We start from the raw sequence: 72089 nt of genomic DNA, 5'->3' as shown, positions 1-72089 counted from the left end.
TCCATAAAACACCAACACACCAACTTTTTTTTTTTCTTTCCCCCACCAAAATCCACAAAATACTTCCTCGATCAACCACTGATCTTCCATTTATTTGAGAAATAGTAAACCTCTACAAGACCTCCCCAGATGAATGAGTTTCTGGATCAACAGGAAAATATCTACTGTAATGTTTTTAGTGCCATGTGGCCATATTCACAAGTGGCCCTTACAGATTTCAAAGTCTTGTGTCTTCTCATAGTGTTGCTTTCACTATTACTTCTGGAAAAAGAAAGAAAGCTAATGTCCTTTGATCTGTCATGGTAAGCCGTATCAGTTTTTCCATTGAAGGCATCAAAACAAGGACTGTGTCCGTTTCTAGGTAATTTATGTTTCTGATCTTGTATCTGATGTACCTGATGTATCTGCTGAATTTCAAAAGCACAGCAATTTTTTTTCTGTTGTCTGTAAATCTGTTACTCTATTTCTAACTTTTTTTTTTTTTTTTTTCATATTAGTACTTATTTGGCACTTGATTAACAATTTAATATTTACAACAAGATGTCTCTTCCCCTGCTACTCACCACTTTTCCTAATCTATTTCAGATATAGTGCATTTTAATATCCTGGAAAATATAAACCTGTCTCTCTCAGTGATCTACCTTTTCCAGAACTCTTCTGTTCAGGCCTGCTATATTGATATTGCCAACTTCATTTTCCCTCTAATGTTTCCACATTTCAAGCTGTGCTTTCTCTTCTCTCACACCACACATAGCACAACCTTGAGTCCCTATTTGATTTCATTCTACAATATAGTCTTTCCACTCCATGATCAGGAAATGTACATTTAGTTTTTCCCTTTTCTTTGTTCCTACAGAAAAAAAAAAAAAAAAAAAAAAAAAAAAAAGGCTAAGACACATTCTTTGTTCTGGCAGGTATGGCTTAGGCTTATGTCCTTACAACCAAATTCTTTTAACGAAAATGTCTTTTTCTAAAGATGGGGTGGTTGTTTCATCCATACCTTAAAGGATAACAGCTGGCCTATGGTATCCCAACATTGTGCCCTGTCATTGGCTGGGAAACTGCTAGTTGTACAGTCCACATATAGACCAGGGATATTGCCCTGGCCTTATTTAGTTTACACAGAAAGTCAAATCCTGAGTTATTTGCCCTTGTTACAAGATGCAAAACACAACTTCATCTCTGGCCTTTCCTCTGCTGCCTTACCAGATGATACCTGATATGACTTGCACATGGTCTCTATTGCAGGTCATATCAGACTTATGGCTAAATCCTCTTCACTGTTAATACATTAAAATGAAATAGAAAGAAGTTGCATGGACACACCAAAAGCACTATATAAATCTCTCAAATACTTAAACCATATCCCATTCCTGCAATATGGCTATGGTCTATCATGTGATTCTGGCTTTGGCTTACAAAACAAATCACATGCCTGGAAGGGGTTGATGAGATCTTAACCCCCCTAAGTAAGAAAACAACCTACTTATGAGTCTGGGACTCATGAGGTGGCATCTTTTCTTCCCAGCTTTGGTTCAGAGAACTTTTTTTCTGGATTTATGATTCAGCTGCAAAGATAATGGCACAGAACAGGAAAGAGGTCACAGTGCCACACTCTATTAATGTATGAGCTACAGGCAGAGCAACAAGGGATCGTGACAAGGAAGTCAATTATATGAACTTTGTGCTCAGTGCATGAGATTTGACAGGTCTGAGTTATGGGATTTGACATCAAGAACTTTGTGTATCCTTCTGAAAGCTTTGGTGCAACTTGGGAGGAGGAAGGTTTTTGGTGCCAACAGAATCAGCTTCTTTCTGAATGATGGAGAAAAGTATAATGTTACTCAGAACAAGCAACAAAGGTTTATTATGACACTTGACCACTCCTCAGAGGTCCACTGTCTAGGGAGTGACCTCCGATCAAGTCTCAAGTCTCACAAGTCAAGCAGGCAGAATATTAAGTGCCACAGAAAATCAGAAGGCTATAGGCCAGGCAGAGTGTGAAAGACTCTTGCAGAGTTATACAATTGGACAATATTTAGCTTGATAGTTGAATGTTGGCACACTTTGGATAGTTAAAACCTGGCACAGAATTGCAACAAATCAGATGTTGAGGAAGGTAGTACCTTGGGAAAAAAAAAAAAAAAAAAAAAAAAAAAAAAAAAAAGTAATAGTAATGTAATGCAATAGTTTTCCATGTTTGCTCTTCAAATGCTTTCTTTTGCATTAAAGAAAGAGAGGCTTTAGGAAGTAAAATAGATTAGCACAGAATATGCACAGGGAATCAAAATGTAACATGATCACTGTGCAAACTTCTCCAAAGTGTAGAGAACTGGGGTGATGAAACATTACATGCATTTAATAATGATTTGGTTGCAGTGACTAAATCCATCAAAATCTACTTTATTTTCTTTCCAATAATATGCAAGATGATCTAAATTTCCTAGAGCCAGGATGTGTCACTTCTCTGTATTTAAGCCTTTAGATGATTTTCTCTCTGGATATATTCCATTTAGCAATTAATGATCCTTCTCTCCCCCCCCCCCCCCCCGCCTTCTCTCTCTCTCCCTCTTCCCCACCCCCACCCCCCACCCAAGATGCTCTTTCAACTGTTTCAACTCTTTCTTTAAATGCACTGGCAATATGACCATGGTCTGATCACTGCAAATGCTGCTTCTTAGACTACCAATTAAATTACAACATTGTGCTACTTCCACCCATAACATAAAATAAGATGTCATGAGTGTGGCCACACTACTCACTGCAAGACAACTGAAAGAAAATAAGATGTTTTTGTTTCAGAAATATCAGTGGAAGATTACCATTTAGTAACAGTTGCATGAAGACCTCCACGCCAACTGAGCAGTTTTGAGTATATGCACATGAGAATGTAGCATTCTGCTGTCTGTGTTGTGAACTGTTTTAAACTAAAAATGTGGTCAGTTGCATCTTGTTGGCTGCATTAGTCTTTTCCCTCTCCTTGTGGATCATGGTCCTGGCTCATCATCCCACTCACTTCCCTCTCATGTTTCTTGCCTTTGTTGAACCCTTTTCTGAGCAATGTCAGCACATTAAACTTACAGGAACATATTAGTTTTATTTATTTTCCATGCTGGATCATACCATAAGACCTTTACAGAAAGTCTTTTGAGGTAGATGATGGAAATGTGAAGCCAGCAGGGGGACACAGTGACCAGCAGTGAGGCTGTCATAAAAACAGCCTTAGGCTAACAAGAGACAATTGCACCAATAGATATTTCATGAGATTGTGGTAAGAATCAAGCAAATCTGATACTATAAACATGATTTATGCTGATCAACATTACAGTGAAGACCCTGCTACTTATTTCTTTAAGTGGTGGCCACTCTGATAGTGCAAGTGTTGGTATATGAGGCTTTTTAAAGTGGTAAGCAAATACAACTGATCTACACTTAGTCCAAGTGAAAATGTCTAATATAGAAGACTGGTTAAAGAATGAAATTGGGGAAACAATTTGGAGACATATCTAAATAATTTAGGCACCTACATTTACACAGTGACTCTAATTTTCAGTGTTACAATTTAGAATAAAAATATAACAAACACAATTCTGCTTGGTTAACAACAGATACCCACTTATGTAAGAAGAGAAGAGAAGAGAAGAGAAGAGAAGAGAAGAGAAGAGAAGAGAAGAGAAGAGAAGAGAAGAGAAGAGAAGAGAAGAGAAGAGAAGAGAAGAGAAGAGAAGAGAAGAGAAGAGAAGAGAAGAGAAGAGAAGAGAAGAGAAGAGAAGAGAAGAGAAGAGAAGAGAAGATAGAAAACCCATAAAATTTTATCTGTTTTTTTTTTTTTTTTTTTTTTTTTTATAGTCAGAAAATAGTGTTTCTTTTGAGAGTGAAACATGTAACATATGCAGATATCCTGAAAATTCATAACTGATTCTTCAACATCATATCTTTGATTCAAGACTTTATTAGCATTTTATTATTATTTTTAACATGAATGTGTATTTTGTAAATATTAATTTTTATAAAGAATTCCATTCATGTCATTTAGAAATCACATCATGTTGATATATTAAATTCTTGTATCAAATTGAAAACTCAGGAAATGTCAAACTTTTATCTAAAAAGGAAATGACACTAAAATATTTGGAACATGTTGCTTTTAGTCATTCATTCGATAACACATGTTGAAACTAGCTACCTAATTCTGGGAATAGATTTGATCAAATGATCTAAAGACCTTTAGATATACATGTAATCATATTCACCCGGTCATTTGCCCAAAAGAAGCTGAATACCAATTTCCTTGGTATGTACACTGTTCTTCATCCTCACAAGTGACCCTGAGATCAAGAAATGTTATGTTGATTCTGAGAGAAGATGAAAATTGAGTTTCCATGCTACTGCAGAAAAAGCTTCATTCTTTCAGAAATGTGAAATTCAGAACAACCATCTTCAAGAAGAAACACAAAGTCATGGTTTACAACTTTTACTAAGGATTTCAGAAAGACCTATTTTCTTCCAAAACTTGACAACCCAAGATCCTGAATCTGAGACAATACCAGGAGGTAACTCGGGCTTGATGTGATATTGGAGTTATCAAAAACATGAACATGAATAATTCTGTGGAAATAGTGCTGCATGAACAGAATTACTGCTGGATGCTAGGTAAAAAAGCTGTGAGATTGTCTGGTTCCCTCACCAAAGGTCAAGAGTCATGCAGCAGCATAGAATGTGAAGGTGCACATGTGGTGTCACTAGGTAGAGACTAGTGTCTCTCTGCATGGACACTTTCCATGATCTCTGTGGTTAGAACACTGTTTACCTCATAAAAAATGAGGATAGACTTATTTATATGAGTAATATAGTGGCAGGGACAAGAAGAAAATCATTGTTGTACTGAACATCTCAGATATTTGTATACTGACATGAAAAGTATAACAATAAACAGATTTGAAAGCGTTACTTCAGGGATACAATTTAATTGTTACAGCAGAGCTTTGAGCTGCACTATTAACAGAAAATTAGTGGGGTTCATTCAGAAAGGAAAAAAAAAAAAAAAAAAAGAAAAAAAAGGAAGAAAGAAAAAAAAAGGAAAAGGAAAAGGGCAGAGACTCCTCATTGTGCACCAAGGTTGTCTACAATTAATAATGTCAGTTAGTTTCTAGATAATATTCCAGAAAAAGCAAACTGAAGGAAGAAGGACTGAAGGAGACTTGACAGTTTCTAAAGAAAAGATAAAACAGGCACATAAAAAAAGAATTCCAATATACACAAAAGACAGTGTTTTAATTAACAATGGGGTAGTTAAAATTTGAACTCAGATACAAAAAGAAACAAGAGATAGAAACTGAAATTAATAAGGATGAACATCAATATAAAATAAAATAACATGAAAATGGAGACCAAAAAACATTAGAAAGATCAAAGATCAATTTGAGGTTTAATGTGTAAAAGACATCAAGGAGAAAAAGAACTCATTCTTTGAGTAATAAGAGAAGTGTCGTGGAATAAACTTGATGTGATACTCAAGTTAATGTTGCTCTTAAGTTTCTCTGTAAAAGGTCAATGACTAGCAGATGTCTGGAAATATTAATATGGGTGACAAAAGGATAAGATTTCTGAGATTTCTGCTTTGAAATGGAAGTAGAAATTAAGAAGTAATTACAAAGACCTGATGCATTTCCAGGTAAAATAATCTCATATTTTTAGTAATTATATCTACTTTGAGAACTGTAGAAGTAAACCAGTAGCAATCAACAAGAACAAATTACATCACTATATCAGACCACAGCAATTTTCTTGTAAAACAGATTAACAAACTTTCTGGCTAAGAAGATAAAAGTAAGAAGTACAAAAAAAAAGGAAAACTTAATTTTAGACAGGTTTTGATGCATGTTTGCAGCATAATCTAATGAACAGGGAATGAAATTATGAACAACTTGGAATCTCCATTGCTTAAATTCAATAGTCATTCCCATAAAATAGCTGTTGATTTCAAGAAAGTAAAATATATTTTTGGAGCTTTGACAAAATCTAGTTTGTATCTTATCTGATCAATACATTCATTAGCTATGCAGATGATTAATTAAGGGGTACATTTATTCATTCTGCAGATCACATGAACCTGAGGGAGACAAAAGGTATGCTAGATGACGTGATTAGAACTAAAAATAATCTTGAAATGTTGTAAAACTCTTGAAAAAAAATTATATATATAAAAATGCATTAAATTCAGTGAGTAGGGACAGATGCAAGGTGTTAACTTTAGGAAGGAATAATCAATTACACAACTATGATGTCATATCTTCTATGACTACAGCAGATGTGTAGAAAGGAGATCTGGAAGATAGAGAACAATGTAGGTCAAATATAAGTCAAAAAGGTTGTAGGGTGAAAATAGCAAAGTTATTTTTGGGAAGCAGAAGTTCAAAATATCTATAGAAGCTGTTAATTAATTCTAACTTCTTTCAGGTCTAGTAATATGTAAGGAATAATGGAACACCATGGTTTGGACCTACTAATGTGCAGTAATTAAAGATAAATCTATATCTGTATATTTATCTATCTATCTATAGATATGTGGGAAGAATAAACAGGATCCTAGAAAGCAAAGCAGCTATGGAAAGACTAAACAGTTTCTTCAGTTAATGAAAAGAAAATTGACTGCTTCCACACTGATTGCAGTGGTAACTTAGACACCTTGTTCATAACTGGGCATGTCTGCACAATGGACACCCAATTGTAGTCATCTGAAGTTCTAAGCTGAATCACACTACAACAAAATCTTCCCAATACAGCACTGGGATTGATTTCCTGGAAGGTGGGAGGTCTCCATCACTGGAGGTCCTTAAACAGGATTGGAAAAGCCTTTGTCAGAAATAAAATAGTTGTATAAGTAATCATGCCTCAGGGTGAGGAGGTGAACTAAATAGTCTCATAAATCCCTCTGGGAAACAGGGGCTCAGAGCCTGAAGCTATTCAGGCACTTAGATACCTAGATCAAATGTTCCTGTATTTCACCACAGACAGACATTGAATTAAAACCAGACAAACCTGGGATCTCTGAATGACTCCCTCTTGGGACCTTCCCTCTTCCATTGGCAATAGAGAGAGCACTAGGAAATTAGGCAGTCAGCAGACTAAAGCTGATTCTTACATTAGCTGGATTGAATGGCACCTAACCTCTTTTTATTTTTTTTTCCCCAGAATTATTAACACCTCCATGGGGGTGTATATGGAGGAGGGTGACTGCTTCCTCCCTGATACAGTGCTCTGTATAACTTGGCTGCTGGTGTCTGATTCTCAAGTACAATGACCTCGTCTGGCTCTTGATAGCTATGGAAATGTTCTTTTATTTCCAGGCAAAAGTTAACAGTCTGCTAAAAGAGAGCTCTTGAAGTCAGGACTCCCAGCCGACTTCTCTTTCCACAGTATTAATTGTAAAATACATTTAAAACCACACTGAATCCAAGTTTTTCACCCTGCAGAATGGACTTACTATGCCACTAATTTCATGGGTGTTGCAAAGCTGAGAAGTGTGAAGTATTATTCCTGGAAGGAACGGACCCATAAAAATCAATTTAACGAGTGCTCTCTCTTTAACAGTACCACTGACATCAACTTCTTTTTTTCATTATAAGAAGAGATAGTCCTATCACTTGAGCCAAATGGGTTTCCATGTAACACGGTTATGTCATGAAATAAAGCCAGTTAAGTAGTCCTATCAGTAGCCCAAGGAACTAAGAAGCAACAGGCACTGAAATATTATTTATATCAATTACTATCTAGTGTATATTCCCTTTATTATTCCAAGATGAAGGAAAAGATCATTTAACTGAATGAGGTTGGATAGAACTCACCAGTAGATTTATTTACTACCAGAATGAGGAAATACAAAGACACTAATGCATGGAGACATTGCATTTAGTGCATTGGCATGATCAAAAGTGCATGTGTGCAGCAAGAGTACAGAGTTCAAAGGCTCATCTCTCGTAAATGTACTTTCTTTCCACACTATTGGTGTTTTACGTTACCCCTCTTAAACATTTGGAATAATAGGCAGCCTAGATGCAGTCATGGTGGGACTATAAAATTTGATTTTCTCAGTATAGGATTGACAATTTGCTTTAACCTTCATTATCTTAACTGTATTTTGTTGTACATTAATCTTTAAAGCAGCATCAAACTTTCTATCTCTCTTGTTCCACACGTAAGTCTGGGTTTACTTGTTGGTGAGTTCTAGCAAATATGAGTTATGGACCAAGTTCTCTGCACTAAGTCTGTACCTTGCATTAATTTTATTTGCAAGTTAAAGGGTCTGAAAGATCTGGTAAGAGAGGCTGGGCTTGCACGAAGGTGTATAGGAGATATCATTCTGTTGAAAGGAATGCAGTTAACTTGGCTTTGGGAGACACAAAATCTTCCCCAAAGTCGAATTTCCTATGTTTAGTTTTGCTAATGTTCCTGAATAGGATGTGATGGACTTTCTTGAAAAAAAAAAATATAATAATAATAATAAAATAAAATAAATCACTGTAGACTTTGAGAGAACTTGCTTAGATATGATTTCACAAATATGTCCTCAAAATCATTCTTTCTCTTTCCTTTTCTCTCTCATTTTGATAACGACTATGGACGATCATGGTCAAGGTCCATCTTATTTTTATCAACTTTAACTGTTTATGATATCAGGAAGATAGATAAAAACCAATGAAATACAAAAGGATGAAAAGACCTTAGTTCTCCTGTACTGCCACAAAGTGTCACCCTTTTCCCATACATTGCCAACCTTGATTGTTTTCTGTAGCTCAGAAAAATAAAAATAAAAAAAAGTCTATTTTAAAGGAGACAGCCCCACAATGCAGGGGTGGAATCAGAGGCTCAAGTTGTGTAAGGTGATATATGTGTCCTTGCAAATCTCTGATGACTGAAATAAAGATATAAAAATAAAATAGTTTGGTAGACAGCACTTGGTGTTTTGATTCATAGGTTGTGCCTTTGAAGATCACAACATGGTTAAAACCTGTGATTAGTTTGTTTACAGGGAAGCTTCTTTGTCCATATATAATCAATCATCTTGTTTGCATACATAAAAAAGTGCTGTCATTGCACTGTGATTGCACGTACTTTGTAGATCTTCATTTCCAGCTGTTCACAGTCAGTCAGAGAAATGAACATACTGATTTGTGGGTTCTTTGAAACCACTGTGTTTGTAATTTGCTGTAATTTCCCAAGACAGATTAAAATCAGGTGGAACTAGGTTTTTGCCAAGCATGGAACTGTTGACAGGAGACTTTCTTAAACAGATATTTAAGGACCAAGCAGAATTCCCATACTTCCAAGAATATATGAAAAACTCACTGTTGCTGGTTCCACCTCTGCCCAAGCAGTTTGATACCTCCAAGATGATAAAGAAAGAAAGAGAAAAAAAAAATGGGCATTCATTAGGTGGTGGAGTTATAAACCAGTTTTAGCTGTTGACTCAGCTGTTGCTACTTGACTAGCCATTACAAATTGCTGTGGTGTATGATGAGTAAGGTGGATTCTGGGAGGAGTATGGCAAAATGTTTGTGGTTTCTGACAACTGGCTGTTTTATGAGAAGTAAAAAAAAAAATAATAATAAAAACATGCAAGGAACTGATATATGAAACAGTTGAAGCTACCATAGTTGGCACACAGAAGGAAGGGATTGAATTGGTAAAATTTAAAGGAATTAAAATAGAACAAATCATCAATTTTTGTGCTGTTAGAAAAAAGTTGATGCTATGATGTTCTCATTTAAAATTTGTGAAGGAAATAGAAGCAACACCTAAGACCTCTTGAGGAAATAGATGGGGTTCAATGCCTCATAGATTTTAATTGCTACAAATACCATGATAATACCCTGTATGTACAGTGAAACATTGCCACTTTTTTTTTTTTTTTTCTAAGAAAGATGCAAATGTGAAAATCTGTACTTGTAAAAATGGCCAAAGAGACACTAAACATGAACAAAAAGAGTCCTGAGTTTTTGTCCTGATCCATTTGCACTTACGCAGAATTACATATAGAAAATGGTTAACATGTATTGTCCACAGTGAATGTCAGTGAAGTATGACTAGGAATACCATGAAGGGAATTATTGGACTCCTGGCATGTTGTCAGAGATGATCTTCAGACAGATAGTCAACATCTGTGCAAATGTAAACCAGCACAGAAAACTCAAATTATAATGAAGTACTGCTGAACCTGTGATGGCTGAACTTGTAGATCATGGCCATGAATGATATTTAACTCTGAGCAGACAAAGTTGCTTTCTTGCTTTCAGTGACTTCCAATATATTGCAATTCCATTTAGCAATATTTTAATCAATGTACTCATTGATTGTACAGGGTTTCATCAGCCACAATGATGGGACGGGTGACCACTTCTTATAGATCTCTATCTTTTGATCTATTGATACTATTATCTAAGGAGATAAGAGTTCTTACTGTTGTATTTATTTATAAAAAACAAACAAACTGTAGAAACCTGTAGAAACCTAATTTGTATTTGAGATGTCTAACCCTGTGTCAAATTGGGTTGAAAGTAACTAGCATTTTGTGAATTAGTATTTGTTAATAAAGAGAAACACAATGAGACGGTGTGATCCAGAAACCTGATTTCTGTGGGAAATGTCACATGATTTAAATAAATAAATAAATAAATAAATAAAAAAGACAACCAGTTTTGCTGTTTTTTGCAAAAATTCACCCTTAAGTTTTTTGAAACATGAACCAATGTTTGATGACTTGATGGAAATTACAAAAAAAGATCAATGTTTATAATCCGTTTAGGAATGACTAAATAGAGGATGTAGAAGAATGTAGCAATATCAAAAATGAGATTATCTCACTCTCAAGTCTGAAACAAATTATAATGAATATGTATAGAGCAATATTCTAGAAGATGATGTTAAAGACAGGGTAGTAGCTACCTGAAGACAACCAGATCAGAGAACTTACTTTAGACTTACTTAGACTAAGTATAATGTAAAAAGAGGTAATGTCTTCACACTGTTTGAAATTATCTTTGCTGAAAGTTTCACAGTAAAGATTACTGAAAAGTTTACCAGATTTCATTCTTAAATATAGAAATGTCTTTTTCAGTTACATATTGAACCAAGTACTAGGGAATTTGACACTCATCTGAGAATCATAGAATCATTAAGGTTGGAAAAAAACTCCAAGATCACCTGGTCCAATCATTCCCCTACTATCAATGTCATCCAGTAAACTATATCCCTAAGCACCATATCCAAACTTTCCTTAAACATCCCCAGGAACAATGACACCACCACCTCCCTAGGCAACCCGTTCCAAATGCTGGAACTTTGTTCCATCTTGAATGACTGAGAACAAGCAAAAAGATGTTAGTAGAAATTAGAGGTTGCTGAATTGTGAGTCAATATGATTTGTTTGCAACTGCTGTATGAACGATAATGATGCCTGAAAAACACTGCAGAAGAATGTAATTCCATTTCACAAAAGTTTTCACAATTCAGCTTCAATCAGAGGCGAAGAAAAATATTTTTCAAACCTAAAAATTTTCCAGGAAATGAAATAATAAAAAGAAAATATGGTGATGGAGAGAAATAGCTAGAGCTTATCATATATTATTTGTTTTTGTCTTTGTTTCTAATAGTTGTTGCATAATACAGCAATAAATAATAAAAAAATAAAAATGTAGATAATGTCATTCTAAAAATGTTAGAATAATACAACATTTTCAAAATCATTTCCAATGAGGGAGAGCTGCAGGAAAATCTGTATTCCATATCATCTCAAAAAGATAGATGATAGGTGGTTGATACCCATGCCTGCCACTGTTCAAGAGGCATTTGGATAATGCCCTTAATATGTTTTAAATTCTGGTTAGTGCTGAAGTTGTTAGGCAGGTGGACTTGATGATCGTTTCATGTCCCTTCCAACTGAACTATTCTATTCTATTCTATTCTATTCTATTCTATTCTATTCTATTCTATTCTATTCTATTCTATTCTATTCTATTCTATTCCATTCCATTCCATTCCATTCCATTCCATTCCATTCTATTCCATTCTATTCCATTAAATTTTGCTTCTTTCCTTCTAACCAGAGGATGCGATTGTCTAAGAGGAGATTGTGTTGACAGGTAGTACATGTTGAGTTTTGAAATGGAGCTGTCTGAAAACCTGAATGTGTAGCCATGAGGAACTGCACTGAATCAAACTGCACTGAACAAAGCTGAATCAGATACAGATGATGCTTGCATGTGTCACAGGCCAGTGTGAGAATGGTGTGCCTGCAATCAGACTGAATTTGAAAAAGGAGAAAGATTGATTCTGAGTTAAATTATTGCTTTTTCAGTGTTAAATGACATTTCTATAAGCTGCAAAGGGATATATACATGTATGTATATTAAAATTAAAAAATAATGAGAGAAAAACAGTATCACAACTACCCTTTGAAGTATTCAGAATGCTTATTCTGTTATTAAACAGAAAGATGGGGTCACATCCTATAGTTAAATCATTTATCGTGAATGAAGTCAATCTATTTATTTATTTATTTATTTATTTATTTTTCAGTATAAATTACTTCTACAGAGACAAGCAGTTTCTTGGAGTTTCAATGCCTAGGCTGAGTTTTGTTAGCATGTAAATGTATTCATTATCAGGCTAGGTATAGAAAAAGCATTCCCTGAGAGCTGGCTGGCACAATAGCATCTAATGGCTCTCAGAAACCTTGTTGTGGTTTATCACGTCAGAAATCTGCTTAGATTTTTGTTGTTGTTTCTTCAGGGTATGCAACATGAAGGATCACTTTCAAAAATGCAGTGATTGATAGTCAGGAATAAAGACCCTGGAAACAAAGTAGTTCTTACCTTAAAAGTAGTTCTTACCTTATACCAGCTCTGCAGAGCAGTTAAATTTCATATTAAAAAGTGTTTCAGAGGTAGTGTTCCAGCTTTACCAGTTTAGAATACAGATTCTTCCGATTATTTTTTGGTTTCAAAGTATTACACTGGGAATACAGATTGCTAGTGGTGTCCATATAATGCCCTAACCATTAGATATAATGGTTATTCATATAATGCCCTAACCAAAAGGAGCCTTGAGCTCCTTTTTGCTTATTGCCTCTGTTGCTCTGGAAGCTTTGCCTTCAGTTATGGATTCTAACATGACTTCAGTAGGAAGAATTCAGCAAAGCCATACCTCAGCTTTGAAGAATGGTGCTCTTCTGGAATGTGGGTTTGGCTCCCTTGGGTTTACAAGAGTATATAACTTTATAACTTAATATAAGAGTATATAACTTTAATTTTCATAGTAAACAATATCATCTAGTGGCTGTATTTTTAAATTAGGAAGCCCTTCTCTTTGCCAAAAGTAGAGGTCATTCATGTGCTAATACCTTAATTAAAGGTTGTTTAATTTAAATGTCATGAACAATGAGCAGAAGTATTTATGCCAAGCAAAAAAAAACAAACCAACAGCAAACCAAACAACACCCCCCAAAAAAAAAAACCAAACAAATCAAACAAACAAAACAAACCAAAACAAACAAACAAACAAAAAAAAAACGACCAAGTACTAGAGAGTATAATCTTTCTATATCCTAACCTAAAATTCCCAAATTAGATTCCTCATAGGAACAATTTGCTGAAAGTCATTGGGCAAAGTCCTGGGATATATTTGTTTTCAATTGTTCACTTTAGAAACTCTCCTTGCCTTGCGCTGAGCAAGCTTGTCCTTGTCATTTCAGCTCATGTTCTGTCATTTGGCTTAATGTCTTTGGAAGGAGTACAATGCTTTGATTGAAAAAGTCATTTTTACAGTGGGGATGAGCTAAATGAACATGGGGGAGGATCCATTATGCTGAGAAGAGTAGGCAGAAGACCTTGACTGTATTTCTTCCTCCCTTCCCAATTTAGGGAGGTTAAAAGATAGGGGACTACTTCAGTGTACAGAACTGGAGTTAACCTGTGTAACTATTTCTTTGCCTACACTCAGCTTTAGAATTGGTTATGAACTCTAAAAAAAAAAGGCAAATGACCCAGGGCTGATGGGGTCAGATTTTGATTTGAATCTGTACTGAACAAATTGAATGTTTTGTCTGGAATCCAGATAAGTGCAGATGTGGGAGAATTTCATTAGTATTATTTTTTAAATGTCAGCTCAATTCTGAAGGACAGAATTATCATTTCAGTGCATTATATTATAAATACCCATGACTCATATGCAAAAATACAACAACCAACCTTGCTTTCACTTCTGTCAAGCCATCACAATTCTGAACTTAGCTAAATTCAGACTAATTTAGACCTATAGCAGAATAAGTTTGAAATGGGTCAGAATGGGTGAGATTGAGCTTACCATGTAACTGCCCTATATGGATAGTAATTTTATAAATGGCTAAGCAGAAGGCCAGCTTTCCATGCAGGCTCAAAATGGGGCAAAAACTCAGAGCTCTGAATTCACAGCAAGAGGCCTTCATCTTACAGCCACTTTGTCCCAGAATCTTTTATGTGTAAACAGCAGCAAGTGAAAATTCTTAACTAAAACAAAACGCTACACTGCATGCATAATTCCTCCCTTGGGGAGTGGGAAAGGGAAGACAAATTACATGTGACAGATGTTAGCTACATCACTTAACACACTTCTGAAAGGCATTCAGGATATATCAGAAAGGTATAGTGCAATGTTGAGAAGTACCTGAACAAGCTCTGAATGAGAAACTTGACATATAAACCATGGAAGAGCACAATACTACTATAGTGATCCTGCCACTGCTCCCCAGAGGAGTTGCTTTAGAGCTGACATATGCTTTCATTCAGGTCACTGCACTGTGTCATGCAGATAAGTTTTTGGATAGTATGAATGTAGTCTGTGTTTTGTCTACAAAACCCTCATGCTCCTAGGCCCTATTTGGTATAAAAAGTGAGACTCAGTGAGAGATTAAGACATTTAAAGTGAAGTGTCCACATCTGTTCTACACATTTGTGCTATACTCAGAGGAAGTCTAATCAGTCACTTGAGTCTGGATAATGATTCACTGAGCGTAGGTGTTTATTTTGGAGGATGGTAGGGGGTGTGATTTGTGCTCCAGGCTCCACTAACTAGGTGTGCTATTCAGTTGTCTAATAACAGTCATATGGCGCCTTTTGAGATACTCTGATACCTGGGCTGCAGGTGCTGCTTCAGAATCGTTTGGGTCTCCTGCAGATTCTTTGTCAAACCTACCGGGTAGATATTTAGGCAACTAAGACAAATCGTGGTTGCCCAGAGGCTATAAGGGATGATTAATATTCCTTCCTCACGTCAGCACCCCCGCACAGAATGGACCTACATGTAAAGACCTTGAGGTAGAAATGAATCTTATTTCTTCTGTCTCTACTGAGCCAAGACACAGACATACCTTTGTGCCATGTTTTCCTTATAACTCCAATTTCCACCAATAAAAAATATGGGCCCATGGAAAGACAAAGGAATTCTGGTGAAGGTCAATAAGTTTCTGATTTGCCTGGTGAGTAGGTGCCATAGCACTTGCAGATCACTGTACATATAGCCTAGAAAACTGTATGAGAGCTCTTATGAATGACCAAATGAATATGATAAGGAAAGAAACAGAGAGTGCTGACACAAAGGTGCCATCATCAAATGGAAAAAAGAAGGAGGTAGACTATAAACTGATCATGGGATATTCTTTTGTGTCTACATGGATATTTCTTCATAAACATATTATCAATTTTTATGTATATTTTATACACAGTGATAGTATGTGTCTGCTTCTTTTTACCTAAATCACCCAATATGTACTTATATTACCTAACATCTGTTTCAGTTGTGAATGCACTGTAAAGTATTAATTTTCTGTAGTTAATATATACTTTCTGTATTTAATATATACCTCATTTAATGAGTTAAATTTGGTAATACATACCTCATGCACTTTTCTTAAAGTAAGTAGGAAACATATGGATAAAATTTTTCATTTGTCATTGTGATTGGTACGAGAAGTAACATTGAATTTCTTCACTACATTTTTTTTTTTTTAAATGGGGTCCTCAGATCCTCAGCTTAATGCCTATTTACTGCATAAAACACAGCAGGACAATTCAGATGTGTTGTGTCCATCCTGCTCAGTTGTAGACGGCCAGATGACTGATGTGGATTGGAGTGAGTTTCATTAATCTTTCTGTTTGTGTCAATTTGAGTGTATTCTTCCTTCAACTCCTCAGCTCATATGTAACAAGGCAAATTCTTCCCCAGATTGTTCAACCTGCATTTTATGAACAATACTGCTTATCTGATTAAATTTTGTGCAGTATGATGGCATTAGATGAGCATTCCTACTGTACACATGGAAGTGTAAGTGTAAGATCACAGAATCACAGAATCATCTAGGTTGGAAGAGACCTCCAAGATCACATAGTCCAGCCTCTGGCCTAACACTAACAAGTCCTTCACTAAACCATATCACTAAGTTCTACATCTAAATGTCTTTTAAAGACTTCCAGGGATGGTGACTCAGCCACCTCCCTGGGCAGCCTATTCCAATGTCTAACAACCCTTTCAGTAAAGAAGTTCCTCCTAACATCCAACCTAAACTTCCCCTGGTACAACTTTAGCCCATTCCCCCTCATCCTATCACCAGGCACATGGGAGAACAGACCAACCCCCACCTCGCTACAGCCTCCTTTAAGGTACATGTACCTGTAGAGTGCGATAAGGTTGCCACTGAGCCTCCTTTTCTCCAGGCTGAACAACCCCAGCTCCTTCAGCCACTCCTTGTAAGACTTGTTCTCCAGACCTCTCACCAGCTTCATTGTCCTTCTCTGGACTCGCCCAAGCACCTCGATGTCCTTCTTGTAGTGAGGGGCCCAAAACTGAACACAGTTCTCGAGGTGCAGCCTCACCAGAACCAAGTACAGGGGAACAATCACTTCCCTAGCCCTGCTGGTCACACTGTTCCTGATACAAGCCAGGATGCTGTTGGCCTTCTTGGCCACCTGAGCAAGCTGCTGGATCATATTCAGCCGACTATCATCCAATACTCCCAGGTCCTTCTCTGCCTGGCAGCTTTCCAACCACTCATCTCCCAGCCTGTAGCGCTGCTTGGGGTTATTGCGCCCCAGGTGCAGGACCCGGCACTTGGCCTTGTTGAACTTCATGCAGTTGACCTCAGCCCATCGGTGCAGCCTATCCAGATCCTCCTGCAGAGCATTCCTACCCTCGAGCAGATCAACACACGCACCTAACTTGGTGTCATCTGCAAACTTACTGAGAATGCACTCAATGCCCTCGTCCAGATCATCGATGAAGATATTAAAGAGGACTGGCCCCAGTACTGAGCCCTGGGGGACGCCACTAGTGACCGGCCTCCAGCTGGATTTGACTCCATTCACCACAACTCTTTGGGCCCGGCTACCCAGCCAATTTTTAACCCAACGAAGAGTATGCCAGTCCAAGCCAAGAGCAGTCAGTTTCTTGAGGAGAATATTGTGGAGAAAGGTGTCAAAAGCCTTACTGAAGATCATGAGGTAGAGGAATTACTGATATTATGCTTCTCTCCCTTGTACTGGAGAAAGGTATTTGGTGGCTTGCCCAGAAAAGTTGAATACATTTCCCTGGTGATTAGAGAACAGTAGTCATTTCTGTCTACAGATTTCTCAAATAGTAACTGACCTTTGCTTGACTTTATGTCTCTGTGCTCTGATGTTCTTCTCTGAAAAACTAAAATAATAATATCACTCTACTATCTCTCAGGGTTGTTATCATCATCTTGGAATCTAGTTTAAAAGGAAATAAGGTTTCAAACCTCATCTGGCTCTTCCTGAGCATTTCTCTATTTTAGCAACCATATTTATTTATTTATTTATTTATTTATTTATTTATTTATTTATTTATTTTTACTTAAAGAGGGCTGTTTTCTTCTCATTGTTTCTCTTTCTAGACAGGCATTGGAAGGAAATGACTCTATGAACCTGAAAAGTAGAAAAAGCATCTATCTACAAAATGCTTCCTTCATTGCAGAGTATTTTATTTTTTTTTACCCTTTATAATACTAGCTGTCCCATGAATCAGCAACAATTTTTAAACTGACCTTTTATTTTGACTAAATCCTGCAGACATAACTTCAGACACTGTACTTCAATGGTAGAGAGCAACACATTTGTAGAATTATTATCTGCATGTACGTGTGGGACCACTTAATATTTTCAGTGGACTTTCCTGTGCATTCTTTTGAGGGTTCACAGAAGGCTTCTAGGAAAATAATTTTGCAAACTCTTAACTGAACCTGTTTTGATTCCTTTAGGTAAATTGAAGAATGCTGACAATATCAGGGGAGTATCTGCTGGCAGCTCATAAAATGGCTTGTGTTTGAAACCTGCCTCTATCTGCAGTCTGCTTTCTTGTAAGCACAGGGAAGATGAATCTCTTGCACCATGTCAAAGCAAGGGTTTAGCAATATCAGCAGCTAAAAAAGGTGATGAGGACAAAAATATGAGAAAATAAGAAGTCACTGATTTTAGAATAAAGGGATAAAGGGCTTAGGCATGTTTGAATCATTTCTAGTAATAAAGTTCCTAACTACTTCTCTCTAATACAGCTGATTCACTGCCACTTGACTTTTCAGCACCATTAATGCCCTTTTTAAAATATCTACGAGATGGATTGCTGTACTAAATGCTTTACAGTACTGGGTTTACAGTCGGGATTTAGTGGAAAGCTTCCCTCTACTATAAATCATGCTATGAATATTGATTGTGGTAACCTCTACTTATCTAAAAGTTTTATGAGGCTTTTAAAAAAATGTAGTGATTATGTTTTGGTGGGAAAGATCCTTTTCAGGAAACTAATCTGAGGACCATCTTTAATATGTGCCAATTCAGTGTTTATATAGTTAAGAATGACTTTATAACAAAGTGCTGCTGCCAGTCCAGACCAATTTATTACATGCTATACAAGTGTTAAACTGCTTTAAATCAATAGTTAAGAAGACAGGAGAGTACTTGGGTGTAATAAGTCATCATTTTAATGAAATATACATTATTCCAAGACTATTAAATAAGTCCTTGGTGTCAGAAAAATTGTTCACTTTTTCAATGCTAAACAAAACCATCTATTTTAATGGAGTAAAATCAATAAGCAGTTGAGACCCACCAGGTAGGTTGAGTGCCTCAGTAAATAAGTTAGAACTGCCCACTGATAAGTTGATGGGTTACTACTTGCATGTCCTGATTAGTAAATGTGATTAAACACAAGGGTTTAGAAGCAGCTGGGAGAAAGGAAGAAGCAGAAAACAAGCAAACAAAACAAAACAAAACAAAACAACTTTGAGATAACTTCCTATCTTGCTTGATGCTTTCCAGCCTTTTTTTTTTTTCCCCCAAGAAAATATTTTCCAAACTGCATAAATATTGAGGGCTGAGGTTAGCTCAGGAGAGGGGGTAGTATTGCAGTTGAATTGGAGGAAACTTGGGGACCCTTGAAGAACAAAAAAAAAAAAAAAAAAAAAAAAAAGTTATTTAGAAATTGTCTCAGATTACAAATAATTGGCTTCCAATAATGATCACTTTTACTTAACCTTTTCAGGAAAAAAAAAAAAAAAAAAGTATCTCTACAGCCCTACAGGCAGATTGCAAAATCTCCTCCCATCCATCAAAGAAGAAAACAAACAAACAACAAAAACTATCCATCCTACATTAGGAAGAAGCCAAAGACTTTTGTCTTTAATCTGTGAAAATAACTCTTCTTTTGACAAGATCCCAGATGGACAGAGAGCTACAGCAGGCTACAAAACCCAGGCTGAAATCTCTGATGAAAAAATAGGCCTTATATTTATGGATGTGTGTGGTGAAAGCTTTAAGCACTTTGATATTCTGTATTTTATATTGGTTTTCTCTCATTTTCTCTCTTCATCTTTATAGAGTAATTAAAAATTCACTTAGGTGAAGAGAGAATAATTCCATAGATGGAATTTAGGGCATTCAGCTAGAATACAGAAGACTTTGATCTGAATCATATTAAGCAGAAACTTGAAATGAGGTCTCTTATGGCTGAATACACTAGCACTTGGGCAGTTAGATAATCACAGGACTTCTTTGCTTTGATCATTTCTATCATGAAGCTGAGAAATTTCTCAGTGCTTTCCAGAGCTGTTTTATAGGAATAAAATTTATAATTGAAAAAAAAAAAAAAAAAAGAATATATATATATATTTTTTTCCCCTGTGGGCTTTCAGTGAAAGCCCAACTCCAAATTTCTCATCAAAGTCTAGGTATGGTTCACTGTGTTGGGTCTGTCTAAGCTGGAGTCACCTTTTCCCTGCAGCAGCCCGCACAGTGCTGTACTCTGCACTCGTAGCTGGAACAGCACTGATATCACTCCAGTGTTGTGTCTATTGCTGCGTAGTGCTGGCACAGCATCAGGACTCCTTCCGAGCCCCCAAGAGCCAGCAGGCTGGGGGTGGGCAAGTGATGGGGAGGGGACATTGCCGGGGCAGCTGACATAAACCAACCAAAGGGATATTCCATAACACCTGATGTCACAGTCAGCAATAAAAGGGGGGGGGGGCTCTCGTGGGGGAGGGAGCTGTTCCTCCTGAACAACCACTACACGTTTGAGGCCCTGCTTCCCAGGACGTGGCCGAACACTGCTCGCTGATGGGAAGTAGAGAATAATTTTTTTTCTCTCTCTGTGCTTCCACGCGGACTGATTGTTTCTTTTGTTTCTGTTTTTCCTCCCCATTCCCTTTCCCTTTAATTAAACCTTTCTCATCTCAAACCTCGAGTTCTCTGTGTTGTATTTTCTCCCCCTTCCTCTTTGAGGAGAGGGGGAGTGAGAGAGTGGTTGTGGTGGAGCTCGGCTGCCCACCTGAGTAAAACCACCACATTCACTAAATCACATCCCATTCTGTTGCTTCCACCACCAACTTCTGTTCATACTGCCTGTTCATAAAGCATATTTCGTGAATAAATATTAGGGTTACTGTCACTTGGCAAATTGCAGTTTCTGAAGGTATACAACTTAAAAAGAGGAGGAATGAGACAAACATCTCAATTTTGACCCATTGATTTATATTCATGTAACAACAGGGCATTGATTTATCATCTGTTTTAGGTTCCATCTGCAGCTGGTCATTTCTGAATACAGTTCAAAAGCAGTCCCTGGTAAATGAAAACAGACATTAAAAGAAATAATTACACTTGAAGGTAAACACCCTAAGTTTTGAGATGACTGTTAATGTTGGTAGCTATAAGCACTTATATATATTATATATATATAATTATATATATAATTATATAATATATATATATTAATATATAATATATATTATATATTAATATATATTATATATATTATATAATATATATTATATATAATATTAATATATTATATATAATAAGCACATATATATTAACTCACTTGCTTAAATCTAGACTTCTAGTGCCATTTGATATTCCCAAAAATGTTCCACTTGCCCACCCAGTAGCAGATGATAGATGCAGAAATAATATCTCTCATTAGGAAGAGCATTACTTAATTTAATGCAACTGCTGAATGGACTGAATTGTTGTTCATGGTAACCTAGTAAGTCTCTCCATGAAATCCAACTAGCATGGTTAAGAGATCACTTCAAAAGTTGAATGGTTCCAGGAAAGTCAAGCGGACATAACTTTCCATGACATTTTTTTTTTTCTACTTTTGCAGTTATTGATGAAAAGAACATAAAGCAGCACATAAAAAACACAGCCAAACAACCATTTTCTTTCTACTTTTCCCTACCATAACACATCACTATATTTTTCAAATAAGCTCAGCAGGTAGGAAGATCCTATGCCATTTTCAACGAAGATCATTTGTTCCTTCATTACAACATATTTCTTTTATATGATTTCTTTCTGAGCCCTGCTGCTTTCTTAAAGACGAGTTAAAGATCCTTTGGTATAAATCCTAATGACTATCTTAGTAAATGCTTTTCTACAGATGTGCGCAGTTTAGATTTTACTTTTTCCTGACATCTAACTCCGAGACATCCTTATCCTGCAACATAGATTTTTATTATTATTTTTTAATTTCCTTCTGAATCATTCTTTTCCCTCATTAAACACATTTTACTTAATGCTGATTGCCTTCAGCAATAATGGCATCTTGGAAAAATAAAGATGATAAAAATTCATCGCTCAGATTTCATATGCCAATAGGTACAGACTGAATACAGGAGATGAAATTGTAGCAGGTGTTTACGTAGAGAATAAGTAAAGATAAAGCTTCTTATTCTGCTGTCATTTACCCTTTTCAAAAACTTGTCTTGGGGGACAAATGTAGTAGTCAGGGAGTAGCACAGCTAGTTCTGGGGCAGGGAGAGGTAACTGAAGAACCCCAGTGCCCTTTTAGCTACAAAACAATGATCTGCCACAGGGCTTGCAATCAGAAACCTGTTCTTTGAAAACTACATCTTCTGCCTGTCTGTTTTCCTGCAGAGGCACTGGACTATGCTCAGAACCAAACCAGATCAGATATTGTGAATGGAACAGAACTGATTAGGTTAGTCAGTTTTTCCTTATTCCTGTGCTTGGCTGGAAGAAATAAGGGTAAACACTTGTCTCACAGTAGTCATCAAATACAAGTTGCTTTATAGAATTCTAAGAATAATAATCCAGTAGAACAGCATTTGAGCAGCTCTCAGCTATTTCCTTTTATGTATTTGAGGTTTTATGTTTTAGTTCAGATCGTTGAGGTGAAATACAATGTTGACACTGTTAAAGATACAAATTTAATGAGTGTTTTCCTCCCCTTCATTGTCTGTGCATCACATAATTCAATTTTATTTTAAAAATAAATAAATATTTTCTGCATGGTTCTTTTGTATTTTAAACCTAAGCTATATTCTTGTGTTGTTGATAAAAAAAAACTATTGAACAAAGAGTATGTGGACAGCACAGCATGACAGAAACTCATACAAAGTAACAGATTGGAATTTAGGAATCACTTTGCTGGATCAGCACTGGAAACAACCTCTGTAGATCTCCAACAAAATAGGATTTTTTCATATATTTATGCTCATGTATCTGGCCTTGTATCCTCTTACTTTCTTAGTTGCCTTCTTACCCAGAGTCTCCAAGGTTAGGTACTTCACTCAAGATGCAACAAATGATTTTATCCTTTTTCTTGTAAAGGCATTTGAGGGTATGTGAACTGCCTCATTTCAAGCAAAGCTAGCCTGAATTCCCAGATGAATCTTGAATCACACCTGAAATAAGCCTGCTCACAAGAGTTAGGATAGCTTTGATCTGTTACTATTTTCAGTTCTTGAGTATTTCTTCTGGTTTATAATCTGAAGAACAAACCGGGAACTAGTTATTTATTTTCTGAGTACTCTACTGCATTGAACTATATGAAACTCCTTGCAAGATAAAATACCCCTTTTTGTTTTCAAGGATAGTGTAGTCATTTATAGGGGATCTTCAAGGTAAAGATAAGAAAATGTAAATAATACACCAGAAATGCACCAGGAACACCTTGAGGTTTTTGTTTCTTTGTTTTGCTTGTTACATTTTTAATGATCAATTAAATTGATCAAACCTGCAGGAGATATGGAGATAACGGATCTTCTGAGAACTTTTCAATCCTTCTATTCCTTTAAATCCTTTCTATTTCTTTATCTTTCTCTGACTGTTAGTGTCTATGCAAATTTGCCTTTGAATCCCTGTTAACATCTAACAACAATCTGCAAGTGTGAAGCAGGCCTGCTTCTTCTCTCAGGCACCTGGGTTGCACATGCAACTGACATGAAAACCATAAGTTCTGTTTATAGGACCAATTGCCACAGATGATCATGGTCAAACAGATGGGGTCACAAAATGACAAAATGACTGTGCAAGAATATTCTTAATTTCCACCCTTGATCATTTGCTTTCTATGACACTGTTCTTAAGTATCTCTTAAAAAGTATACAAACAGAATTAAATAAACATAACTTTCAAATGTAAAATACGGGATTATTATTGCTCCTCACTCATAGGATAATGATACCTACCAACTCTTGAATACCACGCACTCTTTAATGACTGTACCTTTATCATGTTTTAACACTTGAACTGTTGCCTTGGGCCATTGTAAGTATCAAAGTTTAATATCTCCAGGGTTAAATCAACTTTCCATCCATAAGTGAAGAAGTAAAACAAATAGCCGAAAACAAGCAAGAAAACAATCAAGTAGCCACACCTTCTCCTATGGCACTGTAGGGAATTGGGATGTGTCCACCCTGTCTTCCCTGATAACTGCTCCTTTGAGGAAGCTTAGTTCAGACTAGAAGATACCTCATTAAGTCAATATTCTTTGTTTTATGCAATAGTAAAGGATGTGAAGTGATTTGTGACAAATTAGAGCAGCTTGAAATGTGGGAAACTTGAAGTCTGTAGCTTAAATGGATAACTGACCTAAAACCAAATGACACCATTTTCATTATCCTGAGCTCTTATGATTTCAGTTTAAATAGCAATTCTAACCCTACACGTGATTGGAATAATTATGAATTCATCCTCAGCAATAAAAAATAACGTAGAGTATATGAAATGTTGTATTATTTCAAGTTCCTTCATCAGGCTACAGAAAAGTGACTGTTCTACAAAGTGACCATACAAGCTCAAAAGAACAGTCCATCTATCTAGAACACTTCACATGTCTAAAACCAACCAAGAAGGAGATATCTTGTAAATAAGATGAGAAAAAGATAAGCTTGTCACTGTAATCCAATGGAACAGCACTCTAATTTCCTGAAGTGTGTGTCTAAAGAATTCCTTACATCCAAATTTGTATTTTTATAAGATTTGATACATATGCCATCTCTTCTTTCTTTTGCACCTTTTTTTTTTTTTTTTTTTTTTTTTTTTTTTTGGTCTAGTTATCAGTAAAGTGTTTGAGATCTATCAGCATTCTTCTCAAATGCTTTTCACGGCCCCCTGACACTATAAGCATCTCATGAAAGGCTGGTATCTACTAACAGAAGACTACCACAGATTTCAGTAGGTTTTAGAACATGGGGACAAAGTGCAACTTCAGGTTTGGTAAAATAGCTTCTGGTGCTTCAGCTAACTCCTGTAAAATAGCAGAACATCAATCCACTATATCCATTTTAGTCATTAGGTTTATTTTTTAGAGACACATTGGTACTTCTGATGAATGAACATGTTAAGAACAGATTTTCAGATTAAGACTACATTTTAGTTCTCAGTATGAGGGAAGATAATTTAAATTCTATGATGCTTGAATCAGTGCACTGCAGGCATACAGATGAAGAAAAAATTGGGTCAATCTCTCATCCTAAAACTAAGTTAAGCAGTTAATCAAAGATACATGTGAACAAATTGTTTAGCAACATTCATGCTTGTGAAGGGCCTGCTTCATCAACTGATTTTGTCGTCTTTGTCCTGGGACATCTGCTGAAGCTGCAGTTTTAAAGATGTTGTCCCTGCTGCAAAAGCTTAGGAGGCACAACATGAATGTAGTTTAAAAAAAAAAAAAAAAAGAGAAAAAAAAAAAAAAAGAGAGAGAGAGAGAGTAATTCAAGAATTCTATAAAATAAAAAGTGCATGTATAAAATATTAAGACCTGCAGAAGTTAATATGTCTTAACTACTTGCAGAAGTTATCTCTTAACTCCTGAGAGTGTGGTTGGAAAGCAGGTACAGCCTTCACCAAACAGGTGAATTATATTTACACTATTTTACAAAATTTTGAGAGAAATGTGTTCCAGACTGTGGGAGGAGAGGAGAGGAGAGGAGAGGAGAGGAGAGGAGAGGAGAGGAGAGGAGAGGAGAGGAGAGGAGAGGAGAGGAGAGGAGAGGAGAGGAGAGGAGAGGAGAGGAGAGGAGAGGAGAGGAGAGGAGAGGAGAGGAGAGGAGAGGAGAGGAGAGGTTCAGATTTAGAAAGGCCTCTTCTTCTTAGGGATACAAAATACTATTGTATTTTATTTTACCCAAACCCAAACAGTAATTCATGTAATATTTTGAATTGGAAGAGATCTTAAAGACCATCTAGTTCCAACCCCCCTGCCATGGGCAGGGACACATCCCATTAGACCATGTTGCCCAAAGCCCCATCCAACCTGGCCTTGAACACCGTCAGGGATGGGGCATCCACAGCTTCTCTGGGCAGACTGCGAGTGTCTCACCACCCTCTGAGGATAGACTTTCTTCCTTACATCTAATCTAAACCTCTTCTTTTTTAGTTTGAAGCCCTTCCACTTTGTCCTATCACTCCACTTCCTGACAAAGCGTTCCTCCCCAGATTTCCTGTAGCCCCCTTTATGTACTGGAAGTCTGCTATAACGTCTCCTTGGAGCCTTCTCTTCTCCAGGCTGAAAACCCCAACCCCCTCAGCCTATCTTCACAGAAGAGGTGAAGATGGCTCCAGCCATCTGATTATCTTCATGGCCCTCCTGTGGACTTGCTCTAACAGCTCCATGTCCTTGTGCTGGGGATGCAGGAGCTGGATGCAGTGTTCCAGGTGCGATCTTACAAGAATGGAGTTGGGATGCAGAATCACCTCCCTTGCCCTGCTGGTCACACTTCTTTTGATGCAGCCCTTGGCCTTCTGGGCAGCAAGCACACATTACCAGCTCACATCAAGAATCTCATCAACCAACACCCTCAGGTCCTTCTCCTCAGAGCTGCTCTCAATCCATTCTCCACCCAGCCTGTATTTGTGCACCTCAGGTGTACAATATTGCATTTGGCCTTGTTGAACTTCATGATGTTTGCGCAGACCCAAAGTTGTCAAGGTCCCTCTGTTTGGCATCTGTTCCCTGCAGCATGTCAAATACAGCACACTGCCTGGTGTCATTGTCAAACTTGCTAAAAGTGCACTTAATCCCACTGTCCATGTCACTAATGAAGATGTTAAATGGTGTGTTCCCAATATCATGACCTTGGGTACACCAGTGGGTCACTGCCTGGACATTGAGCAGTTGACCACAACTCTTTGAGCATGACCGTCCCGAAAATTCCAGCTCTTCTTTCCTAGCTGTCTTAATCTCAGAGGTATGTGAATGTCAAGCTGTGTCATTATCATTCTTCACTAAAGTAACCTTCACAATTTAAACAATTACTGGTTCCATATATTTTTTATTTCCCTATATGGATATCAGAACTTTAATTCATTGATTTTGAGTAAAGATGCATGAGCTTTTCAGAGGTCTCAGAACTTGATTTTACTGTACTATCTTCCAAACACTATTCCAAAACACTATTTTCCAAATAGAAAAAAAATCCTCTGAATTCAGACCAAAACAGATAAGTTAATGTTATATTTGTCTTGTAATTCTCATCCAGTTAATTTAGAACTTAAATTTTGAACGTATATTTTGAATGTTATGTCATTTTGTCTGATAAGAAGCTATTGATACAAGGGAAACACTGCTACTTTTAATTTTAATTCTCCAGCACTTAATTACTTTTTTATTTGCCCAAGAATATTGACCACTATAGTAAGAAATGAGCTGATAACTAACATTATCAGAAAGCACAGTGCCACTAGAGAGAGATGGACAACTCATTAATTGCATGACATACACAAAATAGAGACAATCTTTACAATATAGATGTTTTTGTACAGAACCTTGTGCGCAAAGATTTTTGTCTTCCTGTTCATGGTTACTACTTAATTAAAAACAAATTGATATAATAATGTTCTACAGCTCAGTTTAACCTTTTGGCATCTCAGTTTATGAAATATTTAGAAGAACTAAAATTAATTGAACACCTCATTATTAATATTATCTATAATTTCATTTCATCTCTTTAGCAAATTGTATGTGAACCTGTCTCATTTTCTTTCAGTAAATGATCAGAATACAAGAGTAATTTAGCCAGATCATTTTCATCCTAATTTGCACATTAAAGTATTTACTGTTTGTGTTGTGTTTTTAGTTGTCAGTTGAAATTTTCTCTGCTCTTTGACTACATTACTGAAATTTATGAAATAGAATAGTAACAAGTGCACAATAGATAATATGAATTGGATGCACATTTTGGCACAGTGCAATAGTATGTGCTAAAATACATTAAGCTTTTCAAATCTGTGGACTTGTTCCTAATAAATCTCTTGTCTTGATAATCATACAAAAATTAAGCACCAAAACCAGATAAATATAATACAATACCTAAGCTAAAAAATGCTTTCATTTCTTAAACAGTATGCTAGTTTGTATTTTTATTCTGTGAAATGTTTTATCATTCTTGGAACTCCAGACAAATACAATTCATGAACAGGCCATGCCAGATTTGTAAACACTTTGAATTCTGCAGTTTACAATCTATGCCTTCTCAAGTGGTAGTACAACATAGCTCTGTCACTAATCGTAATTAGATTACATATCACCTAGCTGTCGAAGACTTTTTTTTTTCTTTACTAGTTGATGGAGATAAATGGACATTTCTAGATAGCTATCCACATAACCTGTGTTAGAAACATCTGCTTTAGGAAATGAGGATCTCTCTCTCTCTCTCTCTCTCTTTTTTTTTTTTTTTTTTTTTTTTTTTTTTTTTTTTTTTCTACTACAAGTCAAGCAATTCAGCTGCAGCCTTTGATGACTCTAAAGGATCATTATCAGAATGATATCTGCAGGACCAGTGCAGAAGCAGAGTTCTATGGTCCTGAGAAATGAACCACTGGCAAGTTTGCACATTTGCTGACAATCTGCAGACTTAACCCAGTGTTAAGAGCATCCCTAAGGTGATTTTTCTGTGTGTAAATGGGATAACCAATGAGGATTTGTTAGAAGTATTGAATACAGGGAAAAAAAAAGAAAAAAAAAAAAAAAAAAGGAAGCAGAAGTTCTCTAAATAGCTTAATTTTCTTGCTCTATTTCACCTACTGTAGGAATACAGGGTTGGTAGGGACCTAACTATGTATCTGTGAGGCAAGTTATTCCCATTCTATGCTCCTGTAGACATTCTGTCTTACTCATAGTGACCTATTATTGGTGTCATTGCTAGAGGAATTTAGGGAAATGTTTCTGTGGAAGAACTGAAAATCTTAAAGTCTTTAGAAAGAATAGAAAAATTCCTTAATTTACATGGAGTACTTTTTTTTTTTTTTTTTTTTTTAGGGTACATTGGCAACTTAGGTTTGACTTATGCTTTGAAACAATTCATTTAGACATGATTCAGTTATGAAATTTATCACCTATGCTTATCTGCTTGTGAAGTGTGTTTTTCAAGTAACTCTAGCTTACCATAGGCATTCTGTATCCTTTGAAGGCAATCAAATTCCTATATATATGACAGATAAGTTTTCCTCTAAGATTTTCTAAATCAATGTGAGAGGTACATGTTCTTTTCCAGTGAACCACAAATTGTTGTCTAATTGTAAGCCATCCACATCCTTCTCTCAGGTTATGCTGGAGAAGCAAAACACCTTTTAACTCACAGGATCCCCCTACACATAGGCTTATGTGTTTTGTCAAATTGATTTTGCCTGCTGATTCAATAGCTACTTTTCCACTGAAGGGTGGAAAAAGGTAGTTCAAACAGAAGAAACTCAAGTACATTTTCTGTGGAATTGCTAAGAAGTTGCAGAATGGAGAAGGGCTCTGTCAGACTTACAACAGCCCACATGATTCACTTTTGCCAAAATCTGAAATATGTGATGTTTCCTGCATTCATGATGAAGCGATATCTGCAAATGGGCAGTTGTGAGGTGATGCACCACAATTAGTATTTTGCTGAGAGGAGAAAAGATAAAATGCCCTAAATATCCTCAGTAACAGTTCAGCAATCCTGATCTTAGGAAACGGCAAGGAAAAAAAAAAAAATGTATCTTAAAAACTGCATTTCTTAATGCTGCTTAAATTATGGACATTAATATTTTAATCATAACTGTTTTCTGCCAGGTGTAGGAGAACACAAAACCAAGAATAATCTGACAGACTTCAGTACAACATGTACATTATTTCTACATTTTGTCATGGTTTGTAATTCAATGTGTCACAGATAATTAAAAAAGAATGTGTAGATGGTAATTAATTTTATTAAAGATTAGTCTAATCTGTTGCTCCATGAATAACACTAGCCATTTATAAGTGAGAAAATATGAATAATCCTAACAAAGTCTTGCAAAAAAAACCCACAATGGAAATATCATAAGGAGAAGAAAAATCAATGAATGGTCTTACAGCAAGCAAATTAATGAATATCAAGTATGTTAAATACTAAGTACTATTATTTTTGTAGACCAATGTTAGCTTGTATCTCTTCTCCCTGAGTGTAAGCTATTTTCTAATTAACAGGGGAAGCTGTCATTGTCTTAAATTAAAATAACATTTCAGCGTCTCTTTGTAATCATTGCAAGAAAATGTTAATCAGATCCCTTGTTTACTGGTTTACTGCTGAATCTAAATGACATATATTGAAGTTCTTGTAGTGTTTCCATATTAACTGGGACACTACTCTTTCTGAAACTGCCTTTCTGTAGACAATGACTTTGAGAAGTTGCAGAATACTGAGCAAGAGGGCAGAGAGCAAGATCCTTCCTCAGTTTTATAATCCTATCATTGTCAACCTTTCATTAGCCCCAAACTGTCATATGCTGCCTTGTTAATACTTTCAGTTCCTGGGGAGTGATCTGCACTGACAAATGCTATAGCACTGTAATTCTCCTCAGCTTGGAACTTACACTGTCTTTGTCTTTGTGGTGAAATGTTCTCAGAGAAGATTTAAAATGTGGATTTTCACTTTGTCTTTTATTCAGTCAATTTTCTGAGATACTTCTTTGGCTTCACTGAGTTTTAATAGCAGTGAAATTCTATTTCTAGGAAGTTCGGACACCCTTTATTATTCATATAAAACTTTTTCAGTACTTGGTATAAGTTTTCAATCTTAAATGGTCCTTAAAGTGTCAGTTTGCATTTGTATAGCAGAAGACATAGGCATTTTTCTTTAACCATACAGGTCTTGGCTTTTTCAGCTGGTGTGGGAGACCCAGACAAGCAAAATATTCTAGCATCTAGAAATAAATCATTTGGGTGAGAATTAATTGTTAAATTTAAAAATTCAAGCAATTTTGTTCCTAATTTGGTTTCCTCGTCACTTTAAGATTTCTGGTTTTGCCAATGCTTATTAAAAATAACAAATAGGATGTGTCACACTTTTTAGAAAGGAATACAGAAAAAAATATATTTTTATTTTCTCATTAGTGTTGCATTCACATTATGTGATGCTGATATTCACCTATCTCAAAAGGGAAGATGTCAAAAGAAAGAGGGAAACAAACAATAAAATTAGTCCAACAACCCTTAGCTACACTGAACAGCTGCCATTCAAGGATTTATATAGACTTCAATTCGGATGATGGAAATGAAAACCATGAGTATCATGGAAAAAGTATATGTAGTAGAGTGTGACTATAAGAGTATCAAGCTGAACTGTGAGCATGACAAAAAATCTTCCAAACAGCAAATATTTAAACTGTGGAACTCATTCTCATTGTAAGACTCTGTAGAGGCCAAAAATTCAATAATTAAATTCAAGAGAAGACACTCCATAAAGGTGTATTAAGCATAAAATAATGAATATGTGTTCTGGCTCTGTAAGTACAAAATATACCAAATATCTGGAGATGAGCATCATTGTGTTTTGTTTGGTTGTTTGGTTGTTTTTTTGTTTGGTTGGTTGTTTTTCCTTTCCCTTGCTATTTCCTATATTCAGTCCCTAGCCATATTCCACCTCCCACTGTCAGAAGTTAAGACCCATCTACAATGTGTTTAGCCTAGCTCATGACATGGCCTGTCATGTTATTAATATGCAGTGACAGTGTAACCCTAAACTGTCACCCCTCTATCTGTTTTACCTGTGGTGCTTGATTGAATCAAAATGTATTGGGAATGCTTATGGATTTTGTTTCTGAGATAAATGGAGTACCACCTACTTCTCCTAAGATGCTAGCAGACAGGAACAACATTCCCTCTTATTTAATAGCTATGTTCTGAAAACTAGTTGTCTAAAACCTATTCTGTTGAGGAATAAATGGTATAAATGGCTTTTTCCTACAAGTCACCCTCCTTTGACTGGCATTCTTCCATGCTTTTTGCATTCACTGGGGAGATTTATCCACAAGCATGAGTTAATAGCTCAGTGGTCAAGCTGCTGATCACGTGGAGCTTGCTGGGGCTATTTTCAAGGATTGCTAATACATTTTAGTCAACAGATGAGTAATATAAATGAAGCAATCATTAATTTGAACATAGGAAAGCCGTAGGATAGCCTTGAGTGTGTTGATTAAGATACTTTTAGTGAAAGGTTTGATTTGAATACCCTCACGAGGAGGAGGATGCTCTGAATACTCAGAAACGTAGCTGGCTACTATCAGAAAGTTGTTCCAGGCTCTGAGACTTTATAAGACGATTTTTTCTGTTTTGTCTGAATGACAAAAACTGGAAAATTCCTCATGTTCATTTGATTAGCCTGAACATTACCTTTCACATAATGAGTAACTCAAATAATAAATTTCTGGTATGATGTTCTGCCAGTGTTATGTAAGAGATAATTATAGGTACCTCTTACCTTCAGTAAAAATATACATGTATTCATAATTAATATTAGAAAAAGAAAAAATAATAAACTTACCTATTCTGCTTTTGATCAGTATTGAAAAGCCTTCCATACACCTTTGACAGATTCACTGAAACTGCTTTTTCCCAGACTTCCAATGCATTCATACTAATAAAATTGCAATGTTTTCAGTACAGCTATTATTTATCTATTTACCTAGAATGTAAGCAAGATCATAAAAGTAAATTATATTTCAAGAAATTCTCATTAATATCTGGGAACTCTTCATTTTAATTCTGTTTTATTTTATTATGTCTTCTAAAACAGGATATATATACTTTTTTCTTCATATGCTCTTTCACTTTAATTTAGGGCATGGCAAGGAAAATAAGATATTTATAAAAAGACATACAGCCATACTGTTGATATTGACTAGTGTGAATACCGGAAATAGTTATGACTCTAATTAAAATATTAAATAAATAAGTATTCTGTATCTAAAGTCAAATTATAATAAAGTGATTTTACTGAAGCAGGGCAAATACACAGTGCACTAAGTCTTTGCATGAATTATATATGAGACTTTATGGATGACTTACCCTTATTTGGACAACCCAAGAGAAAAAAAGAAAAATTCTGTAATTAGATTTCTGGGAGGGAAAAACAAGAATCAGATTAGTGATCATTCTTTTTGACACTGACATTCCCACTTTGTAACCACATGCTAAAAAATGCTTTATTAGAAAAGCTGTGTATTTTTTTTAATATTTTTTTATTTTTCTTTTCCCCTTTGCATGTTAAATAAACCTTGGTTTCATCTTTTACTTAATGCCCTTATTTTCATTTTACTATGTTTATTCCCAGCTTTTTGCTTTGGGGAAAAGCCATTCACTTTAATGGGACTCTGAAAAGCCGTCGTGGAAATAACAAATAAAATGTTTAAAAGCATGAATCCTGGAGATAAACACAAGAGACACATACAGATCTAAAAACTGTAGATCAAGCAAAAGAATTTGTGCTGACAGTTGCTTCACTGTTAGATATTTTGGCTTCAAAATGCAAAACACTAAGGACCACATGTCCCAGATGCCTACTTCTTCAGGTTAAGTTTGTACTTATATTTTTCATCTCAGTCTTCACATGCCCTAGGTAGAAGGGTACTTCCCACCACCACACCGCCTATTTTTCATTTATTATTCATTTAATGTCCCTTCCCCTCTGCAACTAGAAGGGTGCTGAGTGTGGCCTTACAAGAAATGTTAAAATCTTTTAAAGAATTGTGAAGCATCTTCTTTTCAGGAGTTAGAAGTAGGTGTGGCTATGCTACCCAGAGTGGATACACCTCTGGAGCTCTAATGGGAACCTGGACCCACCATCTGCACTGCAGACAACTGCAGCTAAATCCAGGGCTTATTTACTGTGACTGATGGTCAAATTATAGATTCAAACAAATGAAGACAAACATCACAGGAAGTAAGGGTAACAATTTAAAGGAAGCTGTAGTGTAGAACTAGCAAATCAAGCAAAGATCTGGGGACCAAAGAGAACAAGACTTATCACTAGAGCTCAGAGGATTACAGAATTGGACAATGCATCTCCCATCTTTTTTTTCCATTGTGAACTTCACCTTCCTGCAACTGCTGGAAATTGGGTGAAGCACCAGAAAATAGGAAATCTCTAGCAGTCCACTGTGGAAGTTCTTTAACAAAAAGGCAGTGATTTCAAGCAGAAGCAAAACAAAGGCCACAGATATGAAGATATCTTTATACTAGCAAACTGACTGCTGTATAATGTCACAGCACTGTGAGAAGAGCCCAGAAGCTGCCCCATGGCAGAGAAGAGTCAGCTCCAGCTGGCTCCAAAAAGGACCTGGACAGAGCTGAGCTCCTGAGAAATGTTGGTTGTGCCTTTGTCAGAGCAGATTTAAGAAGAAGAAAAACAAAAATCTGCTGTGCAACAGCAGCTGGGAGAGAGGAGTGAGAAAATGTGAGAGAAGCAGCCCTGCAGCCCTGAAGGTGAGTGCCGCAGGAGGGCAGGAGGTGCTGCAGGTACACAGCAGCAGTTCCCCTGCAGCCTGTGGAGAGGCCTCTGGTGGAGCAGGCTGTCCCCCTGCAGCCACATGGAGCAGATCTCCACGCTGCAGCCCCCCCATGGGTGGAGGAGCCCCCAATGGAGCAGGTGGATGTGGCCTGGAGGAGGCTGCGGCCCATGGAGAGCCCCCACAGGAGCAGGCCCCGGGCCAGAGCTGCAGCCCGTGGAGAGGAGCCCACGCAGGAGCAGGGGGTCTGGGGGGAGCTGAAACCCACCCGTGGGGGACCCATGCTGGAGCAATTTGCTCCTGGGGGATGGACCCCGTGGTATGGAGCCATGTGGGAGCTGTTCCTAAAGAGCTGCTGCCTGTGGGCAGCCCCCGCAGACTCAGTTTGGGAAGGACGGCATCCCATGGGAGGGACCCCACGGGGAGCAGGGGCAGAGAGGGACCATGAGAGTGGCAGAGTTGAAAAGTCAGGGGCTGACCGCAGCTCCCATTCCCCAATCCCCTGCACTGCTCAGGGGGGAAGGAGGTGGAAGGGTGTGGATGGAGGGAAGGTGGTTTTAGTTCTCACTCTGGTCTGCATTGAGTCTGTTTTGCCCATGACAGAAATTGGTGAGTGATCTCCCTGTCCTTATCTTAGCCCTTGAGAAGTTTTTCATAGTGTTTTCTCCCCCTCTCCATTTGAGAAGGGGGAGTGAGAGAGGTGTGGTGGAGCTCAGCTGCCAATCAGTATGAAACTGCCACAATAACTGACAAAGGGATATTTTAATTCCAGAAAGAGACAGGTACTAGGGTCCTAAAGTGATAAATAAATGCCAAAGTTTGTTGTCCTGTGGAGACAATGCTTTCTGAAAATGTTTTACTTTGGTTAAAGAAATGAAAACCGGCAATTAAAGCCAATTTCTTTTACTGTCCTCTCTTTGACTTCCAGATTCCTAGGGGAAATTTAAAGAGAATAGCTATTCTCTTGTTTCTGCCACCTCAGTAAGTAAATTAAAACATAGAATAGAACAAGGGAAAGTTTTTTTTTTTTTTTTTTAATGTTTTCTCCTATTTATGCTGTTCAGGAAGCTTACAATACTACTGAGAACAAGGGAAAGCAAATAAAAACATTATTAGTGGGTGGCAGTAGGAGGCACCTCTTCTGGACACTAATGACAAATGTATCAGACAGGTCTGCTTGCAGATATTGAAAAAAAGTGACAACACAGACATTGTTTCAACCATTGACAATGATTTCAAATAGTTGCGCTGTAAAGTCAAAGCTGCGATCGAAGAGGATGAGCATAGCCAAAAACCTGGAAGATACTGTCATGGCGGTTGGGAGGGGAATTAAGCAAGATAAATATTTACCAAGCATAAAGTCACATTGATCTTGAATCTTTAATATTACCGAGCTTTAACAAGTGAGAGACAGAAATGAGGAACTGGGGAAATAAAGCAAAAAATATGCATGAGCAGATATTTGGAGTAATTAGAGGAATAAATGGATAGATTAGGTTAACAAGGAAGAGAAAGCTTGGAAGAAAATGTGTGTATTTCTTCAGAAGTTACTGTTTTGAATGGAGCCATTTCTTTAATAGAGGTACAGTTATTAGACAAAGTAAAAATACAGGAATTTATTGTCATTTCATCCTGAATGATTCTCCTCATAATTACCCCTAGAAATTTTCAGCTACAGATGAGTAATATCCTTTGAGAATTAGAGTGTGAATTAGCAGTTCCTATTGACACTGTAACAGGTAAGTTAAAAAAGTGAATGACAAGGAAAATAAGGAAGCAGGGTGCTAAATATGGTTTAAATAATATTTATCTTAAATTCTTTTAAACATATATACAGTGGAATGAAATGCATCTGTCCTTATTTTTATTACAGGTTTTTAGATTAGAGAAACTAATGGCCAGCAGGTCGAGGGAGATGATTCCTACGCTCTACTCTGCTCTCGTGAGACCCCATCTGCAGTGGGATGCTCAGCTCTGGGGCCCACAGCACAAGGACATAGAAGTATGAGTCCACAGGAGAGCCTTGAAGATGGTCACAGGGCTGAAGTACCTCCTCTGTGAAGACAGGCTGAGGGAGATGGGGCTGCTCATTGTGGAGAAGGCTCCAGGGCTCACAGCAGCCTTCCAGTATGTGAAGGGGGAATTACAGGAAAGCAGGGGAGGGACTCTTTGTCAGGGAGTGCAGTGATAGGACAAGGGGTAATCGCCTTAAACTATAAAAAGGTCAGATTAGATATGTAGAAAAAATCAGAGGGTGGTGAGGCCCTGGAATATGTTGCCCAGAGAAGCTGTGGATGTTTGGATGTGTATGGATGTGGATCCTTGGAAGTGTTTGAGGCCTGGCTGGCTGGGGCTTTGAGCAACCCAGTTTAGTGGAAGGTGTCCCTGCCCATGATAGAGGGGTTGGAATCAGATGATCTTTAAAGTCTCATCCAACCCATAGCATTCCATGATTCCATGAAACCAGAGGTCCCAACATGTTTTCCTTGGACCTTCATCTTGTAATATAGATGTTAAAAAACATCATCAGGCATATATGTTGCAATAATAATAATAATAGTAATAATAGTAATAATAGTAGTAATAATAATAATAATAATGATATATGACAATTCTAAGATAATATTTAGATAAATAGGTATGATAATTCTAGGGCAATCATAGATAAAAGTATAAATGTAGAGGAAGCTTCACTCAGTCTATTCAAATGTCTACCTCTAGATGAGATGGATCAGCTTGTATGAGCACAAAGTCTTCCTCATTTCCTGTCAGAAAGGGAATCTAGACAGCAAGTTTAGATGTAGACATCTACACTGGTGATAAATAAAGTCAGAAAAGATTTATTCTACCTCTGTTGACTATCCCTGATTGGGGAGTGGACTATGACACAGCTCTCCATTGCATCATGCTTAAGGATGGGTCTGGTCTTATGAACATGCAATGAATAGAAGGCCTTTTTTCTTCAGGGTAAACAGCACTGATTTTGTTAAGTCCTCATCCAGAGGACTGTAAGTGGCAGCTGCTCTGTCACACAGTTTACAAATTGGTTTTGTAAAGTAATAAATAAAAATATTTTTTATTTAAACTTCACTTTATCTTAGATATACATGTATTTTATATATTTTGAATGTCTGAGGAAATGTCTCTTGATCTGTTTAGTTCTTCAGCCCATAATCTTACTGCCTGAGAAAATGGAAAATAATTTTTATGTATGTATTTAAAGTACATCTATCTTATCAACAATAGCAATTGATTAGCATATTTCCCAGTGCCCCTTCCATCACCATTTATTGTAACTTCCTTATTTTTTTCTCTTTCCACATTATTATTGGGAAGTCTGCAAGGGATAGAAATTAGCAGCTATATCAGTGAATGACAATCCTTAAAATTAGAGGTCCAGGATAAGTGAGAAACTGAAAATAGTAATAGCAAAAAATAAAAATAAAATCCTACTTCAGATTTCCAAAGGTCATTACCGTTTGAGGAAACAATGAACTATCTTTGGACTCAGAGTATGGCACTTTTTTTTTTTCTTTAATAGAAAATTTAATTTATAATGAGAACTCAGTGAACTTATGTTCCTCTGTGCTGGAATATCATTTCTTTTCAGTTCCTGTATAATTTCTGCTGAGCCTGATTTGTGTCTTTTATATAAGCAAAATCTAAATTACATAAGGTCACTTTCTGCAGGTGTTGTAGGTGACATGTAAGAAAACCTTGGCATCTGCTTTGTATGCCTTTTTTGCATCCCTATACACCCTTTTTGCAAGTCAAATTCTCAGCCTTAGAGGCAAGCATCATTAAGTTCTTATGCCAGATATATAATGTAAAACTTTCTTAACTTAGGCAACCCAAAACTTAATTCAAATGTTGTAAGTATAGCTAACTTTTTGAATATATTTTTAATTATAGGCTCACTCTACAGACAGGACTGTATCTATTCTATCGTTCATTAAAGATGAGCAGACTGAGTGGCTGGGATGGAGATCCAGTTTCAGATTATTAAATGCAACTCCAAAATGAAGTCAGACACTCACTCTGAAAATTTAGAACTAATTTAAAATTTTATTTTTTTACATCATTAAAAAAAATAGTTTAAACTTCCAATACTCCATCTCATCTCTTCTGTTCTCCCCAAATCCTAGGGATGGAGAGCCAGTGCAGAAATTAAGTGATGGTAAGACAAATGGAATATTTGTAAGAGCTACTAGTTGAAATTTGAGTAAAAATCTACTTAATGTTTTATCATTCCTTGGATTTCTGTGTAGACCAGGAAGCATCTTCTGTTATTTTACTGCAGACCACTTATCCGCTTTATAACGTGCTTTTTTGGTCTAGATTTGTTCCACTATACAAAATGAAGAAAAAGTTTTTACTAGCTCATGGAACTGCAGAAAAAAATTAAAAAAAAAAAAACACAAAACAAAACAAAACAAAAACAAACAAAACAACAACAACAACCACCAAAGTTATTAAGTTCAAGAAGTAATAAAAAACATAAAACACACCCAACTTTATAGCGAATATGATAATTATTTACTTCTTGTATCTAGCTGGAAACTTCAAAACTCCAAGAGACTGTTAGATCTGTAAATTTGATATAGCAGTTTATCTAGTTCCACTGATCATCCAAGAACATAGAAGCTTACCTAATACTTCTCTTGAAGTATTGCAAGATGTTGGTTTGCTGAATTAAAATGGTGCTTCTAGTTGAAAAATATACTTCTGAAAAGATGAAAGTCCCAAACTAAACACAATTTGAGCTATAAAAATTGTATTCAGGCAATGAAATCAAAGTGCAAAGGGCTTCACGCCCTAAGCATGAATGACTCACTGCAGAATTTAACAGATTTATCTAAAGAAAAACTTGATGCACATGCCCTGTGCCCAGTGGGGTGCAGGAAATTCAGGTCATGCTGCAACGATGACATGGTTTAACCCCTTCCCTTTCCTCTGTTGTGCGTAGTTCTTATCATGTTTGTACCTTCCACATTATTTACAGAATTTCAGATGACTTACTTTTATCATTTGAAGTACTGGGATTAAAAAAGTATGGAATAAATTCTATATTAAGAGTAAAATGAGTGACACTGATTTGCTTATACATGAGGAATGAGCAAAAAAAAGTATATCAGGAACTAATAACAAAATAAGCATAAAGGAATCTCGGCAACCTTAAAAATGAAGGGCTGTATTAATACTTCTAACATTTTGAAATCCAACTAAAGTGCTTAAATTGAGGGAGTGTGCACTTTGGGCTTTATTTATGTTCTGCATAGAAAAAAAGGACACTTTCACCGCTTGATTCAAATGCTTCCCATGTGACATCACTCAAGTGGGAACTTTAGGCTTTTAGTTGCCTACACGACAATTAACAACCTGCCTATTTCTCAAAGAAGGTAAGATTTTAATACATTAATACCAGTCTGCAACCATTTTAAGGAGTATCTTAAGTCTACAAGAGATAGAAATACAGGAACACACGTGGTTTTTAGGATCCAGACACATCTCAGTGTGAATGGCAAAATCTACACTACTAAAATGCTGCAGGATTGTCAGATTACTGTGCAGACCTTACCAGCAATATGTTCTCCCAATGCTGAATAGGGTACTTGTTTAGGCACCTCATTTTTGCACCTAAAGTTAAATAAGATGTATTAGAACCAAAGTTCTAGCATTTATGTTACTGTACTTATAGCATTGTATTTTCCATGAATCACACACAAATTTAGTGGTCGGTAGTTTTACATGATTGCATCCTGCCTTATATTTGCCAGACTTTATTTTCCTGCAGTACTTAAATGCATTGAGATTAGGAAAAGTGGATGAAGAAACTGCCACTGTCATGATGCTATTTCCCTTTATCAACTTGTCAAGGAATGTTAGGAGAGCATAAGAGCTGTAACACGTCACCACTAAATCTTGTTTAATTTGATGTATCTACATAGGGGGTATGCTTGCCACACTTGCTCACAGTAGACATATGGACATCTCCTTTCCTCATGATGTCTTAAAGCAAACCACAGAAAGTTTAAGATTCTTTTAAGAGGCAGCGCTGAAGGACTGAAAGCAATGAGCCAAATAAAGTGGGCCCAGAGAAGGGTGTCATACTAATCGGATCTATTTCAGCTAATTTCAGTAACATGATTTTTTTTTTTTCATTTTATTTCATCATTTAATCTTTTTCCTTTTATGAAAAAAAAAAAAAGTTAAATTCCCTGCTGCTAGTTTTTAATGTCATGAATAAATATTTTTGTTACTACTAGTTAACCATTAATGTTCAAAGCACATCAAATGATATAAAAATATGCAGGAATAATCCTGCTTAAAAGAGCTTAAGGAATTATTTGTACATCTAGGAACCCAACAGATGTGTAAATACGGGTTTTCTACTGCCAAAATATAGATTATTTAAAACAGTTTAAAACACCACTGTTTTCATGTTACTACCATTTGTGGAAATTCATGTGAACCTGTTAACTGTTTAATATCCTATTCCATCGAGTCCTTTATAAATCACGTTTTAAGGAGGAGGCCACCAGTCAGATCAGATGATGGAATATTTCACCAGCTGCTTCATAAAACAAAGCAAAACCCCTCAAAATAAGGGGGAAACATTCAAGCTTAATCATGGGTCTACTAATGATTAATGGTGAGATTCCATTTTTTAGACTCAATTTATTCCCTATTAAATTAGCAAAACTGTACTGCTTTTCCCTACCTTGTTTTCCTGTGTTCCCCTCCCCCCCCCACACACACACCTCCATTTTCATTTTCCTCATACACAATCATGTACCTTTATGTGTCTCAACCTCATTAAGCCTGGATTTGAGCTGAGAATCTTGAGGTATACAGCAGCTCAAAATTAATGATGGCATGTTGCTTAAAAAAGAAAGCAGACATATTGTTAATGATGACATATTGCTGCAAATGAATAGCAGCTCACAAGATGTCTGGAAGTTTGAAATCATTGGCAGAGCTTTAATGATTTGAAAGGAAAAAGTTCAGTCCTGCACAGGTCCACTCTAAACTGCCCTGTGCAGCTTCTCTGCTGCTATTATCATATGTGATATGCATCATTACTTTTCTGATGCTGCAGTTCAGCATCTAATAGGTGTTGTGATAACCAGCAAGAAATACAGGTAAATACATCTTCCCCCATTTCCTTCCAACTGATTCATAAGAGTCTGGAAATTTGGAATAAAGGGGAAGGAACTATTTTTAGAATCTAAATATTTTTATACCACCCATGGTATATTAAGGCTACTATTTTGTTGTTGTTATTATTATTAACAACAATAATAATAACTACACCAGTGCTAAGTGGGGAGAAATAAAAAATGAATACAAGATTTAATCCTATCTTCTTTAGAGAAGCATGTGTTGTTAAAAAAAAAAAAGAAAAAAAAAAAAAGAAAGGAAGATCATACTTCAATATTTATTCTCTCAGTATAGGAAGTATCTTGACAGATCAGTCTTTCTCCCATCCTGGTAAGCTCTAAAGGGAGGTATGTGGTAGAGGGAATCCAATATGTCTACACAGGACAAATATCCTCAGAACTTCAAAATCCACTTTTTCAACAGCTATTCTGTATGATCTAATGTTTTTGTGAGTAAGTTGCTCTACTGGCTGAGTGGTCATAGACAATCTACTGAGGTTATGTTTCTCTCTATGCTGAAGAAAGCAAAGTTATGCCAGCTCATGACAGAAGATGTCTTTCACTTACTTATGGGAATAGCTGTTGAGATTATTTAATGAGGATGGTTACACTTTGCTCTTTTCCCCTCAGATAACATCAACAGGATATTGCATTATATCATGTGGCTTAATCAAATGGAGTCTCTGTTATGTTGAGGAGCTCTACACTGCCTTCCATTCCATAATATAGACATTCTGCAAGAAACTTGTAAAAATGTTCAAACACTGTCCAAAACTGCACAAAACCCTCAAGTTTATTTTTATTTATTTATTTATTTTTCCATAAAAGCTGCCTGCATTTTATAACATTCTCTGAGGATTTCCAAAACTGTTTGGGACTTGTAAAAAAGAAAGAGGTCAAAATCCATCTTATCCTCCATGCACAAGCTATATATTAGGTCATGGAAGTTATATTTCTTTTTCCTGAGTCTCTCCATGGGTTTCACCAGTTAGGATCTCTGATTTAACAACACAAGCTGACAACTTTGAGGTTTTTACATATGTACTAGAAATACAGACTTCTTATTTTATTTATATTTTTCTTATGTGGATGATCTCTGGAGGAAGAAAATGATATAAGAATGGCAGTGTTTCACAGAATAGGTTGGAGATAGAATTCAGTTATGGCTTTAACTAAAATACAAAAACAGTCTTCAGAGGAAGGAAGACACAAAGACTGCCCTTCCATGAGCACTCCCTTAGGAAGATAAGATGTTTTAAATGGATTTGAACTATCTTGTTCACTAAATTTAGCAAAACTTAGCCAATAATATTTTTTCAAAAGTTTTGATTAGGAGTTTAAATTACAACTATGCTTGTAATTTTTTTTTTGTTTGTTTGTTTCCTTCTTCAATTCTTTTCATGCTTTTGGCCTTTGCCAACTAAAAGTCTGCTAAATCTCTTTTCAAAATATAGTTAGTGACTTAATGCAGACCAGAGATTTTTTCTGATAGTTATTTACTTTGGCTATGGCCCTATGGTTTGTGAGGCTGACTTCAATATTGTATAGCATTAAAATTTAATATTCTGTAGTGTTATATATATAGACCATTCTATTTGAGCTGGCCTAAGTGCCAGAGGAAATTCCTGTCCATATTTCACAGTGAATATACACAGCACAGAAGCAAAGTGGAAGACTGGATTAGTACAGTCAGAAGATGGTCACGTAGAGCTCAAGCAAAAACAGAATTTGAAGCAGAAAGGGTATCATTAGATATGTGAGGAAAATAAAAAGGAAGGTGGAAAACCTAAGGAGAGCAGCAAGCAGCAAGAAATAAGTGGGAGGAAATGGGAACAGTAGAATTAGCAACGTAGGACAAAACCACTCATAGGCTTGACAGGGAGTTTGAACTTTATTTGAAATATCGTGTGTGCCTTTTGTATTGTTGAACATTATTTTTATTTCATAGCTACCATGTTGCTTGACTAGTGGAAATGTAATTAAATCAACACAACCAAGGTGGAAAAGAAAAGAACTGAAAACCTGAGATTTTAAAATAACAGATTTCTTTCTCCAAGCCTAATTTTACCATTTATGAACAATTCTTTTCTGCCTTGGTAGCCTGTGGTTACTTAATGTATAGTATTGTCCTGTTAATGAAAAGAGCCACCACCCTCACCACCCACTCTATCAAGTATATACACCTCATATTCCCTTTCCCAAGTTCCCATTTTCCTGTTAAAAGTCCATTAGTACACAGGCAGATTGGCAGTCTAGTTACACATGAAGAATAGAAGCAATTATTACAATTACATACATCATAGGTTTTCAGGTTTTTCATGTGATACCAAATTTTTGTTGAGAAATTAAGGGGAAATTAGGTAAAGGAACAATTTATATCAACATCATTAGAAATTAGCAAGATTTACCAGTTTATACAACAGCATCCTTAGGGGCATGGAAGGAATCTCATTGTCAGGAATGTCTTAAACTAGACAGGGGAATTTTTTCTGCACATTAAACACTTAAATGCTGTCTTCCTCCTACTTCTCAGCTTACTGTAAGATCTTTCAGGTAAAATTTATAAAGTCACTACCTTCTTTGAAATCCTGCTTCAAAAGCCTTCTGCACAGATGATACTGGAACATCCTCTGAGGCCATTGCTATGGCTAGGAGAAGCCACCTAGGACCACACGTGACAGCTAACTAGTTTATGTCACCAAGGTGCATTATTGCATGTATCTAATATTGCATGTATCTTACCCTCAGGTGCACTGGGAATCATGAAAGATGGTGTTAGAAACAACAATGGATAGGAAGAGTAGGTTTGACGTCATTTACTTATCCAGCCCAGATGGGAATTTTCTTGTATTGTGTAACCAAATGACTTTTCTATTCATCATTTTTTAATATGAATTTAATACTTTTATCTGTGTCTTTCTACTTCAGTCTAGATCTGGAATGTAGAAAAAGAAAGCAAAGCTCGTGAAAATCCAGATAGACAGCACAAACTGAATTCTTTGAACGAGTTTGGTGATTTCTTCTTTCATTGAATGCAACAGAAAAGTTTCCAACTTTCTTCACTGTGAGCAGAAATATGTTTATTTTTCTATGTCATTATCTGCTTCTTCTCTCCCTTCATTCATTCTTATTCTTGAGAAGTACCTTAAGTCATCCATATTCATATTTTATTAAGCAATTTATACATGTATCATAGTCAGCATGTATGCATCTACCACCCTATTGCACTGGTCATACTATGAAAACATTTTCCCCCCTTCAAAAGAATATAATCAAAATCACTCTCAGTTTCCTCTCAAACACAGGTTGTGCAATCTTGTTGTGGTGTGAATGGAAATAAACTTTGTCGATTCAAAGAACAAATTGCTGCTTTTCGGTACCCTCCAAAATTCACCTCCTCTCAGGCCTCACCAAATTTATTGCCTCCATCCACTCTGCTATGCAGCTAGACCTGTTAGTAGTATATCCCAGCTCCCAGATGTTGAATGCTTCTGCTACTGCATGTAGCTACTAAGATGAGCAGTTTTTTAGTAGGAGCAAGAGCACAGTTGCAGGAGCAGGAGCCATGACAGCAGAAACAGGAAAAATGTACCTGCAGGCTTTGACTCCAACTGAAAAAAAAATACTACTTCTGTTCAAAGGAACTCCAGAAGACTTACGCTAGCAGCCCAAAATGATCAGTGCTCTGCCTGGGGGGTGAGGGAGTTCATTATGAAACGTCAGTAATTCATCTTAATAGTCACAAATAATGACAAACAGAGTCGTTTCCCTCTTTGAACAGTTCACCTAGACCCTCTTCAGAAAAATACAGTCCATCACATGTTAAGCCATTCTACATCTTTGCCATCTTGAGGGACAAAACATTAAGGCTGTTTGACTACTGCATATAAAAATATTAACTGTCAGGCCTGTGTACTAGAACAGCTGAAGACTTTAAAAGTAAAAATAAAACAAAAAATGTTCAAGACTGTTTAGGCATGTTTTTGCACCAGATTTTCCCAAGCTAAGCTGGAAGGAGAGCTGTATTACCAACTTCAGTGAGATCTTTACAGGGCCCTAGGGAGAAGGAGAGCAGCACTGTACATTTTAGAACATCACTGTTGGTGTTATGCCCCTGGAGGAGAGGAGAAAGAAAAGGAAAAAGGGAGGCAAGCACTCAGAATGGAAGAGGTAAAGTCACTTTAGACCTGTTGCTATTAAATATTCTTACCCATGTTTCTCAGCATGTCCAGGCATATTTTCTAGCTCCTTTAAGCTAGGCTGCCCATATGTTCCCAAACAATCATTATACTAGTTTACTTACCAGACAAGATTTCCCAGTCTCTCTGAGCTCTCATACTGTTTGCTTCATCTAAAATGACATTTAATTAAATGAACAAGGACAGACTTTGTTTCTCCATGGGAGTGGGGTATATGCAATATCTTGATGAGTTGTTAAAAAGAAAGAGAAAAAAGAAACAGGAGTGGTCAAAAGATAATTACTTTTTACGCATTTTCAGACAAGTGTTCTTCTTATAGACATCAATGTTGAAATAAAGTTATTAGAAGACATATGTCTTCTAATAACCATGGTTCTGCTATTAGTATTGAAATTTACAGAAACAAAAGAAACCCCAGTCAGCCCCTTGTCAATTTTGTCTTCACAATATATATATATATATATTTTCGCAAGATTTTAGAGAAATAATGTTTAATTATTTACAACATTGCTGTAAATGGCCAAAAGGAGCAGACAATCTGCAATAAGCCATCAAGCCCACACAAAAAAGTTCTTTATAAGCCTGGTCCCTGAAGAAAACTGATAATATGCAATTAAGAGAGTAAGTGCTCAGATTCAAAGGAGCAGCACAGAATCTATGCACAAATTACTCTTTTCCATTTTTTATTTCTGTGCTTCTCACAAGGATAAAAATAACCCAATAGCCTTGAAAAGGAAAAATTATGGCACTCTAACAGTATTTTAAGGGCCTTTATCAAGCTTATCATAAAAAGCTTAAGCAGCAACTTAATAAATAATTAAATAAATGCTTACTTAGCAACTAGTTATCTATTAGCTATTGATAATCAAAGTCTTCGTTGCATGCTTTTAGCTTAGACCGGAAGAGAAACTACTTGTCTGGTTTGTCACCCTCCAGTTATTCTTCACTGCTTTTAACAAATAGATAAATGCTCTTCATGTTTATATTAAAATCTTTATTTTTTCAAGATAGGAAGAATTTGGGGAAGTTAATTTAAAGGTAAAATCAATGCAAATTAAGTAATCCAGCAAAGCATATCACTAGAAGTGAATTATCATTGCATATTCCCTTTTGACTGCGCAAGGAAAAAGCCATACTGAGGCTTCATCATTCATTGGTGCAGAAACAGACAGTGAGCAGCAGGCCTGTAGAGACCCTTTTTTTCTACAAAGGAAAGCTAAAAATAATTCAGCGATGCCCCACAGTCATTTGAGTTTATTGCATTAGGGAAGTATTTAAGCTTGATACAAATGAAACAGTTAGACCTGGTTGATCTGAATTGGTTTGCAAACTCCATTTTTTTAGGTGGTTTATTTATTTATTTATTTATTTATTTATTTTCATAGTAATGGTGAAGCCCTTAAACAGTAACCCTTTTAAAAAGTCATTGGACCTTGCAACTAAAAGAAGTTATCCTAATGAATCCTTTAGCTAGGTAAATATATTTTGGCAATCTGTTAACTGGCAATAGATTAGATCTGTGCAGCAGACATGTAATAAAGCTGAACATAAACAGTTAAATGGCTTTCAAAAGAATAGGGCCATTGCATTCCATTCCAGTACACACAATGCTTCTTATGGATTTTAATAGTAATATGTTCTGGTTCAAAATAAACAACAAGAGGGTCAGGGGTTAATATAGTTAATTTGACCCTTCCATTCCATTTTCACCACTTTATATAGTATATATATAATATATGCATATAAAAATTAAACATCTGTATACATAAATTCTCACACAGACCATTTTTATTTATATACGTGTACATATACTCATTTTTTTTTCCTCTGATAATATTCATCATCAATTAAATAAGTTTTGATGAGAAGGCAGGATGGGTGTTGTTGCAACAGGTTGCAATTCCCTGAGAAGATGGCGAACCAACCAAATAAGCTCTTGAAACTGAAGAATTGAGACCTTCAGGGTCAAACAAACTTACCATGTTTTCTGTGCCACTAGAAGAAAGTGCCATCCTTTTCAAAGGAACCTGTGAGTACTGGCTTTGTGGCAACACATAGATGAAATTTAGAATGGGGAAAATAAGTGGGTTCTGAAACTGAATGGAATTATACTGGAATGGAGTGTATCAGTCAGCAGGAAACACTGAAATTTACAGCAAAGCCAGTTTAGAGCAGTGTTAAATACTCCAAGGGAGGATGTAGAGCTGTATATGTACCTTGCCTGGGTGAACAGAACAGGCTCTTATCTGATCAGGACAACACAAAACCTAGAAAAAAAAATAAAGTTTCTTGGAACATCAAGAAGATCAATACAGTTGCTTATTTACAGGCACTTAGTACAAAATGAGTGTCCATAGAGTTTCTGATGCATCCACATGGGGTCTGCAAGATATGAAACATGATCTGTTGAAGACAAATCTCCTTCTCAATAACGTTCAAGGGTAGGCTTACCCTTGAACAATGAATGTTAGGGCTTCTCCAAATGTACTGTAAACCTGTGCTCAGGCAAGGAGAACTGATCTAGGAAATATACATGTATATATATACATGTATATATACATGTATATAAAAGATATATATATATATCTTTTTTTTTTTTTTTTCCTTAGATTCAAGAGTCTGCGACTCAAGTCCTGATTTACATTGATTTTTCTGTTGTGAACATATTAATCATCCTCTTTGTGCTTCAGCTACAAAGATGACTAAGATTTATTTTAATAGGATGAATATGGTAAATTTTAAGTCTGAGTTACCACAGTGGTGATGAGACATGAGTTCTCATGAGTCTATCTTGTCTCTGTTAGGGTGAAGGTACAAATTTTATTCTGGATGTAAAAAAATAAACATAAAAATTGTCTGCTGCATTGACAACAGCTGTCTTAGAAAGTAGTTACGAGTGTTTTAATCTTCTGAGCCTGTTTTGATCAAAATGAGCCTGGCTGGGGAATCAACTGTGTTCAGAAATAGTGGGACTGTCTGTGGCTGCAGTGGGTGAGACAGATAAAACAGTGAGACAACTTTGAGCAGAGAGTGCCAACAAGTTGCTGAGGCAGGGGGGGAAGTATATTCTCGGCAGGCTAATGATTGTCATAAAGGGATGCATTGGTCCACCCTGAATCTTTTTTTTTTTTTTTTTTTTTTTAAGTAAAGATATGATGAAGAACATATTTTCCTCTTACTCATATACAAAAAGTTCAGAAAACTGACTCTAAACACACTTGCCTTTCAATATATCATTTTTTTCTTTGTTTCTGGTTTCTTTTTTTTTTTTAATATTATTATTATTTTTTTCCATTTCTGTTTAAACCAAAAACATAGCTGTTAATAAAATACACTCTCTCGCAAAGTGTGTGTGTGTGTATCTTAATTTTTGGCCTATTAAAGTATAAAAATTCCAATTAATCAGATAACTTTCATTGATGATTGATACAGCTGCTAAAGATACTCTCTCAACAAGAAGTGGAGAAAACAGAAATAAAAATTCTACCTTTCATAAGAAAAATAAAAGGTGATCTGAGATAACCTTTGTACCTGGCAATTATAGGGTTACTTCCGTTCAGTTGATAGCAGATCCCAATACTGTCACTGGAAAGGTGGGAAAAAAAAAATAAATATTACATTTGCATAAATCCAGAGATGGAAAAAAAATAAATAAAAACCCTGATAAAAGGAGATTTAAAACAGATTTATAATCTTCCAAAGGAATTTCTGTGCATAACAGTGGAAGCTCCTTTGTGTTTTTCTGCTGTACAGATCTAGATACACACACTTCTACTTTGGTTCATTACGAAATGCAACACTTACAAATATTGTTCAGTAATGATTTCTGACGAATTTAATGAGTGAAAGTAATTAACTTTATACTTTTTTTTCCTTCTAGAATCATCTGCCTTCTAAAGACCTTAGACTTTCCCAATGCTCCCTATTTTATTGAACAAGCCCACTAGCTAGACACTTTCTTTATTTGAAAACTACTTAGTTTGAATAATTATGTACAAAAGTGTGGAGAAAAACAAAACAAAACACTAAAGGGATATAAAAAAAAACAACCGATTGAGTGGATACAATAGAGACCAATGAAATTTCAATTAATCAGAGAAAGGCAATATCTGTAAGAAGAGCTCTTTAACCCTGAGACACATTATGTGATTCTGTGATTCTCAAAAAACTTAAATGACTGTTTTTTTCTGATGGAGAAAGGTAGCACTCTCAGTTGATTAGCTTACAAAAAGCAATCTTTTTATTGGCAGCTCAGATCAGTTAAGAAAGGAGAAAGTTATGGTGTTGAAATTACGAACAGAAAATGGTACTCACATGTTCTAAACCTATAATCAAAAATAAATATACTACAATATATGTCTGCATACACACATTTCTGAAGGGAATGATATCACTTGAAAACATATAGCACAATAGCATCAGCTGTGAATTAGGAGGTTCAACTCAGGTTTTATTATTACTCATATTGAACAAGCTCTATCTACAGTTTTTAGACCACTTCTTCACCTCTAATTCTGAAAAGCAAAAATAATACATGAAGCATTTTTTAATCCCCTCAGATGATTTCGGTTGTACGCAAGTACCTGGAACTGTTGGTATACCTCACCTACCTCCAACCAAGAGGGCAAGTGCTTTGTAGGTTCTGCATCAGATCTGTTGTATCTCTGCAGTTATTTTGGCTGTCATAAAACATCTGATGTTATTAAATGCCTGTGTATAAGAACTGAATTGAATCACCTGGCTCCCTTTAGTCAAAAGAGACAGATGCCTCTGCATGGCAGCTGGGAACTGAATGATAGACTAGGTGCCCATGCATTTTCATTGACTTAAACAAAAGTGTGAGATTCCTCTGGCTAAGGACGGGTGTCTACTGTGAGGATCTGCAGCTGGACAAAACACTTGTAGCTCATAGTCAGTAGTCAATATAGAAAGATATTAGTGTTTGAGAGGCAATTAATCTTCTTAAAGTTTTCTTCTGTTTAGAGGAATTATTTTTAAATGTCAATGACTATTGACAAGATCTACAATAACTACAATGTCAGACATCCTACATAATTAACTCAAATCAAAACACCTATGTTATAGATATAAAAGGACTAATTTAATTTCCTGAGTTAAAAATAAATAAATAAATAAATAAATAAATCTACTGTTATCTGCAGTGGCCAAGGGTATCTGAAGCATTCACATAGACGCAACGCAGGGTCTACATGTGTTGTGGAACACCAACTGATAGTTGAAGTGGCAATGTCCTAGATGTCCAAAGTGTCTCTAAATACTTTTGTGTAGGCAGTTTGCATCCCCTGAAGCTGGACAGATTAATGTTCATCCTAGGCTCCTAAATTCAGCACTCACATTTTACTAGTTAAATGTATTTTATTAATTAGAGTCAACTGAATCCAGAATTTAGTGGCAGATCAAGACTAACCACAATGACAGCGAAGAACAACACAAATTATTCATCATTTCATTTCCAGAAATTCTTTATACTGACAGTTAGAAATACAGTAATTTTGTTAAAGCTAAAGAAACACTTTCTGGAATCCTCATCTGCAGCTGGCCAAAATATCTTACATGACAACTTACTTGTCTGTTGCAGCATAACTATTGCAGGGACTACATATTTCAGCAGTTCATTGGCATGGAACAACACTCTTGCACCACCACAGGAATGCAACAGTGCTGCAACCCACTTAAAGTGTAAAGGAAATGGACAGAAATCATCAGAATGGGTTTGCAATAGGAAGAAAGCAAGTTTGTCTGTAACTTGCTAAAGAATTCTTGATATTTAATGCCATTATATGGTTTTGTTACATCACTAGCAACTGTAAACTAAATATAAGCAAAATAATTTTTTTTTTTTTTTTTTTTTTTTTTTTTTTTTTTTTGACATTCTGGGAGGTTATTTCCTTAATAGAAAAGAATTCCATTCACTTGGAATGAAGAAGCCCTGGAAATAAAGATGCCAAAATATTACAGAATTTCACACAGAATTTCTAGGTTGGAAGAGATCTCAAGATCATCGAGTCCAACCTCTGACCTAACACTAACAGTCCCCACTAAACCATATCCCTAAGCTCTACATCTAAACGTCTGTTAAAGACTTCCAGGGATGGTGACTCCACCACTTCCCTGGGCAGCCTATTCCAATGTTTAACAACCCTTTCAGTAAAGAAGTTCTTCCTAACATCCAACCTAAAACTCCCCTGGCGCAACTTAAGCCCATTCCCCCTCGTCCTGTCACCAGGCATGTGGGAGAACAGACCAACCCCCACCTCTCTACAGCCTCCCTTTAGGTACCTATAGAGAGCGATAAGGTCACCCCTGAGCCTCCTTTTCTCCAGGCTGAACAAGCCCAGCTCCCTCAGCCGCTCCTCGTAGGACTTGTTCTCCAGGCCCCTCACCAGCTTCGTCGCCCTTCTCTGCACCCGCTCAAGCACCTCCATGTCCTTCTTGTAGCGAGGGGCCCAAAACTGAACACAGTACTCGAGGTGCGGCCTCACCAGAGCTGAGTATAGGGGGACGATCACCTCCCTAGCCCTGCTGGTCACACTGTTCCTGATACAAGCCAGGATGCTGTTGGCCTTCTTGGCCACCTGAGCACACTGCTGGCTCATATTCAGCCGACTACCCACCATCACTCCCAGGTCCTTCTCTGCCTGGCAGCTCTCCAACCACTCATCTCCCAGCCTGTAGCTCTGCTTGGGGTTATTGCGCCCCAGGTGCAGGACCCGGCACTTGGCCTTGTTAAACTTCATGCAGTTGACCTCAGCCCATCGGTGCAGCCTATCCAGATCCTTCTGCAGAGCCTTCCTACCCTCAAGCAGATTGACACACACACCTAGCTTGGTGTCATCTACAAACTTACTGAGGGTGCACTCAATGCCCTCGTCCAGATCATCGATGAAGATATTAAAGAGGACCAGCCCCAGCACCGAGCCCTGGGGAACGCCACTAGTGACTGGCCTCCAACTGGACTTGGCTCCATTCACCACGACTCTTTGGGCCCAGCTATCCAGCCAGTTTCTAACCCAACGAAGCGTGCGCCAGTCCAAGTCAAGAGCAGCCAGTTTCTTGAGGAGAATGCTGTGGGAGACGGTGTCAAAAGCCTTGCTGAAGTCAAGGTAGACCACATCCACAGCCTTTCCCTCATCCACCCAGTGCGTCACTTTGTCATAGAAGGAGATCAGGTTCATCAAGCAGGACCTGTCTTTCATAAACCCATGTTGACTGGGCCTGATCGCCTGCTTGCCCTGCAAGTGCCACGTGATGACTCTCAAGAGAATCTGCTCCATGAGCTTTCCTGGCACTGAGGTCAAATTGACAGGCCTGTAGTTTCCCAGGTCTGCCCTCTGGCCCTTCTTGTAGATGGGCGTCACGTTTGCTAGCCGCCAAATGTTGGTATAATCTTGAACAGAAAGGTTTATTAGCAAAATGAAAGAGTTTGGAAAGACTTTATACAGATAACCTTAGAGATGAGGGTGCCTTAACTGGGTTGAATAGAGAAGATGAGAATTAATAAAATGGTTTCATTCTCGACAGTAACTTAAGTAATTAAGAAATTAATTTTCTTAAATTAATTTAATTAAGTAAAGAAATGAACAAGAAAGCATGTCCATATTTCCACTATTTGTGCTGCCAGCAGAAGCAGTGACATGTTCATATTTTGCATTCTATACTACAAATCCAGTTTGGTCTGAACACCTCTATTTCAATGCAAAGAAAGCTGGTTACACAGTAGTGCTCAATTACTTACATCCCTCCAGCTGCCAGATGTCCTGGTAAGGGAGCACAGTGTCTTGCCAGTTGCTAGAAACAATTGTTGCAAATGAATTTTTCAAATCAGCAAATGCAGCAATTATGTCTTTACTGTTTCATGCTCTAATCTTTCATGTAATATACAAATTTTGTTCTTTCTACCACCTATATAACCTAGTATTAGCATTAATTTTAATGGAACACTAGAGACGACAAATGTCACCTACCATTTCTCTCTTGAAGTCAGAATCTCTTTTAGCGATACATATTTATTTATTTTGCTGAACCAAAACAAAGCAGGTGATGTGGCATTGACAGTAAAATCTCTTATTTAAAACATCTTTTTATGTTTTGTTAAAAAAAAAATGAAATTATTTCTTCAATGTATATGTCAGTGAATACTGTTGTCTCAGGGTTGCTCCTTCTAAATTCAGAACATACCTTGCCTTCCATGAAAAGAAGTCTGTGAATTGGCCTGCTACTATTAAAACCAGTAACACCAACAAGCCTGCACTCAGTCCACTGTTTAGGAGAAATTCTTCAAATGACTTTTGCATTAAACATCTGCTGAACTGCATGGGCTTCTGTAGCTATGTAGCTCAAAAAATGATTCTTTCAGAAATAACTGGGTGCATTTTGGGAATACTTGAGGCCATAGTATAAGGGACCTTGAATGTTCTTCCATTAATCCTGATTTTACATTGCTAGACAACAACAGATTTCAGTCTTTATACTCCTGACTTATTGAGTAAGAAGGGAGTCAGTCCTTTATAGATGAGCAGAACAGATGTGTGGTTTTAAATGACTGAAAATTATATTTCTTCACTGTAGATTAAATATCCTCCTACTGCTTGTTAAATGTACTTGTTCATTTGCTTGATTGACTATAGATTCAGTCTTCTTGTTTTAGAAATGGATATCCTGAGATGAGGCAGACTCATTGTTCAATAGTGTGTTGATACTTAATCTTCTGCAGTACAGCATGCTTGGAAAGTTTCATTAATAAATAAATAAATAAATAAATATATATATATATATAAGCTAGATAATATAAACAACAACAACAACAAGAATGAGGAGTGAAGGATTTAATTTCTCAGGGGAAGGATTCTCCTGATCATGTATTTCTCCCAACCCTGTATTTCCAAATTTTAAAAAGTAAAAAAAAAAAAAAAAAAGAAAAAAAAGAAAGAAAAAAAAAAAGACAAGAAGGACAAAAGGAGTTCTTTGCACATTTCTCTTGTTTTAAAATTAACTTTTTACATCACAATGAGATCATATTACTTCTAAGCTCCATTGAGGGAAGTCAAAATACTATATAAGTCCCACAGTATATCTCTGGGATTCCTGCATCTGAAAATTGACAGGATTGTGGCTTTTCTGGTAGAAATCTTGAAACTCCAGAGTAAAGAAACAGCCAACATATAGAGTCTTGTTCAAAGACTTTTCAAAGTCACTCCATTCAAGACAGGGCTAGCAACAGAAGGTAAGGGTAATGGTGGTTCAGTCTCTTCTGAAACACCCATCATAGTCCACTATGGGGTCAAGATATCTCATAAAGTTTAATGACATTTTGATATCTGTTCTAGAGAGCTTCCCTCCGCCCTCCTTCCTTTCCCCTTTCCTCTCCTCTCAGAAGTGCAGCAGCGACATGGCAGAAGGCTGTAAATGTAAGCATTAAGCAGCTAACCTGTGGTTCTTTTTACTATTTTTTAAAAATCCTTTCTGCTTCTAGGGTTCACATAGCCCTGTCAGAATTTCAGTTTGAATGGAATAAAAGCCAATTCAGTTGATTCCCTGGTGGCTATCTAGAATGTGATTCCTGTGGAGTTATTCACAGATTAGTTAGTGTCCTCTACAGAATCTCTAAATCCTATACAGGTTGGTGCCACTTATTCCCGGATTAAATCTATGCGCTCAGCAGCTAATACTGACACATCTCAATATATTTCTCATTCATTTAGGGAGTTTGGTAACCACTAAGGGAATTATCAAGGGGTTAGAAACAAAACAGCTCTCAGAAGAGCTCTGATTCATCCTTCAGAAGCTTGCACAATTCCTCTGCATTTATTTTGACAGAACATAGACTTCTTACAGGCAGCAAAGCTCTGTGGGTATCCTGGATATTTTTGCACTGTATGAAGCAAAGGTAAAGGGAGACACAAAGTCACACTTACCAGCTTTGTTTAAAGAGAGCTCAGCTATTAACTTAAAATGTGACATATGTTCAGCTTCTAATCTTCTGCTCCCTGATGAGAGCATCACCAACAGATACAATAAGGACAAAGAACATTGTGGGAATTCAAAATGAAAGGATAAAGACGTGTGCTTTACTGTACAAGACAAACTGAATGTATGAATAGCTTTTTGGTATATGATGTGAATGCCGAGCTCTACTTATGGGCTTTGAGATAAAGAATGGATTTCCTCGCAATAAAATTATTGATGCTTTCTGGACTTATCCTTGGGCTGTCACCACGTCTCACTGAGATGTTTAAACTATCAGTGCACAAGGCCAGGTTTTGAGTTATTTAGGCTTCTGGGTTTAGATATTCTTGGGAGGAGGCACTATACTAAGGTGCAAATGGAAGCTCTACAGTTCTCTATTCCTAACAGTCCTGAAGGTATTTAAAACCACTATCATCAAACTGCAAAATGATTTAAAAAGGACTAAACTAAAACCTCACAAAGCAATTTTTCAAGTTTTTCCCATAATTTGAGAACTTGGTTTTTACAGCTTCACGATGTCCTGGTACAGAAGTCTAATAAAGGAAAACAATAAAAATCTGACATCTTTTGTATCTTATGGAGCTACATAGCCACACTAGAACAGTGTTTTGGTCTTTAAAGCAGTAGTATGCCTCTCTGAGTTGGTGTACCAGGGAAAAACTACCCAGTTCATACAATTTAAATAGAATTAGTTTTAACACAGTTTTGATTTATTGACATTTAAGTAACCCACAAGCAGTTGCCTATGCATTAAGGATCAATAACAGCAATAAAACAGATAAATCACAATATTGGAATCTTGTAAGATGTTAATAAAACTATTTATGTACTCTTCTATATCTAATTCCAAGAAGTTATAATCACATACACAGGCACACAAGTACATGTACACACAGTGTTATGTACACACCGACTGTCAGGAGCTGTGAGTTACAAGAGCAGCCCTTATTCTGGAAGGGAAGATCCACCATTTAGACACAACTATTTTTTTGTAGATCTGGCTGTTTGTGCTTTATCTGTACCTGCTACTCACTACAGTCTTCTAATATACACATGTGAGAATGTACAACCCATTGTCACATATGTACATGTACACATATGTCAGCTTCTTGGGTACCTTAGGACATTTGTCAATGTCCTAGGTGCCAAAGTCAGCAACCAAACAGACTTCATGTGGTGGGATTCATAGCAAGACTAAGGCACCTGGCCTTTGGTGTGCCTGTATTGGTGTCCACCTGTGAGAACAGGGAACTGGCCTTACAGCCCATGATAATAAAGTTAGTGAAGCCTTGAACACAGGTGATTTGAAAGCAGACACCTAGAAGTCCAGTTATTTAACAGAGACATCTAATCCCATTTCAGACACATTACATTGCCCTACTTACCTTCAGCTCCCAAAGGTTGTTCCTCTGTCATATCTGCCAGTCTCATATGGAATCCCATTTTATTGTCTTGGGTAGCCTACAATGTTCAAATGGCACTATATGTCTGTATTTAGGCACCTAAATCAAAACTCTGTTGGCTAACCAGGTGAATAGTTCTCAACACTCCTATGGCAATGAGAATAGATTTTTAAAGCACAGCCTGGCTGCTCAAACAAAAATGTTTTCATCCTAGCCAATTTGATGTTAATCTGCTGCTCCAAAAGGATATGGATCTACCACAGGTACTGGCTCATGTCTGACAGCCTAATATGCATGTCTTGAGGTATCACTAATGACACTAAATTGTTATATGTGAGAAACAAAACTGAGCACTTTGTGACTGTATCAGGAGCTTGGACATTTAAAGCAGATGCAGAGTGTATATGAAGATATGACAACATGAAAGATAATTCCACTCTTTTAACAAAACTTAATCTCTATTCCCAGCCTTTCCTATCCTTCCTAACTACTCTGCAGCCATATTTATCATACAATATGATAAATATGGCAAAGAGAGTTTTCAGGGTAACATGCTGACATGCTCAACTTTAATTTTTATTTTATTTTTATTTTTTCCGTGGGAGGCAAATATTCTTTTTCTGTCTTTAGAATGGACCTCACAAAAGGTAAAGTACTGTTTTAATAAAGCTGCTGTAAGGGTTTTAATCTGAACAAAATAATGCTTTATTTTCTCTCATGTTTCTTTTGTTTTGTTTTGCTCTCAGAAACAGACGGATCATTTCAACTAAATCATAAATTAGATTGTGGCTAATGATTAAAATCAAGAAAGTATTATGCATTTGAAAACAGCGCCTTATCCAAAAATGTCTGCTGGTGCGCCATGTACTCAACTCATTAAATGGTATGCACAATTTCATGGTATCTAATATACATATAATATATATATGTATCTTTTAATATGAGTGAGGATTAATGTAGAAAACTGGACCAGAGATATAGCTGATCTGAGGTTGTTTCATTATTTTTGTGGAGATTGTTGGAATTATTTTTGTTACATTATTACAAGAATATTTATTTATTGAGAATAACATTTCACATTTGTAAACAAGCCATACGTAATCTGATCCTCATGAATTTCCAGTCAAGATCCAGCAAATTTCTCCAAAAATAACATGTAGGATAGAATGCTGTAAAACAAACAAGCAAGCAAACAAACAAACAAAAAACGGGCTCATCTTTTTAATATCTGTAAGCACCAACATTCTATCAACTCTCAGTTTTGTTTCAGATTTGGCCTAGGTATGCAGAAGGCTGAGATCTGAGCTGCTGGTTTCAATTTTTATAGTTCCACTGCCCTCAATAGATGGTGAAGCTCTGGACTTCAGCAGGTTTTGATCCTTATCCCTTTAAATACTGAATCAAATTCATTTGTGGTAGGACTTTCCTGATTTCAATAACGCTAACACATCAGCATGAATGATTTCACCAGCCTTGCAAATATGAATAGTTTTGACCGTCTTTATATAACTTTGTGCTGATTTTCAAGAATATGTTTTCTTATAAATTATGTAATTTTATCTGATCTTTTGAAGATTATATGGAAATATATGTAAACTGTACATTTGGAAGTGTAGAGAAGACAGCAATGCCATTTGTACAGTTCTGTCATTTTCAAACTGGTGTTTAGATAGGCTAAGATAGAGATATGTTAGTCATGTCTTCTGCTGTTTGCCAATGTGAGCTTACAAATGACTCTGATCATTACAATTGAGCCTTTTGCCATAAAAAGGTAATTCTCCTTTCTGTTTTACAGCAACAGGAATGAGATAAAATGGAGTTTCTTGCTACACTGAAAATGATCTTTCCCACTGAAGCTCTAAGCCACATGCACTCCAGTTCTAAATGAAAACTTGAGCAGCATTTTGAAAAAGTTTTTGACTAAATGGAAGAGCAACATAGTGAGGATAACTTATAGAAATGACTTTAAAAAAGATCTCAGACCTCAAGGGATTCAGGGAATGTAAGAGAAAAAAAAATAATAATAAAAAGAATAAAAGAAAAACAACCAGAAATCAAGCAAGAAAGTTTAATATGCTGAAGTCAGCAAAAGTATTCTGTTCAAACTGTCAGAATTCATGATGTACAACAAGAAAATATTTCAAGAGGTCAAAGAATAAAATAATAGAGGCAACAAAAGGATAAAACATCACCTAAGCAACTGAAAAGCCCAGGTGGCAGCACTCACAGATAAAGATGACAAATTTATCACTGAGAGACAGAAATCAAGAAAGAACTGGAAGAATTCAATCAAGGTCTATTTAACAATACAGTACATTTACCACTGAACTTTGATGGTGATGTATCAAACAGGAGGAGGGGATGCATTGTGTAAAGGAATGTAGCAAGCTGTTATATTTAAATTTTTGGATATGGAAATGGTGAAAAATGAGAATACTGAAGGGTTCTGAGTAGATGATTTCAAAAGGTGTACAAAAGTTATGAATAACGTAAGAGCATTGTGCCCCTTAGAGAGATATTTAATTTATATGTTCTGGAGCCCTTAGAGAAACTCAGAGCAAAACAAAGACAAAGCTTGGTCCTTGTAGGAAAGTGAACACAGCTTCCATTATTTCAGTATTTTAAAACATTGTGCTTATTCTGCATATTCTGTATATTCATCGGTGTCCCCATCCCTCCATGAGGACATTTAAAGTGGTTTTCCACATTTACATTAAACAAATTTGCCAAGGCAGCATTTGGTAAAATTTTTTTAAACCCCCGTCCCTAGGCAAAAAAAAAAACAAACCTCATTGTTATCTGATTTATCCTTTCTAGAAAAATTTGATCTGGATGTGATTAGCCTCACTAGGTTTCCAAAATGGGTATTCAGATCTCATTCCAAGCTGTATGAAGAACAGCTTCTTTTAATGACCTGGTTAAAACCTCCCATTTGAAGGTTTCCATGTCTTGGAATGCTGGGGTATCTTAATTCAAAAAAAAAAAAATATATATATATATATATATATATTTCAAAAGCATCTCTCAAATTATTCTTTGTATTTCAAGCCACAGGAGCTGTTCACATTTATTTCAACTGCAGCTCAGTGAAGGGATTGAGATCTTACAGTCCTCCACTTCCTACGTGTAGGTTAGTGAACACATACAAAGTTAAAAGAGGGCAGGCGAGACCCTGAAATTTTTCATCAGATGAAACTCCCATACCTCAGTGAGGACTTTGCCATGGTTAGGATTGCTAGACTTGGCTCAGCTCCAGCACTGCATCTGCGAACTTTGCTTAGCTTCAGGCCAATTAGAGTTCAGAGGCACAAAGGTACTGCAGAGACTTCACTGCAGATAACCCGAGGCCAGATCTTGAAGGTTTTCCTCCTGTCTTTCTCTGCTCATATGCAGGCAAACTTCCACTGACACTGGGAGCTGACTGCCTAAGTCAAAGCATCAGGGAGGAATTCAAAGATGTGTTCCGCAGATTGCAGTGGGAGCTTTGCTGGAGGGGATTTCAGCACTTCAGATGTAGAAAGAATCAATCAAAAATATTAGCCTCATGCAAAGTTTCATTATTTTTAATATTACTACAGCTGATTAGCTGATTGTGTCTTATATGGACGTATTACACTCCTTTCCACAAGTCTAACACTGTAGCCTAAATATTGCATAAGTGATGTATGGAAAATATTTAAGTATCATGCATAAGCAATTACAGTAATCTTAGTCCTTGTCCCATGACAGAGTTAACATGAATGCATGTAGAGTGTATGCAGTTCTACTAATAAAAAAGTACTTATATTTAAGAGAGTTTATTCAAATGTTACCATTATGAGAACAATTATAGTGATAAAATTATGTGTACACAGGGAGTCTTGATGATAGCAAAATGTTCCCCTGAATGAAATAGTGCCCAGAAGGTTTTAAAATGATGCTCAGAATTTAAATAAGAGGAATTTATGTTTTTTAAAGAAGTGACAACTGCAGGCTTTATCTTTCTTCAGATGCAACAAATTTCAGCTATTTGAGTGTTGTTTAAAATATTTAAGATTTTGTGTTGTTATATAGTATGAGACTACCTATTGCAGGACACAAACAAACTTTGTGAGGCTCTTCTGCATCAATGTACATACAGACCTGCCCCAAAGGAAAGCAGGCATATCTTTTGCCTAGGATTTCAACATTATTCACTGGAATTCATCATGGAAGGCAAGAACAGCTGGCATTTCTGTGCTGTAGGGCTTGACATATATATGATATGTGCCAAAGAATTAGATCAAAAGTATGTAAAAGTCTAGTTACGAACCCAAAGTTATGCAAAAAAAAAAAAAAAAAAAAAGCTTTCCATCAGACTTACGTAACAAAAATACACTTGGCAAATGGTGTAGCAATGGTAAAGTGCCATAAAAGTGCCATAAACAATTCTTAGTTTTTCTCTCTGCTTTGGGTAAGTCTATCTGTAGCTTAACAAATTTAAGGGCAAACCATTTTCATGTCAATTACTAAAACACAGAGAAACATTGCTGGCTGCCATGAATGATATTCACAGCTTCTGAAATAAGTGAGAGTACAAAAAGCCATGTTCTAACTTAGAGACATTGAATCTAAATGGCATAAACCCACAAAAATGGAAAAACAGTTTTGTTGTAAAAGTAGCATCAAGGGCAGAGTTAGCAGAGAGAACTCTACATGATATGTTAGAAAAGGAGGGGCACAGACCATGCTGAAATCAGAGCAGGACTAACCTCAGTTTTGTTGTCCAAAATCATAAACAGTGTTTGGTGGTTAAGCACCACCAAATATTCACTCTTCAAGAAGATCGTCCACATGGCTTGTGGGGGTGTCTCTCCTTCAAGGAACTGCTCAGGTAATTTGAGTGCCATGCAAGGCTTCTGGGTATTCAACTGGTATTCAACTCATCTGGTATTCAACTCATCACTCAGAAAGGTGAGGTCCTCTTGTAAACCATATGTGTCTTGTAAACCATGTCTATAAATACCTTATATAATTGGGGGTATCTAAACTGGAACTGCACACATGCTTTACTATCTGACTGTCTCTCCCAGTGGTTCCTACCTATGAGATTTTGTTCAGTATTACTCAGCTAGCTGGTGAAGAGCAACTAAGAACTCTTACTTATAAACCTATGCAACTGCATCTTTAGTTTCTCTGTATTTTGAGAATGAAGTCAAAATGGATGCAGTTTGACAAATCTGCATCTAAATAAATGTTCACATTTCATTTCTTTAGTGCTCACCTATCTTATAATTCCCATAGAAATGTATCTTATAAGATATACCAATAATTTATTTCTCACAGCAGATTTTACATTTCTGTACACTGTCTGGATTTACTTACCTCATCATGAAAACATATCTGTGACATGAGAGATTCAACAGAAAAAAAAAAAAAAGGAGAGAGTTGACTAAAAGAAGAAGAAATCCAAATATAAAATATAAATATAAATATAAAAATATAAAAAAGGAAGTAAACAGATGAACAGCAACAAAATGTGTTATGTATGATATCACAGGCTACAGCTACATTATGAAATCCTGTTGAATGCACCTAAGCACTGGAAATCAGACATTAATATATCTGAGGTCATGGTTATGTGATACAGGAGAGATCAGCCACTGGAGTACCATAATGATGCTGAAGAACTCTGCCACCTGAATCTGCATGGCCAGAGCTGTGCCAGGGTTAATTAGGTCCAAGGAGAGGCAGAGATAATTAGCTGCCAGGAAGTCCTCATTGAAACATCTCTCCTGTTTTTGGCATCCCAGCATCTTTTCATAAGTCTATACTGAACTGTTGAGATGTACCAGTTTCCTTGGAGTCAACTCATGGTCTCTAGACATGTATTCTCTCTCTAAACCTACCTTGAATCCTTATTACCTTATTAGCCCAGATCATTATTCATTCATTCATTCATTTATTTATTTACTTTAATCCTCATCTGGACTTTCATTTTTTAAATGACCAAAAACTTGGAATTTTCTAATCATTGCATTTTTAAATATATTTTTTCAGCTAATGAGATCAGATCCCCAGGTGTAAGCATGTAGATGCATAGAAATTCATGCTTTTTCAATGAAGAAACAGTTAATCATTTTTCTTTTGACATTAAATCTATTATTCATGTCAATATGACATGGATGTAAGACTGTCATTACAAGATCATTACAAGGAATTTCTTTATCTGAGAGTCTGCTAAGAGGGATGATAATTGTTATTGCTAATAAAAGTAACTGCTATTACTTGGATTTTAAAATATAATTACATGGCAGGAATACTTTGCTGCCATTGACTTACACAACCCATGTAATAACCATATAACTAAATTAGAAATGGATGAGGTGGGTAGTGGAGATTAAATCCAGATTTACCCTTCCTGATGGTAAGCAGAAAGTTCTCACAAGACTGACTGAATAAAGAGCAGAGAGTTAGTGGGGAGGCATGTCTTTCAGCCTTGTAGTAGATGCAGACGAAAAAGATGAACAAGACAGTTGTTCACACTGGGATGCTTAATGCTTCCAGTGGTAAAGCTGAAAGCTCCTCTATCTACTGCCTGGTGTATGCTGCTGCCCCTCTTCAGCAGCTGTCTCTGTACCTGTGCATCCATACGGATGCTGATACATGCATAATGCCTTCCCTCTTCTCCCAAACCTTCCTGGTGCCAACTGCTGCAAAATGTTAGGAAGCTCTGAGGGTCACTTGTGTGGAGAGGGCTCAGCAAAGTAACAGATACACTTCTCCCACTTAGGCAAATAATGAAAAGGAATAATAATTAAAGTAAGAACATGATTTATCTTTACCATAGAAAGTTTGTCTGAAGAATGTGTTAAATACTAATGTGATTAGTTATCTGACTAAATCTGAAGCTGCAGCATATAAATGCCACACATAGAACTAACATTCCCTACCTGCAGTAATTAGAGTATAATAAACATTTTATTTTCTATTAGTTGTTGTGCATCATCTTTAACTAATCTGCATCATCTTTAACTAATGAAAAGTGAAATATAAAAGAAGGACAGATTCAACCAAAAATATGTCAGGCTTCTGTAACATGCCAGTGCTGTTTAATGTATTTTTACACAAGTATAAAAATGAATTTTATGTATCTCCGCTATACACCATTTCCTTTTTTTTTTTTTTTTTTATTCACTCTGTTTCTCCCCTTTGGAAAATGATATAGATACACCTGTGTATGTGCCTATGTGTGTGTTAGGTCATTCTGTTTAGAGACAGAAAGAGGTAATTGAAATACTCATTTCCTTGATGAGCTAGGAGTGAGGGGTTTTGAAAACCTGCCTAATCCTGTGGGGAGCAGGGGAGTGAATCTCTTTCCTTACTGTGTGGCTGTGGTGCATCACCGGCAGTTTTCACCTGGATTATACTTAGTGCCTTTGCTAATGATCTGGAAGATGGAGCCCATTAATTCACCTTGCAGATGACACTAGGGTGGCAAGTGTTCCAAAATACATTGTGAGGGGAGAGAAATAACAGAAAGGGCCTGAAAAGGAGATTAGAAAGAGAGCAGGAAATGAGATTCAGGCACGGAAAATGCATTTGTGGGAAAGAAACAACTCAGAACTTAGTTGAAGCTGGGGAGTAATTTAAAGCCTGATTAAAAGCCTCTTGACATTAGTGGAAAAGATGCACACTGATTTTAATGGGCCTTGAAACTGATGTATTTTAAAGCACTCTGAGTTCCTTGAATGAAAGAGGCAATATACAGCTGGTCTGATTCTATGGGGGAGAATTTGAAGTCTATATTGGTAGCAGGAAGAGCCGGAGAAGCATTTACAGAGGTATTTGGGGCTCTGAAAGTAAGAACAGCATTTTCTCTTCCTCTTCTCTCTCTTCCTCCTATCCCCCATGTTTCTTGCAGCTATGGAAGTGAACAGTTGCATAGTGAGGCTAGTTTATGAGCATAAGATGCTTATTTCATCTATGTGAAATCCACCAAAGCAGTTACATTTGGCACTCAGCTCATGTTTGAAAACAATGTCCTTCCACCCAAAAACACTCTTTAATGGTGTCAGAACAGAGAACTGTGTTTCAGTGGTGCATAGAACAGAACAGGTTGGACAGTAACTACTGGGAGGATGTCTTGTAACAAACTTTGTAGATTTGTGCATGAAATATTAAAAGAGCTCTTGTTCTTTTAAATAGATTCCCCCACTTGATTTATTAAATGAACATGATAGGTTGCAGACAAAGTTATGCATTTGAAGTAGCAGCTAGTTATTCACGTGCCTTGAACACTCAATCCTTTAATTTTTAAATCAAGCATGTCCACAAAGTAAAAAAATCATCTTCAATATTAGTATAACAACCATCTCACATGGTTGCCTATGAACACTAATTAAAGCTCATTTATTAATTTTAATTGTGCTATATGTTGAGGCATGAATGAAGCAACTTAAAAATGCTTTTTAGAAGCTAACATGACCATTAGCTATGTATATTCACATCTGTGTTAGGTATTTTTAAAATCTCTGTTCATAACAATTTTGCACAACTAGCAAACAGGAGCTATTAAGTAATTGCAAAAAAAAGCAGTTTTGACATAGGAATATGTATTGTATCACATTCCTCAACAATGTCCTTTATTTGTAATATTTTGAATGTATTTATTTGACTTAGTTTCTCATTCCTCCTGTACTCTCTTTTCTCTCTTACTTTCACCTTTGTTCCTACACTTTTCCTTTTTAAAAAGTTTTTTTTTTTTTTCTTTTTTCTTTTCCCCCCACAAGGGAAATAAATAAATAAGACTAAATAAAGAAAAAAAAAAAATGGGCTGAAATAGAAAGTGAAATAACAAATTATTTGAAAAATGAGCATTGCCAAGAAACAAGGGAAGAAAATGTGCTTCTTTTTGCCATTTTTGCTAAAAAGAAATGTGTGAGCTAAACAAATTTCTACATTTAAGTTTTAATTAACATGAAACAACATACAAACCTACATATGAAAGTTTTTAAGCCTTTTTTTTTTTTTTTAATTGGAAAAGAATAGATGTACACAAATGTTCCAGCTCACTGAATCCAAACAACTCTAAAAGACAACCATACTCATGAAAGTACATGTGATAATGATATGCACCACTATTTGTAAGTGTACCAAAATATTTGCCTATATTATTTCTGAGAGCCTTTCATACACCATATATTTCTAGTCAGCTGACCATAGACTTTTCTTTAAAATTGACATCCCCCAAACGGTAAATGCTTCACTTAGCACCATATTACAAATGAAACAAATAAACAAATACATAAAATTACTATCTCACAACAAGGTTTACCTGAAACTCCAGAAAGGTACAAGAAGGTAAGGTAAAGGTGTGTGTAGTCACACACACTCCACAGTGTGCCTGGTGTGTGTGTGTGACTACAGTGTGAACCTCTCACCATCACCAGGAAGACAGGCTGAGTCACACAGACAGAATTCTAATGTTTGTTGTATTTTTTTTCAATTCAACCATGTTCTTCATTGTCAGATGATTTGTTTCTGGTGACAGTCTCACCTCTCCTTGTTTGTTCTGCCTGCCCACTCGTTGGATGCTTGCATGGGAGGAGTGGGCAACTTCTGCTTGCAAGCAGATTCCTGCAGGAGTGTGACCTCTGATGAGGTCTGTATAAGTACAACCTAGAGGAGGGGTGACCACCTCTGCTTAGGGAGCTGCTTTTAGAGTCAGAGATATATTCTGTGACAGTGATAGCTTCAGATAGAGCCATCTGAAAAAGATATGAAGCAGTCAAAGGAGTCCCTTGGTGCAACAGAGGAACCCAGGGATGATATGTATTGCATATAAGACAAATGCTGTGACATTCAAAGCCCCTTCAGCTCCATGATAGAAAAGTATGCTTTACGATGACTGTATATGCACCATTGCAACCAAGTCAGTCCTAAATATCTCTAAAATGTAGACAGTAAAGCAGCAGTTATTCCAAACATACCTTTATTTGTCTTGTTATATGACTTGGCATAACAGACCGTGGTTTTGACCCATGTGGGAATTTTCTTAAAGGCACCATGTTCCTAGCCTCACTTAAATACACTGTCACTTTATGAGCAATACGACTGAAATTAATTACGGTGAGAGAGAACAGTCTGCTCCTTCAGAACTGACACAAAGGATTTTGGAAATAATGGGAATTTCTCCAGTTATACCATTAAGCTCAAAATCATGCCTTTAATTAACGTAAATATATCCATATAGACCATGGCAAATCTTTAGCTGAGATTAATCAGGATCTCCCCAGTGATTCCCCCAGTGATCTCCACACTGATAACCTGGCTTTAAAATATCAATTGTATTGGGTGTCTGTGCCCAGATGCTGGCGATTGTGGCTTCAGGAAGGGTCTGTGGAAAGAGACTAGGGGTTGGTTCATGCTGGACATGTAGATTTTAGTGATACTGGAGTATAAATCAATATGACAGTGGTAAGAGAAAATATTCTGTGACCAAATAATAAGCATTAGCAGCTTTCTCAAATCTTTATTAGAGAATGCAATCCTAGTATTCAGATCATTAAACTATATGCTTACCTTGGAAAAAATATTAATAACAGCAAGAGATGAGTGTAAATATCTACACTAAAGTTCAAAGTAGGAGAAAAATAATGTTGCAATGTATTTTTTATACAAACTCTCTCAGTAGCATGTTTTACCTGGGGATTTAAAAGTGCTTTAGCAAATGTTAATGAAATAGGACTAAGTCATCATCAGTCTTGATTTGTTATTTATTAGAAGTTAATTATTTCAGGTTAAAATCACATTGTGATTAAGCTCCTGAAACAGTTAGAAACATCTACTAAAAAAATATAGGCCTTTTTCCAAATATTTGCATATTTTTATTTAATCTGAGAGCAAGCGATAGAGTAAACTAAAACAGGGGACTTATGTTTGCCAAGTGTGCTTCTTTAATACCATGTATAGAATATTGTAATTAAAAAAAAAAAAAAAAAAAAAAAAAGGAACTAGTTCTTTGGTTGCGTTTCCAAGGCTACCTTTTATACTCCTTTGAATCCTCTTTCTGAAGCAGTTCAGGAAACACTCGAATTGCTTTATACTGTACTGTTTCCTCATTTTTCCTGTTCCCCCTGTCCAAGCCGCGCTTTGAACATGGTGCAGCAGTTTCCCGTTTTTCAAGCTGCCAGATCTAACCCTATTCCTTTAACCCTCTTACTTTACACCTTCCCCCTAACCACTAAAAGCTATTACTATCTCTGTTTTAAATATGCATGTCAGGATAGGCTGAATCTGGAGGTGCATAACCCTCTTTCAATTTTTATTATTATTTTTTTAATCTGTGGTGATTTCTTTGGACTGGATATCTATGGTCTGATTGGGAGTATTTTATCCTTGTTCTGCTACTTTTACCAAGTGTAACACCCCAATGAGGTGTTGGATGGATTCCTTGCTCAAGCAAAAGACCAAAGATCGACAATTTAATCCTATTTCACCTCAGAATCCATCTCAGATAAAAAGCTGAAAAAAGCCTGACATTAAAGGTTCCCAAGTGCAGAGAGAATAAATCTTGTTTATTTTTCATCATGCCCTCTACTCTGCTTCTTGTTAATAAATGGGCAACATAATATATAAGCAATGTGTGACCATTGACTCATCTGTTTTGACCTTTTTCCCAGCCTTTCTAAACGATTCTTTTGCTGCTTACTGAACCCTTTTAAGGGCTGGTGTGAGTGTGTTTATTTGGTAGGTATTTTTTTGTTTGTTTGGTCGGTTGATTGTTTTTCTACCACTCTGATATGCTGGCACACCAGGTTTATTTATTTGATGATGAGGTGGTACTAAGGTATGACAGTTGCTTTAGTATCAGTATTATGGTTGTGAGAAATTTGTTCATTACTCATAGCTCATTCAATTTCTATCTTAAGAAACTTCTGAGTTCATTTAATATTCTTTCTTTTTTTTTTTTTTTTGGTTCATTAATTTGAACAGTGATTTCATCCATTTCAATATTTTCGACACTGAACTGCTGTCGTACACTGACTGGGTAAAATACGGTATGAATAAATCCAATAAAGTCATTTTCTTTACACTAGCTATTTCAGTTACAATATACATATTACCATAACCTCAGATGCATATGCTGAGCTAGAAGCTATAAACTGATACACATATAGGATTTTCTTTTATTTATTCCTTATTTTCCAAAGAAGATATTGGTTTGACCCTCAAGCCATTATCCCAGACAGAGGGATCTCAGTGTTTAGGATTTAGGAACATTACAAAATTTACATATACATTTATATATTATATATATACTTATATGTTGTATTGATTATCTTTTAGGACTAAGTCTCCCTAGTCTTGCTTAATGTCCTATCACATCTGCGGGAATGTTGTGATGCTTATGACAGTGAATTAAGTGAACCAAATGTCACAAATTAATATGTACAGAAAAAATAAAAATTGGTATTTCTTTTTCAATACTTGAATGCCAGATGGGGGGTTGTTCCCTAGCTCTCCTACAATGAAGCCTTGGTGATCCCATTTAGTAGCTGAGAATAAGATGTATTGAAAGCCAAAGACCTTCTGGACTGCTGCATTGCCAGCTTTCCCTCACAGTTTTGGCAGGGACCCCATTCCCCCATCTGTGAAACATGATAAAAAACATTAATGTACATGGCTTTACTGTAAGGACAACTTAATGGTGACACATTTAGGGACATTTTGGGTCCAGAAAGATGATAGAGTGATATTTGCTGCTTTGAGGAGATTGTAAGTATACTTTCAGTGATTAGACTTTGACACCAATAATATTACTATATTCCAAAGTAACATCAGGTTATTAACAGCAGTACTGGGTTATACCCCATTGGTACTGACCTCTAGTAGTATCAGATATTTTGGGAAAAGCTGTAAAAGGGCAGCATCCGTCCACCCTTGGTTGCTTTCACATAATCCAGCCATCTACAGCTTTTTTTTATCTATGTTAAAAGTTATAGATATATCTTTGTTCTTACTGCTTCCAATGAGCACCTCTCTGTTAGATGGCTGATTTTTATTTTCTATACTATTAAGTGAGGACAAGGCTTTTGTGTTTTCTTTCTCAGTATTTTCATTACTTGGTGAATCAGGTTTGGTGAAATGCAAGATAATCCTAATCACTAACTATCAAATAATCCCAGTATTTATGGAGATCCTTTCATGTAAGTAACCCCAGCTGCTCTGAGCCTTCTAGTGAAAGCAAAGTGTAAGAACTGCACCTTAGAGGAACTATTTGAACTTCACAGGTCTTGGTTCATACAGTTTGAAAGAAATTTGGTTTGTAGGGATTTGAACTGAATCAGCTTATATCTGAGCACAGGGAATGAATCTTCAGAGAGATTCCTTACATCAAGGTCCTCCTTATCTACATAGTCAGGAGGTATTATCTGTGCCCAGCAAAGCACTGAAACGCAAGAAGCTGAGAAGTTCAAGCTGCCAGTCGCTCAGAAATAACTTCTCTCTCCATTAGTCATTTAAACACAGACATCTAGTCTGTGCTATCTTTGAAAGAGCCATCATTATTTCTCCAGGTCACTAAACTGTTGCAGATATGGGATGGTCTAGAGACTGATCAGTTATTTTTTCTGAGCCTTTCCAACCACTTTAGAGATAACGTTAGGGATGGGAGTCATTATCTGAAGCAAGGAAGTGAGAACAGGAGATTTCTAATCCTAAAATGAAAAAGTAGGAAGGTCCCGTCTTCTGGCCAGAAACAGAAACTTCTTATTTTGAGGGAGAAAAACACTTGATGGGAAAAAAAAAAAAATGATTCAGCAAAGAGGCTTTGGTTTAAGACACTTTGGGATCCTATTAAAAAGACATTTTTTCTCAATATGTTTACCTGTAATGCTTGCAGCAGCCCGGGGAACAACAGGATGTTTGTTAGCATCTGATTATTGTCAGAGCTGTTATTTGTGTGCCTCGGCAGTCATTATTTATTACTGTCGTAAATTTCTCACAACTTCCTAAATTCCTTATGAATAAGGATATACATTTGGGATCCCTACATTTCAGATTTTCCACTGAAAGTGAGAATTCTGAGTTGCTGACAAGTTACTGAGGGGTAAAAACTTTCTGTGCATCAAAGCTGGGTGAGCACAGCTAACAGTTTGAAATCACTGAAAAGGAGAACGAGCCTGTCTTTCCTCCCCATCTTCTTTCATGCATTCCTTTTTTCCTGATTTATCCTTTTTCATGCTGGCTCTATTGCCTGTCACGCTTCCTCATACAAGAGGCAGAATAAAGCACTAATTTGTTAGAAAAAAAGTGAATTGTGTCTCTGTAGTTTAGCAAGCCATATCAGCTGCCTAAGGGAACCAAGTCTAAGGCTCTGCACTTGCTGAGTGGAGTTGTGCATTCAGAAGGGGGGGGTGGATATTTCTAGTAAACAAATCAATGGGACATTCCCAAATCTAGTTCCCAAGGTAAGAACTAATTATGTTTTGTTCATCTGAAATGGTGATCTTGTCATTAGCCAAAGATCAAATAGAGAAAGGGATGATCTCAGCAGCTGAGTAGGTGACTCCACTTCAGTATACTCTTACATATTTGTTTCTGTAGAAAATTTTTTTAAAATTTATGAATGCATGCTAAATGAAATAAAGACAGAAACTTCCTTTCCAGGGAAATAAACAAACAAATAAGTTATTTTATTTATTTATTTATTTCCATGAAGAAAAGTATATTTATATAGAAAAAAATGTCTGAAAGTTTGTAAGAGCCTGTCACTGCATCCTGCAAGGCAAAAATACA

The sequence above is a fragment of the Aythya fuligula genome, chromosome 2 (assembly GCF_009819795.1).
Source record: "Aythya fuligula isolate bAytFul2 chromosome 2, bAytFul2.pri, whole genome shotgun sequence".
NCBI classification, from domain to species: domain Eukaryota; kingdom Metazoa; phylum Chordata; class Aves; order Anseriformes; family Anatidae; genus Aythya; species Aythya fuligula.
The sequence above is the reverse complement of the archived record's forward strand: the minus strand, read 5'-3'. Positions refer to the sequence as shown.